Source organism: Podarcis pityusensis (assembly GCF_964106645.2).
Source record: "Podarcis pityusensis genome assembly, chromosome: 4".
NCBI classification, from domain to species: Eukaryota; Metazoa; Chordata; class Lepidosauria; order Squamata; family Lacertidae; genus Podarcis; species Podarcis pityusensis.
This window is the reverse complement of record NC_138027.1, coordinates 26,079,127-26,144,976: the sequence shown is the minus strand read 5'-3', so window position 1 is coordinate 26,144,976 and position 65,850 is coordinate 26,079,127. Positions and strand designations below refer to the sequence as shown.

Here is a 65,850-nt window from a genome sequence, read left to right as displayed (position 1 = left end):
CATCCTGTTCTCACAGTGGCCTGTGGGAAACCAGTGTGCTGGGCCTGGGGGTAACCTGAGTAACGCAGTCCAGGTCCGGTCCCGAATCCAAGGGTTCTGCGAGGAGTCAGTCCGACAGGGCCAAGGCAGGACACGAGGCAGGAAACCAGGCAAGGACAGGTACAGGATCTCAGGCAGGATCTGGCATACAGCAATGTTGCTCCCGCAACCTGGGGTGGGGTCCAGCAGCCTATTATCTCTGTCAGGGTAACGGCTGGTCCTGATACCCTGGTGACTCACCACCCTGTCTCGCCCGAAGGTGAGCACTCCTCCTGCGAGTACTCAGGTCTCTCTTTCTCTCAGACCTCAGTCTCTGCAGCTCGGGAGATGTCGACGGGTTACTAGACCCAGGGGCCTCCTCAGCCTCTCCTGACACAACTGGTATTGGAGCAGCTGTAAGTGATTGCCCAGCTGAAGCAACCAGGTAATCTCTGCATCTGGAGCCAGGGCAGGCACAGGCCCCTGACTCGGCCCAGCTGGTGCTTGTTGCAGGGGAACCTGTGCAGACTGGGACTCTTCAGGATCAAGCCCCAGACTAGGTTCAGACGCCGCCTGAGGCAAAGGATCCAGTGCGGACTGAGACTCCTCTGGTTCCGAGTCCGAGCCTGAGTCCCAGGCCGTCACAACCAGCATGCAAGATCAGAGCACAAGAGCTCTCTTCACTCATGGGGCTTCCAATAACTGATATTCAGAATCATTACTGCAGCCATCATGGCTAGTAACTATTGATAGCCCTCTCACTGAATGTGTCTAATCCTCTTGTAAAGCCATCCGGCTCTGTGGCCATCCCTTTCTCCTGTGGGAGTGAGTTCCATAGTTTAACTCTGCAGTGCATGCAGAAGTACTTGTTCCCCATCGCCAATGGGGAATGGCCAATGATTAGGGGTGGTGGGGATTTTAGCCACTACAGCTTCCCCAGCCCTGCTTTAACCCATCTTCTTCTCCAAGTTCGGGCAGCAGCAGAGGCGCAATCACAACTCACCTCTAAAGAATCAGGGCTGGGCTTATCACCTCTGGTGATAAGGTGCCGTCCAATTAGCAAACCACTGCTACGAGGGTACTTTGCGTTTGGTTTTCCAATTACAAACACTAGGTGGAGCTGTAAGCTCATTTTTTTGTAGATGGGTATTTGCAGAACGCTCGAAAATAAACGTGTCTTGTTTGCTTTCCAATGAGAAGAGAACCAATTTGGGTAGAAATGAGAGATTCTGAAGCAGAATCTCCTAACTAGAATTTGCTTTCAAAAATGCATATTTTGTATTTTCTTGATTCAATTGTTTTTAATCTTTTCAACTCCGGATGCTACCACCAGAGAGATACAGCAGGAAACTTTGCCAAACTGACTTTTGGTGTGTGAAATTTTATTTCAGTCCTCATACCAAGTGGTATGTAAAATGTCAGCCCAGGACATCCCACAGATGTCTGTGCAGGTCCCAATCCTGCACTCTAACTGCCACATCACACTGCCTCTAAGTAGTATGTACCATATATTCACACACACGCACAAACCCCAAACATATTGTTGTACCTTTATAAGCTACTTAGAGGCTATTGTAATAAAGCTAAATATAAATTGTTTAACTAAATAAAATAAAATAAAATAAAAATTCTGGAATTAACAAATGTATTCCGCTCTTAATTTTTTTAAACAAAAACATAAATCATGTGCTATGCTAATTTCTTTTTTTTTTCTTTTTTTTTAAATATCCTAGCTTTGGCTGTGGCAAAGTCATGAATGTTATAATTCCTCCAAGGAACTTAGGAGGCCTCATGTATGCTATCCTCACAACAACAACCTTGTGGGGAAGGGAAGGTTCACCCAGTGAACTTTGTGGCTGAGCTGGGAAACTGCTGGTCTAAAAGATACAAGACCCTAAGACTATAACTTTATTAACCTACTTGTGGCGCCCTGTCTACAAGAGCCAAGGAAATGCAATTTACTTTAAAAATTAGCTATTATGCAGCTGTACCAAAAGAAAAGTGTGTGTGGTGTGTGTGTGTGTGTGTGTGTGTGTGGTGTGTGTGTGTGTGTGTGTGTGTGTGTGTGTGTGATATCTTTGGCTTCACATAACATGCACATATTTTGGGGAGGTTACTCTTACTTGCAGATCCGTCAGATACCTTAAGGGATAAAACACCTTATTTTTATAAAAGTAGGTGGAACATGAAAAGCAGGGTGGGGAGACTGGTTATGCTCTTGCTAAAGACCACAATCAGGATGCCAAGGAACACATGAGTGGATACAAAACTTGTTTTTCTTAAACCTCATCCTTTTAAGTTTTATCTTTAAAAGGTGCTCCTAAACTCCTCTTTAAATTCCTCCAAATTCAAAAAGCTTGCTGGAGATTTGGAAAAAGGGATTTACACAGAGGGTGAAATTGTGCATAGACTCTGCCACCTCTCCCGCTCTGAATAGCTCTAATGAAAAATCCACAAATGTCTGTCGGCCAATTGTCTGTCGGCCAATTGGTGCCAAAGAAGGACAGAACTTTTTTTATGTATGCTACAACAGCAGCAAGAATACTCATTGCAAAGTATTGGAAGACACAAGATCTACCCACTTTGGAAGAATGGCAGATGAAGGTGATGGATTATATGGAATTGGCAGAAATGACTGGCAGAATCTGAGACCAGGGAGAAGAGTCAGTGGAAGAAGATTGGAAGAAATTTAAAGACTATTTACAGAAATATTGTAAAATTAATGAATGATAGAATGATGTTGGATAGTAATTAAGTGGTTTCCAGCTGTAATGTTCTAAGAGAATATGAAAAAAGGGTTATAAATAGGTTAAATTCTAATGGTAAGGATTTGCTGAACCAATAAATTGAAGTGGAACACAAAAAAGGGAGGTACGAGGAGGTCCGGGAAACAAGCTAAAGGAAAATAAGTAATAGAAAATATGTGTGTTTTTAACTGTTTTTATTTTGTATTTTTCTTTTTCTTTTTCATTCTCACTGTAATATTTCAAAAAACTTTAATAAATATATTATAAAAAAAAGGAAAAATCCACAAATGGCTTCGGTTTAGAGACCAGTTTGAAGGTTCTAGAGGAGCACCTTATGATAACTGTCACATTGACATCACACGTCTAAAGCACACTTAAGGCACATTTAAAGCACATGTCTTGTCCGATCTCGCCCAATAAGTTGTGTCTGTGTTTGTTTTTTTAAATGATATTTATTAAAATTTCAGAAAAAAAGTTACATACAAACAAGAAAAGCAAAAACAAAAGACAGAAATAAAAATACAAGAAAAATACAAAATACAAAATACAGAATAAAGAATAAAAAACACTTAAGAAAAAAAAATAGATCAATCTTTCCATGCCTTACATTCATATCCTTGTTTCCCTGACCTCCTCATACCTCCCTTTTTTGTATTCCAATTCAATTAGTTAATTCAGCAATTTCTTTCCCTCTTTATTTTCTCTTAATCCTTTAACTTAATATACTATAACTTTAAATTTTCACCTGTTATCAATCCATTTTTACATACACCTTTATAGCATTACTGCTTAAACCACCTAACTTCATTCTAACATCAATTTAACATTCATTAATTTTGCAATATTTCTGTAGATAGTCTTTAAATTTCTTCCAATCTTCTTCCACCATCTCTTCTCCCTGGTCTCGGATTCTGCCAGTCATTTCCGCCAATTCCATGTAGTCCATCACCTTCATCTGCCATTCTTCCAGAGTGGGTAGATCTTGTGTCTTCCAATACTTTGCAATAAGTATTCTTGCTGCTGTTGTGGCATACATAAAGAAAGTTCTGTCCTTCTTTGGCACCATTTGGCCGACCATGCCCAGGAGAAAGGCCTCTGGTTTCTTCAGAAAGGTATATTTAAATACCCTTTTCATTTCATTATAAATCATCTCCCAGAAAGCCTTAATCCTTGGGCATGTCCACCAAAGGTGAAAGAATGTACCTTCAGTTTCTTTACATTTCCAACATTTATTATCGGGCAAATGATAGATTTTTGCAAGCTTGACTGGTGTCATGTACCACCTGTATATCATTTTCATAATATTCTCTCATAAGGCATTACATGCCGTAAACTTCATACCTGTGGTCCATAAATGTTCCCAGTCAGCCATCATTATGTTATGTCCAACATCTTGTGCCCATTTAATCATAGCTGATTTCACTGTTCCATCCTGTGTATTCCATTTCAACAGCAAGTTATACATCTTTGACAGATTCTTAGTTTTGGGTTCTAGCAGTTCTGTTTCTAATTTTGATTTTTTCACCTGGAAGCCAATTTTCTTGTCCAAATTATATGCCTCCATTATCTGATAATAATGAAGCCAGTCTCGCACTTTGTTTTTTAATTTCTCAAAACTCTGCAGTTTCAGTCTATCTCCATCTTGTTCCAAAATTTCCCAATATTTCGGCCGTTTGACCTCCATATTGAGCTTTTTCAGAGCCTTCGCTTCCATCGGTGACAGCCATCTTGGAGTTTTATTTTCAAGTAGATCCTTATATCTTATCCAAACATTAAACAATGCTTTCCTGACAATATGGTTTTTAAATGCTTTATGTGCTTTGACCTTATCATACCACAAGTATGCATGCTACCCAAATACATTGTTAAAACCTTCTAAGTCCAAAATGTCTGCGTTTTCCAGAAGCAGCCATTCTTTCAACCAGCAAAATGCTGCTGATTCATAATAAAGTTTAAGGTCTGGCAGGGCAAATCCACCCCTTTCCTTTGCATCTGTTAGTATTTTAAATTTTATTCTAGGCTTCTTGCCCTGCCAGACAAATCTAGAAATATCTCTCTGCCACTTCTTGAAACAGTCCATTTTGTCCACAATTTGCAATGTTTGGAACAAAAACAACATTCTAGGCAGTACATTCATTTTTATCGCAGCAATACGACCCAGCAGTGAAAGCTTCAAATTTGACCAAATTTCTAAATCTTTTTTCACTTCGGCCCAGCATTTTTCATAGTTGTCTTTAAATAAATTCCCATTTTTTGCTGTCATGTTAATCCCCAGGTATTTCACTTTCTTAACCACTGTTAATCCTGTCTCATTCTGAAACCTCTCTCTCTCAATCGGTGTTAAATTTTTCTCTAGAACCTTGGTTTTTAACTTATTCAGTTTGAATCCTGCAACCTGACCAAATTCTTGAATCAGTTCTAAAACCCTTTTGGTACTAGATTCTGGCTCCTGTAACGTCAATACTAAGTCATCTGCAAATGATCTCAATTTGTACTGTTTGGCTCCGACTTGTATACCTTTAACCAACTGGTCCCTTCTAATCATATTCAGCAAAACCTCCAGGACCGATATAAAAAGCAATGGGGAGATTGGGCAACCTTGTCGTGTCCCTTTTTCTATCTTAAATTCTTCCGTCACCACATTATTTACAATTAGTTTAGCCTTTTGTTCTGAATAAATTGCACTTATACCGTTTTCAAAGCCTTGGCCTACCCCCATCCCCTGTAGGTTCTTCTTCATAAAGCTCCAGGAAATATTGTCAAAAGCTTTCTCCGCGTCCACAAATATCAAAACTGCTTTAGTATTTATGTTCACTTGTAATTTTTCTAAGATGTTAATTATGTTTCTCACATTATCCGAGAAGTGTCTACCCGGGAGAAAGCCTGCTTGGTCTTTATGAATCTCTTCCACTAACACTTTTTTTAGTCTTTTAGCCAGAATGTCTGCAAAAATTTTATAATCCACATTAAGCAATGAGATGGGACGGTAGTTCTTAAGTTGTGTCTTTTCAGTCTCTGTTTTCGGTACAAGTGTAATATACGCTTCTTTCCACGACTCTGGTGCCCTTTTCCCATCCATTATTTCGTTACAGACTTCCTTCAAAGGCTGTACCAACCATTCTTTTAAGGATCTGTAATATTTAGAGGTCAGTCCATCCGGTCCCGGAGATTTACCTAGTTGCATATTCTGAATGGTACCTTCTATCTCCTGTTCAGTTATTTTATAGTTCAACATTGATTTACTTTCCTGAGAGATTTTTTGTAATCCATTAGTTTTCAAAAATCGATCTAGATCAATTTCTTTCTGTGGTCCTTGTGTATATAGTTGTTTAAAGTACCTCTGGAAACAATTTCTAATCTTGGCTGGGTTCTGTACATTCCTTCCTTCCACTTCTAAATTTGTATTTAATTTTTGTCTTTTTTTCATTTGCCAAGCCAACAATTTCCCACATTTATTAGCCGACTCAAATGTTTTTTGTCTCATTTGTTTAATTTTCCATTCTATCTCCTGATTGATCATTTTCATATATTGTACTTGATATAATTTTATTTCTCTCAAAATCTCTTGCAACTTAGGTTTTGCTCTCAATTTCTTTTCACCTTCTTTTATTTTCTCCAAAATTTTATCCTTCTCATTTTGAATTCTCTTCTTGAATGCGTTCTGTTGTATCAAGAACCCTCTCATAACAGCTTTGCTAGCGTCCCAGATTACTCTTTTTTCCACATTGGTGTTCATATTTATCTCAAAATAGTCTCTCAAGGTTTTTTGGGCCTTTTTATACACTTCTTCATCTCTGAATAAGGTGTCATTCATCCTCCATCTGAAGGAACCAGTTGGTGTTAGCTTCATCTCCATCTTTACAGCATTATGGTCGGAGCAGGTTTTTGGGCAGATTTCCACTTTTCTTATCTTTGGTGCCATTCCTCTAGTTACCCATATTTGGTCAATTCTTGTCCATGTCAGTTTGGCTTCAGAGAAGAAGGTTCCCTCTCTGGTCAAGGGATTCTTTGTTCTCCAAATATCAACTAAGTCCAAGTTGTCTGTCATCTCAAAAAAAGTTTTCGGTAATCTACTGTCCTTAGTGACTACCTGTCTTTGTGTCTAATCCATATGTGTAGATACCACTCCATTCATGTCTCCCATCAAAATCACATTATAGTCCAAATAGTCCATCAAGGTCTCATGCAACTTTTTAAAAAATTCAGATTTCCCCTCATTTGGTGCATAAACTCCTACTATCAAAAATTTCTTTCCTTGTGTTTGAATTTCAATTGCCACGAATCTTCCTTGGTCATCTTTAAAGATAAATTTCAGTAATAGTCTCTCCTTTGCATAAATCACTACCCCTCTTTTTTTAACCTTGTCCGAAGAAATAAACTCCTGACCCAGTCTTTTATTAATCAGTACTTTCCTGTGTAGCCTTGTTACATGTGTTTCCTGTAAACAAATCAAGTCCAATTGTTCCTTTTTTAATAAATGAAACACAGATTTCCTTTTCTGAGGGGAGTTCAAACCATTACAATTCCAGCTTAATAGTTGCAGAGCCATGATGTAGTTACTTTGCTTCTCCTCCAACTGCACCCAGTGCCTGTTCCTGATCTGTCGGTGGTATCACCTTCTCCAGGCGGTCTTTTAGTTCAGGAGGTAATCTTGGTATGTCTAAAGTTTCACTTACTAGTGCTCTTAACTCTTCTGCAGCTTCCTTCTGCAAGTCTTCTCCGTGGTCTCTCCAAAATCTATCTTTGTCGTCCTCTGATCTTATTTTTATCTTCTTCCCTTTGTAACTAAAGGATAGGCCTTGGGGGAATTCCCACCTAAAAGTGATTCCGTTGCTTCTCAACAGGGCGACCAAATCTCTATAGTTGGACCTAAGGTCCAAAAGATATTTCGGAATGTCCTTAAATATCTCTACTTTTGACTGGTGAATTTCCAAAGTCTTCTGGAAATGCAGACTCAAGATTTTGTCTCTCTCCTCTTTTGTTTGGAGGGTGATCAAACAGTCTGTCACCCTGTTCTTCTTCCCTCCTCTTCCAAGCCTAAAAGCACTCACTATCTTGAAGTTGTCCTTCTCCAAATCTGGGTTCCAAAAGTCTGCAAATTCCTGCGTAAGAAAGTCAATCAAGTTGTCTTTCTCAAGTTCAGGTACAGCCCTGATTCTTAAATTGGTTTGCTTCTCCTTCAACTCAATCATAGGCAATATTGACCTGTGATCTTCAAGTTGTTTGTGTATCGGTGGTATCTTCTCTTCTAGAGCAGTTGCTATATCCTTTGCCTCTTCAGCTGTCTTTTGTGTCGAAGTAGATTCCTGTAGTAATTTCTGAATAGTTTCTGTATTGGTATTTACCTTCTGTCCCAAATTATTAATACTTGTGGTATTTTGATCAATTTTGCCTGATGCTTCGGCTACTTGTTTACTTATTTTTTCCAGAGATTCATTAATTTTACCAAGTGCCTGAGCCAAAGCATCTTCAGCTGCCATTCCTTTGGATTTAGGTTGTGCCGATGAGGCTCCTGTTGGTAATCCAGAAGGGCCAGATGTCGATGCTCTTCGCTGCAGTCCTCCGTCTGTACGAAATAGTCTGCCAGACCTCGTTGCTTTTTCCTGTAGCAAATCTATTTTCTCCTTTCCATCTGCCATAACACTCTAGATAAGGTCCAAGGTCAGTCTCACGATCAGAATTTGTTTTGAAGTGGAAAATTCCCCTGGCCCAGCTGCTATTGTAACAATTTCAAACTTCCTCTAGGGGGACACAGTAACAGTCAAAAATGTCTTAAAGTAATTAACTTTTTTTCCTTTAGCCCCCCAATTCACAGAAAGGACGACAGTTTCAATCTCAATTGTTTTCTGTTACTTTAAAACCAGGAGAAGCCAGTCAGAAATATTGTATCTTACTTGTATCTCAGATGCAGAGTTAACTGTCAAAGAGTACTTTCAGCAGCAGCGCATTTCACAATACGGCATTCTTACTGTTCACTGGCAACCTGTTCCCAGGTTTTTGAGCGGTGGATTTTAGCTTCTTTTCCTCTTTTTTTGCAGGGAAATTCAGTTCAGACCTTTCCCCCCTCCTCCCCTGCAATCAAGGGGGGGAAAGTCGCTTATTTGATGTTCGAATTATAATCCTTTTCCAAAGTCTTTCAAGGTTTCCGCTTACAAGTTCATTGCTTTACTCCATTTACAAAGAACGGAAGGCAGACTTCCTGTTTATGCCTCTCCGCTTCGGTGCCAAATTATTTCTTAGTTCCTTTGTTTCTGAAATTAGCCTACTCACGGATCATTGTTTTGCAGCCAAATTGTCCCAGGAAAAAGGCAGCGCTCTCCGGTAACGGCTGTGCGGCTTCGCTCCACGGAAGAAGCAGTTGACTCACAGCACCGCGCCACTTCCCCGCTCCGCTCCGGAACCCGTAATCGGGCTCCTTTGCAAGTTGGGGGGGCACAAAAGGTGCCCGCCGAGTCCCACGGTCACAGGCTTCACCCGCCTGTGATTTTTGAAGGGTCCCCGCTTCGCCGTAGCGGTGCAGACCCGATTTCCGCAGAGCCGGTTCCCTCCGAGTCAGAGGGAATCCGCCATTACCGATGGCGCCACCCCGGAAGTAGTGCATTGTGTCTGTGTTTTTGGCCATAGATTTCAATGCTCAGGTTTAGTTACTCCACCTATATTTACCATTCTGCTTATTGCCCAGTGCTTAGCAGTAAAACACTGGCTTATGTTTTCTGAATGTGAAATGGTGAAATGAACTGGTGAAATTACAAAGCTGTAGTTAATGCCAAGCAGTAAATGGAGGTTATGTGCTGTGCTGGGCAGCATGGCAGATTTTGACCTGGGTTCAAATCCCAGCACAGCATTGGATTCACCTGGGCAAGGTACTGTTTCCTTTAGCACAATTGCATGTGTGTCTTCTAAGAATCACAGAACTGTAGAGTTGGAAGGGACCCTAAGGGCCATGTAGCCACCCCTTGCAATGCAGCAAAGTACATCCTATAGCATACAGTGGGAATCAAGGACCACTGATTATGCTGACTGAGGTTTATAGACACTGGAGATGAGCCGCAGTTCCCCCATCCCTGATGTATACAGTCAGTATCTCTAGAAGAGTGTGGGGAATGTGTCTGCAAGTACCACCCCCATACACATGTGGATGCCTCTGCAACCAGTATGAACATCTCTATGTCTTGGTCAGGGACTGTGACTTTTCCAAGACTTTAGCTGTTCAAATGGACCTATCTGCTGCTAGGTTCAGTAAGTCATAGGAGACTTGGAACAGCACACCATTTTCCAGATTATAGCCATGCGTGAACCACAATTATTAGTCACCCGTACCACCAGAATGCAGAAATCTTATTCCTCAGTGCCTTACAACCCCCTCCTCCTGACATTATTGCCTGGTCCATGCATTGAGACTACCCACCTGCTGACCCTGAGTGCTGAACTGGTAGCATTTCAGGGGGAAAAGCTACCTTAATTGGAGGTCCAGGCTTTCACCATTCTGCCTATCTAGCAACCTAAATTTGGTTTCCAGGTCCTCAAGATTATGTTGATCCATGTCATTGCTGCCAGCATGCACCATGACCACTGACAGCTCCTCAGCACCGTCGACCAGGCTATCTAGATGAGGGGCAACATCTTTAACCTTCGTACCAGGCAGACAATTCACCCTGTGGTCTGTATGCCCGCCACACACCCAACTATCTATGTCCTTATTGATTAACTACCTTCCACCCCTTGAAGCATCCTCAGCACAAAATGATACAGCTCTTTGTCCCCCAAAGGAGTAGGTTCCTTCCAAAGGAACTGTGGTGCCCATCCTCAGAGCAATGCTCTCCTTCCCCAGACCCTCATTCTCCCTGAGAGCAGGGAGGGTATCATTATGGTAGTGAGAAACAGCTATAATGTCCCTGAAGGTCTCATTCACGTCCCTCCAAGACTGTCTCCTTTAAAAAATAAAAAATAAAATGATTTGTTGTTGTTGTTGGTTTGTGGAGTGTTGCCTGTTGAGGGGAGAGTTGTCTAGTGGTGGTGGTTTTTCTGGTCTGTGTTTTATTTATTTTTTTCAGGGGTGGGAGGTGTTTTTTGCCTGTTGCTTGCAGGAGAGTTGGTTCTAAACATCAACAGGTTTTCTTCTGTGAAATGGGTATTTTATTAGATTTCCAGGTGTGCCTCTGGGCCCAATAAAAATTTGGGGACCCCGTAATACCACCTCGCTCTGCTGCATCCTGGAAACCAGGCCTCAGTTGCTGCCTGAGGAGTTTATCAGGCTCGGCTGTCAAGCTGTGAGCTCTCCTTTTGTGTGGAACATCCTTCAAAGGAAGTTCAATTGAAATCCAGGGGGCTTCACTTCCTGGGAAATGAGCTTAGGCCGAGGGTGTCATAAACTGCAGAAAACAACCTGGAACTTCTTTCTGGGAGGGAGAGATCTACCCTGGGGGAAGGGGCTTGCTGGTTCTTTCTCTCTCTCTTTTCCTTTTTGGTTAAAGCTCTTTGGCAGAAGACTGAGGATGGGATGGAGTTGAACTGTTACACTGATGATCACCCAACAAGTTTCTCCTTCAAGTTGGTTAGCTATCCAACTTGTTTATCATCTGCTCCCTTGCTAAATTCAGCTTGGGGAGAGCTGTGTTTTTCTGGGAGAAGGCAATTTGCACTGAGGGCATGGAAACCTCTGTATGGAGAAACCTCTGACTTTTGCAAGGATAAAAGGTAAAGGCAAAGGGATCCCTGACCATTAGGTCCAGTCGTGACCAACTCTGGGGCTGTGGCACTCATCTTGCTTTATTGGCCAAGGGAGCTGGCATTTGTCCACAGACAGCTTCCGGGTCATGTGGCCAGCATGACTAAGCCACTTCTGGCGAACCAGAGCAGCGCACGAAAACACTGTCTACCTCCCTGCCGGAGCGGTACCTATTTATCTACTTGCACTTTGACGTGCTTTCGAACTGCTAGGTTGGCAGGAGCAGGGACCGAGCAACAGGAGCTCACCCCATTGCGGGGATTTGAACCACAGACCTTCTGATCAGCAAGTCCTAGGCTCTGTGGTTTAACCCACAGTGCCACTCGTGTCCCTTTTGCAAGGATAGCCTGTTGTAAAAAAAAGACAAAAAGAAGATAAGAGTCATATACATTGCTCCACCTACTTTTGCCCCTAGCCCCACCCATAATAAGTGTGTTTGTCCTGGAAAGTTGTCCAGAAGGGAATGTGGACCTTGGTTTGAAAAAGGTTCCCCTTCCCCAAGTCATACTGACATAATACTCCCTGAAGAGTGGGTCATTACGAGCTTTATAGTAGATTATTTTTTTGTGGTTAAAGAAACAGATATGTACATCGAAGGTGAGTTTGGCATAGTGGTCAGAGTGTTGGACTAGGACCTGGGAGGCCAGGGTTCAAATCTCCACTCAGCCATGAAGCTCACTGAGTGACCTTCGGCCAGTCCCTGCCTCTCAGCCTAATCTACCTGACAGGGTTGTTGTGCGGATTTAATGAGGAGGGAGATAACCGTGTACGCTGTCTTGAGCTCCTTGGATTAAGAACGTGGGATATAGACAATAAATAAATTCAGCTTCAGAAGCCAAAAACTTGCGGGAAGGTGAGGTACTAAGAGACACCTTCACTGTCTCCTGAATTATATGCCTTCTTCTGGGCCAAATGATTTAAATATGCTCTCTCTCTCTTTTTTTAGTGTAGGTTTGTTGAGCTCGCTAATTTATGCCCAACTGTGTCAGCTCCATAACCAATTTGCTTCTCCTCCCGGATGAGCAGGCCCTGCGATCCCAGAGGCGTGTATTTCAACAAGCCTAATATCGTCCCCCAGGATAAAAGTATTGGCTTATTCTGCAACATAATCTACATCAAAGCCCTGGGGGCAGCCGTCTTGAAAAGGCCCAAGATGCTTTTTAACTTCTTATCTGGCCTGTGCTTAGGGGGAGCCATAAATTCCACAGGCTGCTCTTCCCACAAGCTCCCTCCTTTTCTTCTCCTCTTCCTAGGCCACCAAAGGCATTGAGGGAGTGGTTCAAACATAGAACTTGCAAACAAAACCCCCCAAGGGAAGTGGGGGAGGAAGGGAGAGAGGGAGGGGAAGACAGCCCCAGAGAGCTCCCCTGAGCTTGCTGCCATTGCTGGGCATCAGCAGGTGAAAAAATAAAACGAAATATCCAGGGTAACTTGGAGCCTAAGATGCAAATACCCTCCTTCCCTAAATAAATGTCCCCATCCCTATACCTAAGCAGGGCATCCTTCACAATATTCTGTGCAAACAGGGAGGTCCAATTGACTGGTGTTGACTGGTGGGCAGGATGAGACACGGTTGCTCTCTGTATCTCCTGAAGTAAACTTTTCTTAGGATCTAAGCCAACGTCTAGAATGTGCAGAACAGGGAAGGTAGGAGCAAGGCAGCTTCTCTCCTCTGTGTGCCAAGCCATGTTCTGTTGTCATTCTTCTATCTTGCTACTTATTTACTTATAAAAATATTTATATACCGCTTTGGCACAAAAATATATCAAAGCGGCTTACAAAAGCAAAAAATATATATGTTAAAACCATAGAAAGAAAACGAAGTTAAAAACAAAAAAGTTAAAGACAGAGATCAGTAACCCATTGGGGGTGCGCGCTCTTAATTGCCTGCATTGGCCTGGCAGAATGGAAAAGATTTTAGCAGGCGTTGGCACAGAAGGTGCTCAATAAATTACTTTTTTTAAAAAATGCATGCCAGAAACACAAAAACCTTTCCTTTAAAAAGCAGGAGGGGCAGTCTAACTGCCTTGCATGGATAACCTTAGTTATTCTGAGATATTAAAAAGACCAAAAACGTTCTTAAAATACACCAGGGGTCTGATTTCCTTGTTGCGATTTCATCTTCATATCCAACTGTAGGACTTTAAGTCTTGCCAAGAATCTTGCATTTCGTGCAATAAGGCAAAGGCCAACTGATGCCTGCCTTCACCCCAGCGTGGCTCCCCTTTATCACATACACAGCCCAACAAGACAGCAACAAGAATACACCGATAGCATACGAATCAATCTGGTTTACCTGACCTAACAAGTCCCTCTCACGAAATGCAACCAAACCCCATGGCAGACAACCACAGACAACCAACCACACCCTGCCCCCAATACCTCTCACTACCAAGGAAATGTAATAAACGAATAGAAAGAGAACCTACCCAGTTGACGAGAGCACAAAACCCCACACGTACACTATATAAAAGAATACAAGCCTCACCACCCCACTTTTCGTCTCCCCCATCTTCTTCCTCAACCTTATACTGCATTCATCGCTAATGTCTCACAACAAACTGATTTTTAAGAAAGACTGTACAACCTGGAAAAAAGAGACAAGGCATATACTTTTGTAAACCAAGAAAACCTTTCATAAAAAAATATTTTTTTAAAAAAAAAGAAGGCAAAGGCTAAATTCATATGTTTTTATTCAACAACTTGAGGGCTACAAACTTACATTCTTGACACAAGGTTGTGAAGTTTTTACAACATAACTTGGTTTGCAAGTCCATTAAATTTGAAAACACATTTTGCTATAATTGTGAGTGCTGGAAATTGAAAAGGGATTCTAATTTGATCAAGAAGGCGTAACTCATAAATTATATGCATGTCAGGAGGCCAAGGTGCAGAGGGGAAACTATTTCAGATGCAAACTCCCCACCTACCCACCAGTTGAGGAGTTTAGAAACTCAATTTGTTTGGATTGTGAGTGTATCATGTGTGAAGGTGTCTGTAGGTTTGGGTTTGAGAAGGAAACTCTGAGGGCACCAATAGTAGCATCTATTTTTAATTCAAAGCATTTTTATTTTATTTTGCTCATGAGGTTGAAAACTATATGGGGTGAAATCTAACATTAGTCATGCTCAGAGTAGACCCACTGAAATCAATGGACTTACATTGTAAGTATGCCATCTGAAATATTGCTACTCAAAAATTAGTTCCATTGAATTCAATGGGACTTACTCCAAGATAACAAGGATCAGGACTATAGCCTTTGATGGCTATTACTCACCAGGCTTTTAAAAACAGCAATCAAACTTCCTCTTGGTTTAATTAGAACTTGTATGATTGAGAATTTCTATTGTCAACAGGAAGGATCTGGCCGCATCTGTAATAAGACATATATAGGTCACTCTTATTATCTCTTCTCCTAGTTAGGCTACATAGATTTCACAATTGCTTGTGTGTGCGTGTTCATCCGTGCGCTTCTGAGTGAGACTTCCTGAAGGCAAAAATATTTGCTACGATAAAGGAGAAGCCATCTTCAGTTTGCCTGGAGAGGTGTTTTTTGTGCAATTCTTAACCTAGAAAGTGCATCCTCTCTCACAAAGCTGTATATAAATAGTAGCTAAATAACAGGGACAAGTCTAATTGCAGATATTGAGCCTTGGGTTTATCTCCAGTGCAAAATTTAAAGTGGGTTGTTGTGGTCCCACCCCCCCCCCCCAATCTTCTGCAGGACTCCATATTTCCTCCCTCAATGGGTGGGAAAGCCGGCTTGTGAGGAAGGAGTCGATTTTGACAGCAAAGAATCCTGGTAGGGAAAGACTTAAACCCACCCTCACCCCTCCCTCACAGTGCTGCTGGGGTGAAATGTCCTTCCTTATACTCCAGACACTCTTGGATGAAGCGTTTCTGCTTGGGGGCTTCCCAGAGGCCTTTAGTTGGCCACTGTGTAAGAACAGAAGGTTGGGCTGAATAGGCCTTTGAACTGATCTCTCAGGGCTCTTCTTGCATCCCTGGGGTTTTCTAGGTCTGTTCCAGACAGGCTTCAGGCTTTGTTTCCAGGCAGAAACTGCTTTGGCTGGCCTTTGGGGGTGGGCTTTGCTGAGAGGAACCAGGGAAGTTACAGCCTTGTTGATTCTCTTAGACCTCCAAGTGGACCTTGGCATCTTTCTGGATAGAATGCTGGGGCTGGCTTTTGGAGGTACTACATCTCAGCAGTGCTGCAGTTGCTTGGGTGGCTAGTCCTTTGACCCAGGATACCTGAAGGAGCATCTCCACCCCCATCGTTCAGCCCAGACACTGAGGTCCAGCGCCGAGGGCCTTCTGGCGGTTCCCTCACTGTGAGAAGTGAAGTTACAGGGAACCAGACAGAGGGCCTTCTCGGTGGTGGCACCCGCCCTGTGGAACACCTTCCTGTCAGATGTCAAGGAAAGAAACAACTATCTGACTTTTAGAAGACATCTGAAGGCAGCCCTGTTTAGGAAAGTTTTTAATGTTTGATGTTTTTTCGTGTTTCTGATATTCTGTTGGGAGCCACCCAGAGTGGCTGGGGAAACCCAGCCAGATGGTCGGGGTATACATAAATTATTATTATTATTATTATTATTATTATTATTATTATTATTAGTTCTAGAAGGTGATGTTGGAGGATTCCAGCTCTTTCCCTTGGCTTTTATGCAATGGGGCACCAGAGGGCTCTGTGTTATCCACATGTTCTTTACCTTCCGCAGGAGAGGTCGTCTGGCATGTGCAGAGTGAGGTGTCACCAATATGCAAAGCTCTATCTCTCCTTTCCCTCTAATTCAGGTGAGGCAATGGCTGTTCCAAATAAGTATATGAACTAGACCATGGGTAGGCAAACTAAGGCCTGGGGGCCGGATGCGGCCCAATTGCCTTCTCAATCTGGCCCTCAGACGGTCTGGGAATCAGCATGTTTTTACATGAGTAGAATGTGTCCTTTTATTTAAAATGCATCTCTGGGTTGTTTGTGGGACATAGGAATTCATTCATTTTCATTTTTATTTTCAAATTACAGTCCGGCCCCCTACAAGGTCTGAGGGACAGTGGACCGGCCCCCTGCTGAAAAAGTTTGCTGACCCCTGAACTAGACTCCTGACCAGGCAAAGGAATTACGAGTGGGCAGTCTGTCTGCTCTGCTCAGTGATATTCAACCTGTTTTGGAGGAGGGGTGCCCTTTCCCTAAAGGAGTGGGACTCAAATGTACCCTTCCTGGGCCCTTGGGACATTCTGCAGACTAGTATGTCCTCATCAGCCGTTAGCAGCCTCCTTGGGATTTTGTAGGTTGGCTGGTTAGTTTGTGCATCCCTGGCAAACATCCCTGATCTCTCATTATGCTTCTTCTTTGACAAGATGGAGCTGAGAGAGGAGCACGGATAGAAACTAACTTTCTGTACAAAAGTTAAAAATGGCATTTGCTGTTCCACACACTTTGCCTCAGGCCCCACCCACTACTGACGGTTGTCCCCCACGCCCTGAAGGGGACCCAGAAGGGAAGGTGGCTGAAGAAGTTTTCCCTTCCCTGAAGGATCACATTTATAATGGGGGGGGGGAGAGAGATCTTGGATCCAGTAGTGTGCTGCAGGCACACAGGTGGCTTTGGTAGCTCAGAGCGCCTTCTATCAGCTTAGGCTGATATGCCAATCACAACCCTATCTCAACACAGATAGCCTTGCAACAGTTACCCACGCTCTGTGGGATTCCTGAAAAATGCCATACATTTGAAGATGATCTGGAAACTGCAGCTAGCCCAAAATAGGGCAGCCAAGCAGGGACTGGCTGATGCAACGGTAGAACACCAGGCACGCTTTGTCATTTGCACATGCTTCCAGCCTGTTTTGGCAAGTGGCTACTAGAGTAGGGTTACCAGGGACAGCCCCTGGATTTGCAAATCTGTCCCCGGAAAAATTCCATCCCCGGAACGTCCCCGGATTTCATTAAATGTCCCTGGGAAATGTGACATCTCCTCTCCTGGAGAGATATGCAGCTAGAGGGGTGGGAACATAGTTTTTGCACAGGCAGAGGTGGGTGGGGGTCAAAGAGTGTGAAAGAAGGGCTTTGCACCTTGCCCGGCAGTGAAACCGCACGCCTTACACTTCTTTCGGGAAACGGCTGCCCACCCTTGACTCCCGAGCCTCCCCCGATCTGTGAAAAGGAAGGGGGCAGGAGATTGGGGGAGGCTCAGGAGTCACAGGCGGGCGGCACGCGGTTGTCCAGGAGGGGTGTAAGGTGCGCAGTTTCTCTGCTGGGCAAGGCGCGGAGGGGTGAGATGACTTCAATCCCCTCAACCAACTGGAAAGGCTGCAGAGCTGGCGCGGAGCCGGGCAGCTGAGAGTGAGAGAAAGTGTGAACGAGAGCGTGTCCCCTACGGCCGGGAACTGCAGAAGTCAAATTGGAGCAGGGCAGCCTTATGTTCTTTTAAGCTGAGGCTGCTTGAGTTGAGATACCTCCATTGCAGGGGGTTGGCCTAGATGCCCCATAGAGGTCCTTTCCAAATCTGTGATTCTGTGATCACCCCACAGTCGTATTCTCAAACTCTGCTTCCAACTCCACCCCCCCCCCCAGGTTTATCTCCTCCTCCGGGCTTCTCAAGACAGCAAAACAGCTGTTGTATACAGATAGATGTGATTAAAAAAAATTTTTTTTAAGTGTCCTCAGATTCATTGAAAGAAATCTGGTAACCATATACTAGAGCGAAGGTGTATTCATCGCTGGCCCTCTGATTATGCAACCCCCACCCTGGCTTTCCTGGCACCTGCAAAATGGTGATTTCAGTGCTGGGAATGCTTTACTTAAAGTTCCTCCAGGCTTCTCAGTCTTGGTTTTTGGTTTTTTTAAGTACTCTTTAGATCTGCTACACAGATACTGTTATCTGTTGCTGGCTTTATTCTGCTTTTAGATTTTATTTTTTCTGCTGTCTTTCTTTTCCTATCAAGATTTTATTTACTGAATTTTTAAAGGGTGAACATGTTTTATAAATAATTTATATCACTATGGATGGATAAATACATAATCTATGAATATTGGGAGAGAAAAAATAAGATCGTGTCTTCTCTCTGCACTCCTCCCAGTGGTCATTCCTCCTCTGGTCGCTGCTGTGGATGCACAACCTGTCTGCCTGTCTCCAGGCACTGCGGTCATCTGTAAGAGATTTCCACATAGCAGGGCTGAAGTTTCCAGCTGTTTGCAGACATCTTTATAGCGCAGAGCTGGTCTGCCCATGGACCTGGTGCCAGAAGCCAGCTCCCCATAGAGCACATCCTTGGGGATCCTGCCATCTCTTCCATTCTGTGGACATGACCAAGCCAGCATAGACGTCGCTGAGACAGGAGTATGAACATGCTTGGAATTCTTAGCTTTGCAGTGCGCAAAGAAACACTTCCTTTTCTGTGTTCCAAATCTGCCTAACATTCAGTTTCGCTGGATGACCCCGATTGCATTTTATGCTCAGGCCAGGACTCTGGTGAACCTCCCCTGGGACATTGCTCACCAGAGCCCAGGCAAGAGAGTAAATGATTCCCCCACCCAGGAATGTGTGGCTGTGCTGGTGATTTAACCAGCATGGAGCAATTCCTCCCTTTCTCTCCCATTTAGCTTTTGCGAAGAGAAAGGTGGTTATAGAAAGTGCATCAAGGTGTAATTAATATTGCAGCTCCCATCATCTCCAGCTCTCCTGAGTTTCCTCTCTGCATTGGCCTAGGTTCATCTGCAAAGCTGGAGCTGGCCCCATGTTAGATTAACTGGCAAGGCCCATGTTGTCCCGACAACCATAAGCCAGGAGGCTCCGGAAGCTGAAAGGCCATAAACATTCCTGCTGTTGTTCGCAAGTGCCTGGTCCTCAATGGAGATACACAATTAGAGCGGAGAGGGTGGGAGATCCACAGCTCTGCTCAGTTCATGCATTCCCCCCCCCAAGAACTTCCGCTCCCTGCTAAGCACTCCCTTACTTTGAATTCCAGAGATACAGCCGTGTTGATGTGGGGGGGGCGAATAAAATTTAGCAAGAGCCCAAGGTTAGACTAAAGACTTTGACATTCACTAGGTCGGAGGAGTGAAGTGGCACCTTCAGCTTGTTTTTGTTTATGGTCTTTATAGCCCACCTTTCCTCCAAGGGGCTCCAGGTGGCCCACGTGGTTCCTCTCCCTCTCCATTACAGTCTCACAACAACCCTGTGAGGTAGGCAAGGCTGACAGTGAGTGACTGGCCCAAGGTCACCCAGTGAGCTTCATGGCAGAGTGGGGATTTGAACCCTGGTCTCCTGAAGTTGCCTAGGGTTGGGTGAGAGGACAACAGGTCTATAAGCAGAAGGTGGAGTGGCAGGGTGGCATAAGAGTGTGTGTGAAGAGGCTCCTATTTGGAAGAGGGGGAATTTAGTGGGTCACAAAGTCCATTTCAAGGGCTCAGAGCATGCCTAATAATAATAATAATAATAATAATAATAATAATAATAAATTTTATTTATACCCAGCCCTCCCCGGCCAGAGCCCCGGGCTCAGGGTGGCTAACACCAGTAAAATCACAGTTAAAACATAATGGGGGGAAAGAGAGGGAGAAAAACCAATTTAAAATACAGGTTAAAATGCAATTTAAAATGCAGCCTCATTTTAAAGTAGCTGATAAATCAAGACCACAAGGGGAGGGAAACATAAGGGTCAGACGGAGTCCAAACCAAGAGGCATGCCTCGCCTCTTGCAACAGCCCTGCAAGTTCGACCAGCATTATTCCTCCTGTCCCACAAATTCGTAGCAGGCTGGAGCTGCGTGTCAGAGTGCCTTGCATCTACTAAATCCCCCGAGGGAGGTGAGAGTTGAAACGGGAGCTTCCTTCTTGCAGCTCACGCCCTTAGCCACCAGCTGAAGCCCTAGTCGCAGTGATTTATACAGCAGGAACCAGCTAGATCAAGCCAACGGCCCATCTAGTCCAATATCCCGTTCTCACAGTGGTCCAGCCGATGCCCGTGGGAAACCCGCGAGCAGGACCCCGGAACAGGAGCCCTCTCCCCTCCTGCGGTTTCCAGAAACTGGTTTTCAGAAGCATTGCAGACTCCGACCTGCCATTGTGGCTCGTAGCCAGACTTGTGTGCAAGCCTCGTTATAATCTGTGGAAGCAGGAGTGCCTGCTTGCCCCCGCGACTGACCGTGGTTGCTCGGGGCCATGGGTGTCATGCAGCGTGCATGGCCCCTGGCGCCGAAATTTGTGGATGCCTGGCCCCTTCGTGGGGAATGTGTTTGTGGGTGCCCAGGAAGTTGGCACCTATGTGTGGAAGACCGCAGACGCGGGTAGGATCTGGCTCCGCAGCCGCCATGCCGAGCACACATACTTTAGAGTAAACCCTCGCTGAAGTCAATCGGGTCCACAAGTTCCATAGTATCCGGCTGCACGTGGGATTTAGTTACTGGTTTCGTACAGTTCCCAAAACATATTTCATCAGATGTAAACCTCTCTGAGCTCATTGGCATTTGCAAGTTTTGGGGTTTGTTTGTTTTTTTAAAATAGTTATTTATTTGACAAGATTAAATACTGCTCAGTGGGGGGAAACTAGGAAGTTTCTATGAGACAATATAAAATATTTAGCAAACGTACGTATAAATGTTAAAAACAAATGGACTTAAAATGCATTAAAATATAAACAACAGATAAACGTAATAAAATTGCTTGTAATACGCTTGCCTAACCAAAAATGTTTTTAGCTGTTGCCAAAAACAATGAGGCAAAGGCACCTGCCTAATATTAATAGCCATGAAGTTCCAGTAAATAGCTCTAGAAATTCAGATTTCCCAGTTTAATTGACCTTCTATTTGCAGGACGCTTAAAACAGCTCTCAGGTAGCACTTTCTCATGTGCTGCTGGGAGTAGCAAGCCTTGGAGTTACACAGAGCTGTTCTTCCGGCAAAGCCTGAAGAAGAGTCCTGTGACACCCTTGCTTTGTCCAGACCTTTGGTATCCAGGTAGCTGCCTGCTTTGGAATGAAGAAGGCGCCTCTCTACTCCACACCTCCCGCCCCACTGACTGCGCCTTCTCCAGCTTGGTGTCCCCAAATGTCCTCATTAAAGGGACTGCAACCAGCCTGTATGGCACAGTGGTTAGAGTGGAGGACTAGGACCTGGGAGGTGAGGGTTCAAATCCCCACTGGGTCATGAAGCTCACGGGGTGACTTTGAACCAGTGAGTCACTGCCTCTCAGCCTAACCTACCTCATAGGGCTGTTTGTGGGGATTAAATGAGATGGGGGAACCATGTGAGCCACCTTGAATTCATTGGCGAAAGAGACAGGAATATAAATGCAAGCGAGCACACAGCCTCTACCGTGTTAGCAATGCTCTTTTTTTAATAAGATTTTTTATTAGAAATGACAACATAACATTTTATCAATAAAACATATCATCCTCATTTTCCCCCCCTCCAATTTTCCCTCCCCCCTCCCCAAAATAGAAAACCCCCCTCCCACCCACCCCCAAACTTCCCTCAGCTCCTCTCTCTGGTTTTTCCATGCTTATAATTCTCTGCATACCATGTTAGCAATGCTGACCGAGGATGATTTAAGTTTGAGGAAGGCTATACCGTAGTGGGATTTCGAAATTCAAGGGAATTTCGAGAGCAGAATTTCAGCCAGCAAAAGCTCCCGGTAAAGCCAAGCTGATTTATTGAATACAATTTGTCTTTAGTAGCGCTTACTCCCGAGGAAACATGCTTGGACCGGTCTGCGTAAAAAGCTGTACGAAGGCTGGATCTTGCGCACGTGCCCTTTGAAAGCTCAACCTTTCGGGACGGAGGAAAGACCTCCAGCAGTCGCAGAATAATCCTAGGGGGGCGTGCTCTGTCCCTCACTCCCCACAAATCCCACCAGAAACCAAGTGAAACAGGCGCATATCCCAACCTTATCGAATATAACCCCGGTGAAGAACACAGACGCTTCGCAGTAGAATGGCTAATTAATTCCTTTGTGGAATTAATCATACTTGTTCAATCCACCACACCAAGCCCAGCGCTTCTCTGGCAAGAAAAACCCAAACAGCTTCACCTTTCCTTGCAAGATGCGATACACCAGTTTATTTGGAGGGTGGGGGCGGAGAGAAACGTACGAAAGTGAAATGGGGGGAAATTCCTGTTAAATGCTTTGTTTTATTTTACTTTTTTTTTTTTAAGTGCAGGTTTGATTCCGAGAGAGATTTATCCTTGTACTCAGCTGTTGCGCTGTGCTGCTGTTTGATAAATAAACAATATTTCCTCTCCCAAGGCTAACTGGTATTGAAAAGCGGGGTGTACATTTCAACAATAAAAATACCTCTGTGCTCAGCAGAAAGGGAGGGGCGATCCTGTGCCATGAACGCAACATAATGTGTAGAAACGTCGGTAGCCAATGTGGGGTGCGCTCCAGACGTTTTTGGGTTACAATTGTCATCACCTTTACCATTGGCGTCACTGGCTGGGATATTGCAGTGCACAACATCTGGAAGGAGCCAGCTATTAGCTACCCTCCTGTATAGGTTTCTTGCCTGCATGCTAGCTTCGCCGTGACCAGCTGGAGCAGATAAAAGCGCAAAATCCAGGCAAAGAAACAGACGACTCCGATCCACGTTGTACCTCTACACAGGCCCAACTATGTTGGCGAGGGGGGAGTGTTTAAAGGAGGATTTTTATTTTATTTTTTTGGCCTGTTTTAACTTTGCATATCGAATTTTGTTTACATTTTCCTTTGCACAGGGTCACAATATTTCCGAACGGTGGCAGGTTTATAAAAGCTTTAAATAAGTAAGGAAATGTGAGCGCGTAAAGCCTGATCGGTTTCCGTGGCACAGAACCATCCAATTGTAGAGTTGGAAGAGTCATCTAGAGTAACCCCCTGCGATGCAAGAATCTCAGCTAAAGGACCCACGGCAGATGGCAAGTTAAGCCTTCGGCCGGTTCGAGAATCCTGCGGAGATCAACAGGATTCGAGGAGGCGATTTTGGCCGGTTGGCAGCCAGCGCTGGATGAGGGAGAGGCAGCTTAAAATTCAAAAACATTGGACTTGAGGCTTGTGGATCGCGTCTGCCTGAAAGGTCTTCGCAGTGAATAGATTTCCCTCATTCAACAGCTTCACAGCAGACAGGAAAGTCAGCCATCCGAGTAACTGCGAGAGCTACTGGCCTCCGGGGTCAAGGCATTTGCGAACTTTACGGTAGTCTCCGGGACGGATCTGAAGAGTGTTTTGACCTCTACCGTGTTAATCTTATTCCCAGCGCAGAAAATCTCACTTTCCGCAATCGGTTTAAAGAGACGCTTGAAGACTTCTTCGGGCGATTTTGGTACCTTTGGAGACAAATGTGTAATCTTTAGTCTTAAACCCTAGCACTGTACTACAATTTCGCCGGAAAGCGAAGCTAGCCCCAGATAAAACGAGGATAATTGAATCGTAGTGCCACAATTGTTTGGAGACTGAAACAGTTCAGTTAAATGCGACTTGACGAGGTATTCCTCTAATATTCTGAATATTCCACAGAATATTCAGTGGAGGTTGTTCTACGTTGTATTTCATTTGGCTACTACGAACCGAGAACAGAAGAAGAAAGTCAAAGGACTTGTACTTTATGCAAAAGTTCTTAGCCACGGTCTAGCCAATAGAACCGCCCTGAGACCTCCGGGTATAAGGCTGTATAGAAACTGAATAACTAATAATAACGCGCCTTTGATTTTGACGGGAGAGACAACACTGTGATCTCAACTCCACTTACCCAGGAGTAAACCCCATTGAATTCTATAGGATTTACTTCTGAGTAGACATTGACAGGCCCGCGGTGTCTGCAAGGAAGCCTATAGCATTTGCTTCTCAGAATACATGGTCAAGACTGAGCTATTAGCCTGCAATCCGCTGTCTGCTTACTTGGGAATAAGCCCCATTGAAAGCAGTGTGGCTTACTTCTGAGTAGGCAAGCCCCTACCTAGCTTTTCCCGTGTGATCGAAGAGATTCAAAAGTGCTTCCCTTTGTACCATTGGATAGGCACCAGATCATGACTCCTCTTCTTCCAGCTCACTTGCAGAAATATATCAAAGGCGGAGGGATATATTACGGGCATAGGAGCCAACCCCTAGAAGACGAGGGGTCTTTGCCCACCCCACCCCCCTCATAAAATATTTGAGGAGGCAGCTCTGTGGGTAAACTCCAGTTCCCATGATACTTTGAGGGAAGCCATCTGCTTTAAATATATGGTGTGACTGTGTGTGTGTGTGTGTGTGTGTGTGTGTGTGTGGAAACCATGCCTGGTGTCCTGACGTCCCTGGAAAACAAGGCTGGATAAAAGCATTTCATAAATATGTAGTAAACAAACAATCCCTTCCTCTTTTCCTGTGGTACCCTTTTCCTGTGGTATAGCAACTATAATTTCCTTTTGTGTGTGTGTAGGGGGGAACAATTGCACCTGGCTTGGGAGTCCTAATATATAGCGCGCGCACAGACACAGGCACACCACCCCCCTTGTGGATCATCGTTATTTTGGATCAATATGCTCTCTGCGGCACTGGATCTCTGACTCTCTACCTGGAGGAATATATCCCTTTAATTCCAAGTAGCTCCCGGGCAACGGCAGGCGTTGAACAGCTCCAAAGGTCCTCTCGCCATCTGCAAAAGCAGGGAGGGCCTAGATATACGTGTAGCTCTGTGAACAAAGCGCTCCCTGGATTAAAAACGAAACGAAACCCAACAACCAACAACAACCCTGGGAACAACGAAAAGTATACAACAGAGCAGCGGGGCCAACTTGAATAAGATATTGGGAGGGGGGGGCAAGTTGGTAGAGCATGAGACACTTAATCTCAGGGTTGTGGGTTTGAGTCCCGTGTTGGGTAAAAAAAATAAATTCCTGCATTGCAAGGGGTTGGACTAGATGGCCCTCGAGGCCCCTTCCAACTTTACAATCTAATGATCGATCACATGACACGGTGCGTGGACACTATTTGAATGGCAATGCCCATCAACTGGGGGGCGGTAGCAGACCCCTCAAATATTTTATTGGGGGACTGAAGACCCCTGGCCCCTAGGAGTTGGAACTTATGTACCAAACCCCTGAGACTTGTTTATAGCTGCTGGGGTACTAGACACAATATCAAAATGGTGCAATCTCACACCCCAATATACTGGGCGTGCGTTGGCACACCTAATAACACACACCTAAACACACACATGCTTTTGAATTGTGGTGCTGGAGGAGGCTCTTGAGAGTCCCATGGGCTGCAAGAAGATCAAACCTATCCATTCTGAAGGAAATCAGCCCTGAGTGCTCACTGGAAGGACAGATCCTGAAGCTGAGGCTCCAATACTTTGGCCACCTCATGAGAAGAGAAGACTCCCTGGAAAAGACCCTGATGTCAGAGGACAAGATGGTTGGACAGTGTTCTCGAAGCTACCAGCATGAGTCTGACCAAACTGCGGGAGACAGTGGAAGACAGAAGTGCCTGGCGTGCTCTGGTCCATGGGGTCACGAAGAGTCGGACACGACTAAACGACTAAACAACAAACACACACCTAATCCTGACTCTAAAGGTACTTGCGTGTGTGTCCACTCGCTCCCCCAGTATAATCCACTCAGCCCCAGTATACAAATGTTGACATGTTTATTGAAATGCTGACTTTTATTTGCGCCTTGATCTGCGTTGTGCCTTTCATCGGTGCTGTTGTCCTTCGATTTTTACGCACCGGGCGCAATTTTTGTGGAGAAGCAGGGTTAACAAAATGTCGTGGCGAGGACAGCAGCGATCTACACAAATAACGTTTGCCGGGCAGTCCATGAATGTCAACAGAAGCGCAGAACCGAAATCCTCATAGGTTTGGCGCCCAATCCTAAACAAGCGCGCAGCTCGATCCTCTGCTTGTTTATTCGGGAGCTGGACAGCTCCTCTGAGAAATTTACGGAGCAATCCTATGCCCATTTTACTCAGTCTCACCAAGTTCAGTGGAATTTATTCTCAGCAGATAAATGTGTATACTTGTGACATCGTATATCCGAAGTCTGCAGGCGCGCACCTAGCATTACTTAACCCTCAAATGGGCTTTGCTCCGGAGTAAGCACGCACAGAACCAGACTGTTTTCTACCAAAGCTCTTCCTCTCTTTCTTGATTCAGACGAAGGCAGTAAAGAAGCCAGATATAAATTTATAAAGCACACCAGCCTTCGCCCCTCCGGATGTGTTTTGATAACATTCCCTGCATGTAACAAAAAAACGTCTAGAGAGCACCAGGTTGGCGAAGAATGAACTACAGTACATCCATTTCTTTGCCATTTGCCTGTCTGGGCTTTTAACGCTACCGCGACCAAACAAGTATCCAGTGGAAGGGAGTTCCAGAGTCGTTCGCAGGAAGTGAGCGCCTGTTGATGATGGAATTAATACAGTGGTACCTCGGGTTACAGACGCTTCAGGTTACAGACTCTGCTAACCCAGAAATATTACCTCGGGTTAAGAACTTTGCTTCAGGATGAGAACAGAAATCGTGCTCCGGCGGCGCGGCAGCAGCGGGAGGCCCCATTAGCTAAAGTGGTACCTCAGGTTAAGAACAGTTTCAGGTTAAGAACGGACCTCCAGAACGAATTAAGTACTTAACCCGAGGTACCACTGTAGACGCTGCTAAACATGTATTGGGGCGAGGGAACTACTTTGATTTGAGTGAGATTTGCTTGGTAGGACATATGCTTAGCCTTGTAGTCTTAGAGTGCGTTCCTTTACACGCATCCTTAGAAATAAAGCCCCGCTGAGGTAAGTCTGCAGCCCTAAGGTGAAGTCACCAACTCCTGCAGAGAAAACACCAACCAATGAGAAAACACTCCAAAGGTTCAGCGAAGCAAACCCTCCTCCTTTCACCCATTTCCCGAAGTTACATACTGTACCTGAAGGTAAAGGTGCTTTTCACTTCGCTTTCTGATCATCCTACTAATTCCGGGTAAACGACTCGGATGCGGACGACCGTCGGGTCACATTCAGGCTGAGATGATAAACCAGAGCTCAGCGAAATCTGTATGCAAACCCAGAATTCCAGAAAGAACAATAAAGTATCACTGAGCATGAACAGAGTGCGTTTCCTTGTTTCCGCTTTTATACTAGGGCAGTGGTTTTGACTGTGTGTGTTTCAGTGTTTGAGCCCCGTGCAGACCAGGCCCGTGCAAACATAGTCGGAAAACAACCCCCCTGTTTTAGACGCGCGCAGGAGACTGAACACCAGATTGTCCAAAGCGAATCTTCTCTCCCCTCCATCAGTCGCAGGATTCTCTCTCTTTCTCTCCCACAAGTTATCTTTGATTCACAAGGAGGATGGTGACGTCCGCAGCAGCAGCATTATTAAATACAAGTGAATGGAGACCCCCCCCCCCCGTGCAGCTGCTCTAAAGCGTGCATGCAGTTGTCCCCTTTCAATACGCTGCGTCCCGATCTCTGTCAGTTTAATGGCCTTGTTTTCCAGTTTATTGCTGCTTCATCCAATGCACACATACCAATAGATCTGCTTTGTTCGCGCTTATCGGCAGAGCCGATTACATGACACGGCTTTCGTGGGTCTGCTGTAAGCCTTTAGTCCTGGCAGAGGTGGAGGGGGGGGTAAGTGTTGATTGGGGGGGACTTTAAAAAGAAAGCTCTAAAGCCCCCCTCCCACTTTCAGCAAGGAAAAACAACTCGGCGCTTTTGTTGAGAAACGGGGGCCTTCCTGTAATTTTTTTTTCGGTCTAGGCTGGCTAATTCCAGAGGATCAAGTCCTGTTATCGCAGTTTAAAAAAAAGTGAGATGATTTCTTCCACGGACTTTAGCTACAGCCAGATCCTAGGCATGCTAGCTTCTTCCTTCTCCCAAGGGCCAAGGATTTACGCTATAAACTCCCTGAGCTGAAAGCAACGGGAATTCCTCGCGAGTAAAGTTGGGGGTTGACTGATTTATGGTGGCGCCATGTCTTTTCCAGGCACGACTTGGGCTAGGGCAGATAAGAACTCCGTGGATCTAATATTAAGAACCAGCGATGCCGTTAATCTTACATTACACTTATTGCTTATTGCATTTATATTTAGATCTTCATTTAATCGGCCCAACAACCCTGCGACGAGATTAGGCTGAGGGGAAGTGACTGGCCCAAGGTTGCCCAGTGAGCTTCATGGCCGAGTGGAGAGTTGAACCCTGGTCTCCCAGCTCCTAGTCGAACAACTGGACCGCACTTGCTCTCAATCCTGCTGCATTTGGGGGCCCTTATTAATATTCTTGTGGGGGGCTGGGCTTCCTCTTACAGGTGATAATGCAAATGTCTTCAACTGGTAGCCAGACAATCCTTATTTTCTTTCTTTCTTTAATTTATATACAGTGGTACATTGGTTTGCAACTGCTTTGGATTACAACCGTTTTGGAATACAACCGTTTCAAACCCGGAAGTGTGTGTCCCTTTTTTTGGATTACAACCAATTTGGAGGGGGGGGGGGAGGAGGCCCCATTGGCGAAAGCACACCTTGGATTACAACTGGACCTCCGGAACAGATTATGGTTGTCAACCAAGGTACCACTGTACCACCTTTATCTTCCAAAGATCTCTTACGTATCTGAAGAAGTGTGCTTGCACACGAAAGCTCATACCAAGAACTAACTTAGTTGGTCTTAAAGGTGCTACTGGAAGGATTTTTTTATTGTGTCTTACATAGTTTTCCTCTTCCCCATTTCCCCCTCACAACAACCCTGTGAGGTAGGTTAGGCTAAGAGATAGTGACTGGCTCAAGGTCACCCAGTGAGCTTAAGGGTGTGTGGGGATTCGAACCCTGCTCTCCTAGGTCCTAGTCCAACATGCTAACCATTGCACCACACTGGCTCTCAATCCTACTGTGTTTGGGGACCCCTCTTAATATTCTTCTTGTGGAGGCTGCTCATCCTCTTGAGTAGGGCCCTTTACTCCTGCCCCCAAGTCCTGCCCTGAGGGCACCAGTCCTAAGCACAAGAAGTATGACTGCTTTGCTGGTTTGAGATCTAAGATTGGGTAGCGCAACATTCTGTTTGCCACAGTGGCCAGTCGGGGAGCTGGCAACCTTTTCTTCATCCCCTCCTGGGTAACCTTCCAGGAGCCACATGCCAGGGGTGGGTGGAGCCGAAGGAGAAAGTGGGCAGAGCGATGGTTGTAAATTTTTTCACCTTTGTACAGCAGGCTAGTTTCCACACACACCTCTCTGTCCTCCCATCCAGGCAAACAAGAAGCATAGCCAGAGTTCAAGGATACCTTCCAGTCCTGCAAAAACAGTGAAGGAGGGTGCATTTCAGGATCGAACCTTGTCACATCGAAGGTTTGCATGGAAACCATAATTCATCGGATCCCACAATCCGGGAGATGAAGACACTGAAACACTAGCAGTTTAAACAATACCACATAATAAAAAGCAGTTTGTAAATGAAGCCAATGTTTCCAGAAGGGAATCCCACCAGCGCGGGGCCACTATAGAAAAGGCCCTGACTCTCTGATTCCTGCCAATCTAATATATTTATTTTCTTGTTTATTTATTACTTGTATAGCTCATCTTTCCTTCTATGTGGCCTTCATACTTCTCCCCCACTCCATGTTGTCCTTACAACAACCCTGCGAGGTTGAATAGACTGAGTGAGAGCGACTGGCCCAAGATCACCCAGTGAACTTCATGGCTGAGTGCGGATTTGAACTCTGGTCTCCCAGGCCCTAGATCAGCACTCTAACCACTGCACTACACCGGTTCTCAATAATAGATCAGGATGGCAGCCCACATGCAAGGCCCCTGAGATGTATCTCAAGGCTGAGGCAGGTTCCTGCTGAGGCAGGCGGTCTTTCAAATAATCTGGTCCCATAGACCAAGTCCTATGATGAAAGGTTGAAGAAGCTGGGTTATGTTTGGCTTGGAGAAGAAGAGAGGATTAAAAGACGATACGATAGCCAACTTCAAATATTTGAAGGGCTGCGCAGAGATGAAGGAGCACATTTGTTTTTCTGTTGCGCCAGAGGGTAGGACCCAAACCAATGGGTTCAAATTACAAAGGAAGGAATTTAGACTAAACTTCAGGAAGGACTTCCAGACTGTTGAAGCTGTTCCACAGTAGAAAAAGTTAGCTCAGATAATGGTGGACTCTCCTCCTGAAGGCTCTTAAGTAGAGGCTGGATGCTTTTGGTAATGAATTTCCTACGTTGGTGGGAGGGGTTGAGCTGGATGACCTTTGGAGGTCCCTTGCAACTCTTTGATTCTAAAGCTACCTCCTGCTTATTGCTACAGATCAAACTAATACTGTATTAAAAAGATTTAGAAGCTGGCAGTTCCATCTCTTCTCCCCTACCCCACTTTCCACATGCATTAATTTTGCATCTCCACCCTGGCTAGAATCAGGGTCTTTTCTACCTAACTTGTGTTTCCTGTAATGAACTTTGCCTTTTTGTTTTCCATACTCAGAGTCTCAGTGTGTCACCATCAAGGTCACAGTGTGCTCCTCCAAGCAGTGGTTTCAGTGCACCATGCAAGTTCCTGTGGTTAAGAACATGTAGCTGAGGACTCCGAGAACTCATCTTTCCATTGCTGGTTTATATGCATTTTATATATGTATGCTGGGATAGCTCAGTCGGAGGAACGTAAGTCTCTTAATCTCTGGGTCATGGGTTTGAGCCCCACATTGGGCAAAGGATCCCTGCATTGCAGGGGGGGTTGGACTAGATTGTCTTTGTGGCCCCTTCCAATTGTGATTCTTTAATTCTGTACCACAGGGCTAGAGAACCCGTGGGCCTCCAGAGGTTGTTGGACTCCAACTCCCATCAGCCTTAGTCAGTGTGGCTAATAGTCAGGGTTCATAGGGAATGCAGTCCAACAACCTTGGGAGAGTCACAAACTCCCCCCCCCCAAAAAAAAAACCCGACTAAAGAACAATGGCAAGAGAAACTGATGGACTATGCAGAACTGGCAAAATTGACACATAAATTGCGGGACAAGGATAACTGTGACTTTAAAGATGAATGGGAAGCTTTTACAAAGTATTTAAAGAAGCAACAAAGTGAACTGGACTCCCTGGCAGGCTTTGAATAAACACTCACAAACTCTTTATTGATAATAACTAGTCAGATAAATTAAGGATTTATACAATTTTGTGACATGCAGAGAATAGCATCTACAAAGAAACCAGAGAGTGGAACTGAGGGAAGTCGGGGGTGGGTTGTTTTAGGGGGGGAGGGGGGAAATGGGGGGGAATTAAGGATGATATGTTGTAACCTAATATGTTTTGTTTAAATGCCTAATAAAAAATATTTAAAAAAACAAAAACAAATTCCCCATCCCTGTTGTTAGACCTGTTTTAGCTGTTGCAGTCTTTCCTCTCCTCCATGAACCCTGGGAACTGCAGTTTTCTGAGCTGTGCTGAACATGCTCTGTCAACATACCCCTGGCCACACAGGACAAGAATTCCCCCAGAAAGAGGCAAGTGCTTATTGAACCCGTTTTCAGAGGCAGCGTTTGATATGCCTTCAGTGTCTTTGCAAATAGTAAAATTTTCTTATAGAGAAGCCATGCAAGATAAACCAGCTTCACTTGGTGGACATGCATCGTGTAGATGCGCCTGTCAAGGTGCGCTCATCCCCATGAATTCCATTATTAAGCAGAATCCCTGTCTCTCATCTCTGCTTAACACTCGACTCCTCTTATTGATGGGAATAAGAGGAGATTGCAGAAAGCCAGTGCAGAGCAGTGGTCAGAATTCAAGTCCTCACTGGGCCAGGACGCCCAGCGAGTGACCTTGGCTCAGTCACCATCTCTCAGCCCAACCTACCTCACAGGGTCGTTGTGAGAATAAAATGGGAAAACGCTGTACACCGCCTTGAGCTCCCTGGAGAGAAAGGTGGGATATGGACATCAGGAAGAACTTTCTGACAGTAAGAGCTGCTCGACAGTGGAGCGGTCTCCCTCGCGAGGTTGTGGTCTCTCCTTCCTTGGAGGTTGGATGGCCATCTGTCATGGACGCTTTAGCTGAGATTTCTGCATTGCAGGGCGTTGGACTGGATGACCCTCGGGGTCCCTTCCAACTCTACAATTCTATGATTCTATGAAATGCAAGAAATAAATGTGGATTGGACTTTCCTTCCTTGAAATCTTGTTAGCTCATCCCAGCTGCTGCAGTCACTTCGATGAACAAGAGAATTTGCCTTATAAAGTCAGACCATGGGTCCATTTAGCCCAGAATTGCCCACATCAGCTGGCAGCAGCTCTCCAAGGTTTCAGCATGAAATCCTTTGCAGCCGTACCTGGAGACGTCGGAGAATGAACCTGGGACCTTCTGCCAAGCAAGATGGACTTTTCTCTGTACCTCAGGCAGATAAACACGAACCGAGACTTAAGTGAGGAGCATCAAGTAACAAATCGCTTTACAAATGGAAATTCAAATCCAGAGTTCCTCGGAGGTTCTAGCTGCCATCACGAGAATATCGGGCCATTTATTCACACCTCTTGATCCCTCCAATGAATTAAATGTCTTGTTTGCGCTCTTCATTCAGGAAATCTATTTGCAACTCTCCATTCATTTATTCGGCAGCAGCTCTGCAAAAAAATCAATGGAGGTGGTCTAGAATAAGGAGAGGAGACTGTGGCCTTCTATTATCTTCATTCAATATTCGTTTGTTTGTTTGTTTTGAAATTGAACTGAGCATTTGTTTCAGCTGGTTAGCTGCATTTGATGAATCGGAGGAAAGAGAGACAGTTGAGAGGTTAGTAAAGTTGATCGCGTGATAGCGCAGCGCGTGTAGATAGGCAGCTATAATGATCGGTAGCTGTATACAGTATGAGCATACACAGTTTTTTTAAATATAGCTTTTAAAATCTTAATGGTTTGGCTGGGGGTCTTAAGCGTACAAACACGGCCCTGCACGTTGCTGGCTTTCAAGGAAGCCCCGTTCAAATCAACGGGGCTCTTTTATTTCATTTCTGAAACTTACAATTCTGTCCTTAGTCACAAAGCCCCAAGGCGGGTTACAACACTTGGTGCGCGCGTATATCATGCACCTACTTGGAGTGCAGAGAGAAGCGAAAGGCGTGTGTGTGGCCCTGCATCTCCAAATTATTCATCCAATATTATTTATTTATGATTTAAAGGTTTCAGCAGCTGCCTTTCTGCCGGAGCACGGAGCTCAGAGCAGTTCACTACGCCATGAAAAACACACACAATAAAACTGCTATTATAAGAACTACAAGCGATCAATAAGAAATGTTGCGATTCTGCAGCACGTGGCTCCCCACTCAGAAATATTCTACTTATTTCCCAGGTGGCATATCTGGGCTCATCTCTGCCCATTGAGGTGCGACTTAAACGTGAATGAAGCTGGGTCGATGGTGCTGCGTTACTGCTGCTAATAAATAATGTCGATTGGAAACATGCACCGAGGCTCAAGACTTTAATTTGGATTAACTTTGTCTGGATGTGCCACCAGTGTTAGTCCCGTTTCCCCACTAAACTTAATGGTGTGGGGGGTGGGGGGTGTTCTTGGTTTGTTTTGTTCTTGTTTTTATTATGTATTTTGTGCTTTTATCTTGTAAACTGCCCTGAGATCTACAGATGAAAGGCGGTACGCAAATTTAATAAATAGTAATAGTAATTGTGTGTGTTTGGGTGTGTAATATGTGAGTGCATCTGTATCTATACAAAGCGTTACCAGACTGACCGCGCGATCCTATGTCTACTTATTACTGCGGATACTTGATTATTTGCCGCAATCCTTTACCTCGCTACCTGGGAATTAGCTTGGTGCGCAAACTTATTTCCGAGCAAACACGCGTGAGGTTGCGCTGCAAGGCTGCTATCCTATGCACCCGGGCGTCAATCATCACCGTGGGAATTCCCAATAAACACACGCATCATATAGGATCGAGTTGCATTAGCTTTATTTTGTGACATACGCTTTGGAGGCCGAGAGCCTACGAAAGCTGGCGGCGCAGGAACAGCGCGATCCTGTAGTTACAGCGAGGCTCACTTCTAAGCAAGCATGCATACCACACCTCCTTTTTTCCCCTTCTTCTTTGGTTTGGCCGGATTCTGCCCTTTGCACAGCTTTCGCCGCCTCCCTGCCCCTAAGGCGACTTCACCCCCGCGATCTCAGCTGCGGCTGGTTCCCCGCAGACGATTGTTCTAGCCGGGGTCGAGGAGGAGACGAAGGGGCTGGCGCTCCTGACCGCCGGCCCGCGATGGGAACGGAGGAAAGTTTCCACCACCGCCGGCAGTTTGAGCAAAAGATTTGGCTGCTGTGTGAATTAAAGGGATGCAAATATACCCTGCGCCTCCCCGCATTGTCCCCGGCTCAAGGTGAAAAGTTAAAACATAAAAACAATGAGTGAATCTGCTGGGATTTAGAGGGGGAGCCGGGGGAAGCGGGGGCCGCCTGCCGCATCTTCAAAGGGCGACTTGTGTCTGCGCCGCGACGCGCGGCAGAATGCTCATATCAAAGTGGCCTGGCCCTATCTACACCGCAGAGGCTCTGCGATCTGGATCGGGCTTAGAAGGTGCCCGAAACCGGATCAGTTCATGGGGTTAACAAAATAAATCAGGCCAGAGCCGCAACGACCCACATTTTTCTCTCTCTTATTGGGAAGATTGAAAGTACCACCCTCCGTTCTTCATTCCCTCCCCCTCCATGTGTGCAAATTGATGGACTTAAAGTTCGTCTTTTTCCTTCTCCGGTGTCTTGAGAAGGTCAGTTTCCGCTCGGGTTTCATTGTATATTGACAGACTGACCTTTGTTAGAATTATATTCTTTGGGACTTCTTCTGTAAAACAACAGCAGCAGCAGCAGCAACAACAGATCCATCTCTCCATAGAATAGTACTGAAATATATACAGTCAGATCAGCCTAGTTTAAAAGTAAAAAGCTTTGGGTTTTAAATGGTATGAAATTGACTAGCCATTGACTCTCCTACCTTTTCGCCCCAAGAACATCGATTCTCTTCCTCTTTCTTTTCTTTTCGTCCATTTGATCTAGCTGGCTCGAGACTCAATTGATCTTCTTTAAAAATTTGCCTTGGATTCGGATGCTTTAAAATATATATAAATAAAAGCCAGTCTTTTCACATCCTCAGTAATGGGCAGGTTCAGAGAGGCGGGAAGCCTATGGAAGGGACTGGTCAAATATAATCTCAATAGCATTGTACCAGGAAAAATATATAGGACCAGCCCTCGGTAACTTTTAAGCAACAAATAAAATGAAATGAATAAAAATGTATAGTCTGTAAGGAGCCTCAATGTGTGTGTTTTTCTTCCGTGAGTGTAACCCGGGACTTTCCTAAATGTGTTCAGGTCCGCACCTTGATAAGGGAATCGGGGGCTTTCTTGCCACACGACAAAACCCTAAAGAAATTAAGATAATCCCCTTGACATTCTGAATTCTCTTTTGGGGTCGTGCGACGCGTTGGCGTTTTGTGCCTGCCGCCTCCTTATCCGGGATTAGCCTGGCAATTGGTTATTAATGAGTAAACGGGCTTTAAAATGTTAAGGGAGCACTTAAAAGGGGGGAAAAGTAGTTTCGAACCTATGAAGAGAGTCTGGCCAATCCGTCTTCTAGCCTAACGTCCCCACTTCCTAGGCTTAAACTTTCTCCCTTTAGACGAGGCTGAAATCTGCGTAACTGGGCCTGGAAACCTCTCTCTGTTTTGGCCAACACAGATCCTCTGTTTTCTTCCTTTGGAAGGCACTTCTCAGCGTTGCCAACTTCTTAGGCCTTTTCCAAGACCTCACATCAAAGAGAGGCGCATCATTTATTTATATTCTTGGGAGGCGCTCTTTTTCCAGACCTTCGGTGCGCTTCCACCTTCGCCCACCCGCCCCTTCGCTCCGCTCTCCCTTTTGCAAGTTCTTCGGATTCCCATTCTTTGAACCTGTGATTGGAGGTTAAAGTGCACCAGGTTGCAATGGGAGAAGGAAGCTCTTAAACAATAAAGGCCCGAATATGTCTCTGTGATCAGGTCGCTGCCCTTGCCTTATCTTTTTAAATGCAAATCTTCTTTGGGGGCTTGGAGCAGCTATATTACCCGGGTGCCTCCCTCCCTCCCTCCTTCCCTCCCTCTCTCCCCTCCCTCCCGCTCCCTCTCCACGTCACCTGCCTTGGGTGCTGGGCCTGGCCTGGCCATTGCTCAGAGCGCCTTGTCAACATACAGCGCGGAGCCTCGTCCCGAGCGCGGCGAGCCTGGCCGGCCGATGGAGCCGGTGGCTCCCTGACCACCGCGCGTCGGCTGCACTCTCGCTTCCTCTGCGCCCACACGGAGGACGCCTCGACCACGGGGTGGGCGCCGATCCTCGCAACGCACCGGGTCTCCCCCCAGGGAAGGGAGGCCAGGAGCCCATCGCCGGCGCCCTCGCAGCAGTATGTGGAGGAGAGCCCCTCGCCTCCGGCCACCATGTACGTGAGTTACCTGTTGGAGAAAGACGGCGCCTCCATGTACCCGGGCTCGGTGCGCCACGCCGGGGGGCTCAACTTGGCGGCGGCGCAGAACTTCGTGGGCGCCCCGCAGTACTCGGACTACGGCGCCTACCATGTGCCCGCCGGGATCGGGCTGGACAACGCGCAGTCCCCGGGATCGCCCTGGCCCGGCGCCTACGGGGCGCCTTTGCGCGATGACTGGAACGGCTACGGGCAGGGGGGCGTCCCTGGGGCGGCCGCCAACGCCGTGCACGGACCCTCCGGCGCGGCAGGGTTGGCCTACAGCCCCGTCGGGGACTACCACCCACACCCGCACCACCACCACCCTGCGCAGGGGCCGCCGGCGCCCCCCTGCGGAGTCCCCGCTTCCGGGGGGCTGATGCAGCCGCTCAACTCGCCGCCCGGCGCCGAGCACCTTTCTCCGGGCGGCCAGAGGCGGAACCCCTGCGACTGGATCAGGAAACCCACGGCAGGGGGACCCGGTAAGGAAGGAGAAGGGGCAGGGAGGGGCGGCTCGTTGGGTGTCCGGAGGAAGGGGCTGTGGGGCGCAGGCCTGGAGGAAGCCCGGTCACCTCATCACCTACAGGCGCAGCGGGCGGAAGTTGTTCAGTGGGGCTCAGGCGACGCAGCGGCACTCTGCACCAGCGCCGGGGAACGGTTGCCGTGGGAGGGGAAAGATGGAAGAGTTAAGAAAGCAAGGACTCTGGAAAGGATCGCAGCTGGTCTTGCTCGTTTCAAGGGTTAAGGTGACGCGCACACCTCGAGCAAATTGAGCCCGGTGCAGGGGTATTTGGTCGGGGACCGACGGCCTGGTGTGAGGATCTCTCTCGGACTGAAGCGAGACAGCCATCCTACGGAGCCTCCTTTTGGAAATATACATATATTCGGACTGGATCCAGGGTTGGCGTGCCTTGCAGGGATGGTGGAGCCGATCGCCAGCGCTGTGAGGCCGGAGGGTTGGGCCGTCCTGCGCGCGCCTGCTTGCTTTTAGTATCCAGTTCCCTCGTAAAGCCGAACCATTAAAACGAATGTCATAATCAATAGGCTTCCTGTGCTAGCCTAAGGCCGTGACAGTTTAAAAACGAATATTATTTCCTGCTAAGTTTGAAAGCCACGCGCTACTCCAGATTCCATATAAACTTTCTCGGAAGTAAGTCCGCTGGCGTCAGTGGCGCTTTACGTGCTGGGAATACCTCGCCCTGTCAATTTACTATACCTCTGCCTCCCCTTAAAAGGCACTTGCACGGAGGTAAAAGCTGTACGCCTTGCTTACACTGAGTAAATCCCAGTGAAAGCAGCGGGACTTCACTCCTGAGTTGACAAGGCCAGGATTGAGCCAGATTCGTGCATTAAATATTGAGGGAGGTAGTTCATTAATGGTGGGCAAAGGAACAAAGAGCGAGCCAGCACATTCTCTGGTTCGGATCTGAGTGTAAAAGGCGGCGGCAAATAAACGTAACAGGCTGCAAATCCACAAACTGCAATCCACAAAACTGAACTGCTTCTCTGAGACATCGTGACTCTCTGCAGTTCTTAAAACTAACGAGTGTTTTGCCCTTCAGGGAAGCATGAATCTCAGATCCACCCCGTCTGAATTGATATGCCCTATATTTGTGCCAGGATCCCAGCTCAGGATTTACATGGAAGTAAATCCTGTGGGAAGCAAGGGCACTTCCTTCCAAATGAAATTGCGCGTTCATGATCTCCTCTGCAACTGCGCTTCTCCAATGCCGTTTAAACTATTTAGCTTGGATGAACCGGGCTGTCACCAGAAAGGTTCTCAGACTCTCTCCAGCCTGGTCCACTTCCTCCGGGACTCATTCCTGTTGGGCTGGTGAGTTTCCAGACTGTACAAAACTACAGATCTGATTGGAGACAGGCATCTTTATCGCCCGAGCCAGTTAAACTGAAGCATGTGGGCACTAAAACTGCCATTCTAAACACACGAGACACACGCACACATTTCCTGGGAAATCCGTCCCGTTGCAAATTAATGGGACTTTCCCTTTCATGGAGCTTCTCAACCTGGCGAGGTCAAGCCCCATATATAAATCCAAGCCCTACCGCCGAGCTGAAATTTGTGGCTGGCAGGAACTGTCCCCCTAAGGCCTTTCCAATCTGCAGGGGGGTTTCCCACCGACGTTTTCTTTCGGGAAAAGGGCCGTAGCTCCGTGGGAGATCACCTGCTTTGCATGCAGAATGTCCCGGGTTCGATCCCCGGCATGTCCCGTGTCTGAAACCCTGAAGAGCCTCTGCCAGTCAGTGTAGACAGCACTGAGCTAGATGCGACCAATGGTCTGACTCTGAATAAGGCAGATCCTATGCTCCTTTGTCGCTAATATAAATAATTTGGCTTCTGTAAGGGTTCTTTCGAGCGCTCCACGCGCTCCGCCTATTGTACTAATGACATTCCTTACCGTAACTTTGATCGTAGGGTAGGCGAGGCCAGGATTACTTGATGCGGGAAGATCTGTGATTTTAGCTGTCGGTGGTCCCCGGACCGGTGTCTCCATCCAGCTTCGCAGAATAGGTAGCTATCTCCCCTCTCTCGTCGCTGGGTTTTTGTAAGGAAGGGATACTATGGCGAGGCGCAGCGCCCCGGAGACTTGAATGTGTTCCAGTTCTGTAGGCGGGCATGGATGAACGCGGAAGGCATGACCCAGGCAGAAATTAAAAGCTCGGGAACCCCCTGAAAAGCTGCAGTCCTAATAAACACACTTAATAGCGCAAATCACAGGCATGTTCACTCGGAAGTAAGTCCCCGCTGTGGGCAACGTCTATGAAGGATAGCAGCCTGGATAGGAAGCAAGTCCCATTGAATTCAGTGGGAGTTAAACCAGAGTGAATATGCTTCGGATTATACCATAATGGTGGCGTGGGGATTTCCGTGGGGGATTGTTGCTGGAGAATCTAGCTCATGTGTGTGTGTAACAACAATAGCCGGCCACTGATGGCTGAGGTCGATGTGTGGACCTCTGTTCTTTACGCGTCAAGTTGCTGGCGTTAATTAGACAACCGAGAACACCCTTCCGGGAGCAAGGATCAAAGCCCAGGAGCAGGAGAGGCCTCGGCTGACGTTGCTTCTCTAGTGATATTTGAAGCCGGATGACCTGCTGACTGTGTGTGGTTCAGGGATCTGAGCGACGCATCGGCTGCTGCCCTGCGCAGGGGACGCGCGACCGTAGAAAGCAGGGAGTTTTCTGGGACTTCCCGCTTGGCGGCTCCGCAGAGAGTGGGGGAGCCTTGCTTTGGAAACTTTGGTGTATTTGCGAATTGGGGGGGGGGTAGTGATGGTGGTGGTATTGAAGTGCAAATATGCAACTCATTTTTTAAAAAAACAACATTTGTTCCTTATTGTCAATATTTAAAAGAAAACCACTAAATTCGCATATACATTGTTACCGACAAGGGAAAGCGGTAACCCGCAGTGAAAGCACTCAAGAGGAGCGGTTGAAAATCATGTAATGTAACTTACTTGCAGTTGAATTTAAGTTTAGAATTGAAGCGTAAGGCGCATTATTTAAGGCCGTCTTGACGCACACGTTTTGGAATTCAGCCGGACTGGAATCGGTTTTAAAACCCTAATCCTTCTACTAATCCGAAACAGAAGGCAGTTTCATGAAAATCCCCGGGGTTTATTCTTGAGTAATGCCTGTAGGATCCGGTTTCTATCCTAGGGCTGAGCTAGTAAATTATACAATTTCCATGAGCAGTGTTTTGAAGTCCATGATACAGTCATCCATTCATGATCCCGTGGATAAAATATTGAGAGTTTAGAAAGGGGTAGAATTATTCACACGTAAAGATAAAATGTATGTAGGGTCGGATTGTCAGAACGATACTGAACCTCTTATTTTAACCTAATGCTTTCTTGTTTTGCCTTGACCCTGAAAGATTTGCTTTAATGGAAACTGGTTGTATAATCCCAGAGGCCCTGGAAGTCTCCACGTTCTTGCAGTGCGAATGTAGGTCCTTTTGCTTCTAATGTTCTTCTGATGAGCTCACTAATTCTAGCGAAGGTTCAGTCTCAGGACAAAACATACTGGGAAGTGCAGACACGCGCAAGAAACCAGCCTCAACGACTGGAAAGTTCTCTTGAGCAAGACGCGTTAAAATGAATCCGAGTTTGGCAAGGCTTTGCGCTGCTGCTCCCATTGCGTTTTCAACTACGCTTGCGCAGGAGAACTTCCGGTGGTTGCTTTTTTAAAAAAAATAAAAATAAAAAAATCAGGGTATTTGCAGCTTCAAAGACGCAGGCTCACACTGAATGACCCGGATCCACATTGGACTAAGAATTCAGAAGCAGTCTATAGTTGTCACTGAGATGCAAGGGCTGTGTGGTACCCACTTCAGATTTTGGATGAGGGAATAATCGCCCATATGAAAAACAGATTCCTTGAGTAGCATGCTGGGAAGTTTTTGCCCAGCCTTCTTCCTGAACTGCTAGTTTTCTCCCGGCAGAGATTTGTTTTCTACGGATGAACATGCCACGATGGGGGACCCGCCCCCCTAGTCTGAAGCGGTACAGCCCAGACCCAAGTTTCGTGAGAACTGTTTTAGGACACAGCGTGGAGATGGCGAACTTTTGACTATTGCACTACAAGTCTAATAATCTCTGACCATTGGGCATGCTGGCTGGGGCTGATGGGAGCTGGAGTCCAACAGCATCGGGAGGGCCCCGTGGTATAAAATGTACATGAGCTTGTAGTGAAGAGATCGATTCCCCTGCTCCCTGCCAGAGGAAAGTGCGATCCAGTTTGTGCGAGGCTGCTTGGCTTCCTAACCTCTTAACTGAAGGGCAAAGGCATCGTTCTTGTACGCAAGAGGCTGATCTGAAGATCCCGTGGGATCAGCTTGATCTAGCACTTTTTCTGGATTGAGAAGAATAAGAGGCAACGGGTGTCCCCTGCGCTCCTCCGCGGCGACGCGCGCGTTGGCCTTGCTGCAGATTCCTTTCCCGTCGTCCAGCTGATACCGAGCTTCATCCTTAAATCACTGGCCGGTGCGCGCGGTTGGTTGTGCATTGATTTCTGACTCACTGGGCAGTGCATACCTTTATATGCCCATCGCCGCTGGGCTGCTAATAATCCGTGCAGAGAGGAGTTGATCCGCGGCTGGGCAGCTCTTCCGTGCAGCCCTGTAGGGCAGCGACCAGGGCTTGGCCATCCACCCAGGGATATGCAATCCCTCTCCTTCCTTTCCTCAAGAATGATCTCCTCCTCCTTTCCAAAGCCTGTTCTGCATCGCTGGGGGGGTGTCTTGGTGGCCTTCCCATTGCCTCTGACTGTACATACTCCAGAGTAAGCACATTTGAACACAATGGGAAGTAGCATCTCCTTGGTATGCAACCCCCCCTCCAGGTTCAGTGTCCCAAGGTTCAGAGAAAAAATCCTCTCTGAAACCCTGGAAAGTTGTATTGCTTGGTATTTACTCCAGAGTAAACATATCTAGGATCTGACTGTTTGCACCTCCTAATTTAGAGATGTGGAACCTGTGGCCCACTAGATGTTGGCTATGTTGGCTGGAGCTGATGGGAGTTGTGGTCCAACAACATCTGAAAGGTCCCCACCTTCTCCTCTGAGACCTAGGGAAGTGCTTGCCCGTACCATTAATTTTAATTCCCATAGGTTACCTCTATTAGTTTGTTGCAAACTTCTGGTTGCAGCCTTACACACCTTACATGTGAGCAAGTCCCACTGAAACCAAACAGGATCCTATGTGTGCTTGACTCTCCCAATGAGAGCCAAGAAATTGCTCCTCTTTGACTGGACCATGCCTTGAAATGCACGGAGACTGCAACCCTACATCAAACTCAATGGGGCTTTCTTCTGAGTAGATATGCACAGGATCCTGCCATAAACAGATATCTCACCCCCAAGTGTGTTTGAGTGCAACTAGTTAGACCAGAATTCCAATACATTAGTGAGACCTGGTCAACATACACCTCAGCTCTGCCATGAACCCACTTTTTGCAATGTGGGAATGACTAATAACACTCACATATAAGTACTGGCTGACTTTATATGCCTGCATTATTATCCCCATGAGAGAGAGAGAGAGAGAAGTGATGGGGGTGAATGGGAAACAGATTCGAGGTACTAGTGTTAATTCACAAGGCCCTAAACAACTCAGACCTTAGGGACCATCTGATTCCTTATGCTCCACCTCAGTCATCTGAGATGCTCAGATGGGACACTTCTGGTGGCTCTCTGTACCTCTGAGGTTGGGTTGGCCTTCACTACAGATTGAGCCAGGGCCTGTGGAACTCCCCACCAGTAGAGGTTTGCCAGAAACCATTCCACCCTTCTTTCAGAGCTGCTCTGAAAACTACATTGTTTTAGAAGGGCCTTTGCAGTATGAATGTTCTCTTAACCAGTTGGTATTTATTAAAGTTTCGTGGGTGCTTTTTGCTGGTTTCATTACTATATGTTCCATACCACCGTGATATTCTTTTAATGAAAGTGTAGATTGGAAATAATAAATAGGAATCATGGCTGTAGCACGAGGTCCTGCATCTACAGTAGCCTTTGCAAGAGCAGACTGGTAATATGGTGCCTTGAGTGAGGATAAAATTCGTCACACCTACCCTAAATATTTCTTATTTTCACAATAATTCCTTTTGGTACAGCTGCTTTTTACATGGATCTTCTCCGTAGGTACCATAGCTGTCAACTTTTCCCTTTTCTGGTGAGGAATCCTATTCGGAATAAGAGAATTTCCCTTAAAAAAAGGGAAATGTTGACAGCTATGGTAGGTACCTATCTAAATATAGGTTATTCTTATTACGTATTTTGTGCTCTCTTGGCTAAAGGAACCACCCTAAATCTAGTGCTGGCCTTTGCCATTCTGAGGCCCTACAAGCAGATGCTGGGCTGGGGGTTGAGTGGAGTTAGAATCATAGAAAAGTAGAGCTGGAAGGGACCCCAAGGATCATCTAGTCCAACCCCCTGCAATCTCAGCTAAAGCATCCATCTCAGCTAAAGTTAGATAGGCCGAAACAGCTGGAGGGCACCAGCTTGGGGAAGGCTGATCCTACAGCACACCCTTCACCATCCTTATTAAGAAGAAAGTCCCACTGAGATCAGCGCGACCTACTCTTGAGTGAGTGTCCTTAGGAGAGCAACCTTAGAAGCAACCTCGGATGCTAATGCCCTAGGAAAAGGTCACAGAGGGCCAGAGGGTCCTGCAGGCTCCCGCTTCGTCTTACTTGTGATGCTAATATTGTTCCTCCCTTCTCTTTGGCAGACCCTCATCTGTCATGAGGAGGGGGCTTTAAACCTATCTTGCTTTGATATACACCTTCCTTGCTATTGTTCCCCCCCTTTCCCCTTCCCTGCCCGCCCCTCACCGGAAAAGAAGAGAAAGGAGAGGGAGGTGGAACAGAAACTTTCACAGTCAATATTGAAATCTGCCATTCCTCTCTCATTCTCTCTCTCTTTCCTGGGTGGGGGAAGGGGGGGAACGTTGGTGGCTGTGGCAGCTGAGAGTGGGAACAGGCCCTTGGGTGGACTGCAAAATTCTCCGCAGTAGATCAACAGGGAAAATCTTTCTCCCGCCCATCCCATATCTTCACCCCAAGCAAACCGGTGGTTGATTTTCTGCAGTCCTCTCTAGGAGGCGTTATTATTTATGTGGCTCCCACGTGGTGATCACAGAATCTCTATCATTTCTTTATTTCCTAAAACGTATATGCATTTTGATTGTAAAAACCAGAACACAAAACAACCCCACTACAAAGTGGTTTACAAAAATAAAAATGGTAAGTCGAGGAAACAGTTGAAATCAGCTATTTAAAACATTCAAAAAAATACAATGTTTTAGCAATAAACTAAAAACCAGATTAAAAGACATGTCAAAATTCAACAAACCTGGATGCCTAAACAAAAATGTTTTGAGCAGGCGCTGAAAAAAGGTACAGTCAAGCCGCCTGTCTGATGTCAATAGGCAGGAAGTCCCCAAAGGCGAGAGTGCTGTCACACTAATAACATTAATGTTAGTACAATACTGAACACTTTAAATGCACCTTTACATAATGCAATGCAAAATCGTCAGGCTGCAGCCTTTATCAGGTTTACCTGGGAGTAAGCCCCACCAAATGCAATAGGACTTAATTTGAGTAGACATGGATTGTACTGTTAGGGTGAAATTGGTGGACTACATTTACTTAAGTCTTTTGGTTTCAATAGGTCTACTCTGAGTATAACTAACATTGGCAATCACCCTTAAAAATCCCAGAGAGAGAGAGAGAGAGAGAGATCACTTAAATACATAGACAGCAGTCCAGTTAGAAAGAAGCTTCTATTATTTTTCTCCTGTCTAGAGAGTCTGACAAAATATTTGCAAATGGTTAACTGACATGTCTTCATTCCGACACAATCCAGGGAAACTTTCCAGTGGATCAGGGCCATTATTTTCTCTACTCTAAGCTCTACCTAGTTCTTAAAGGCTGTTGTCCTTCCCTGCTCTTGCCCTGCTCCCAAGCAGACGAAGTTTTCCCCCAGTTGCGGGAAACGGCTGGTCTCTTAAATGTTTGGGGTGTCACTCACCAGGTGTTAAAAAAGCATAAGGACTTGGGGTTAAAAACAACAGCAACCCAAACAAATAAACAAAAAGTGGCAATTCTACCAGTTCATTCTGTCTTAAATCATTTGTCTTCCGAATCTCTCTCTCAGTTAGCGAGATCCTGGGATTCGCTGGGGAAAGTCACTGCAAGCAGTGACGTTTGTGTGAATATACTGTGTATCAGACTTCATAAATCTGTTGCTGCACAGATCTTCTGGACTCCCAGGTTGATGGAAGTTGTAATCCAGAAAATCTGGAGGGCACCAAGTTGGTGAAGGCTGATATATGATAATATGATATGATATATGATATGATATATGATGATATATGATATGAGTGACTTCATCCGTGGAATAGTGTGGCTGGGTTTGCGCTCCAGTTTTGAACTGAGGTGCCGGGGTTCAGTCCCTTAAAAGCCTTAATTGGTCCTTGATTGATTTTACTCAACGTAGTTACATAGTTGCATTATTTTAACCTGGACAACAATTCTGTAAAGTTGTGGTTTGGATCTGGGTCTTCCATCTTATTAAAAAAAACCCATCAAACTTGAGATACCACAATAGCTCAGGCTGCTGTTATCAATAATGTGGAAGATGTGCATTGCACGTGCTCAGACCCTTTAAAAATGATTATTGCTTATAAATACAAAACAAAACCCCAAACTATATTTATAGGGTGCCTTTCAGGGTTGCCTTGAAATGCTTCTGCCATTTTAGGAGAACAGATTTCCTGACGCGAAGTCCAGCTCTGAATGGGCTTGTGGTTTTAAAAAGTTTTAAAGAAGAATGTCATTTTATCAAGAGTGGATTGTATTTGGTTTGAAAAATAGTCTGGAGGCAGAATTAAAGGGAATCAGACCTTTAAGTGCAGCAGGTGAGAGGCCACATAAATTTTATAATTGGCTGTGTAATTGATTGGTATTTGGAATGCTATTTGGTATTGATATAATATGGCATATATTGGACTTTTGTAATTGAAAATTAATTTTAAAAATTTGACAAAAGAAGAAGATCATTTTTTTGGCTTGGGAAAAGTGGTTGCCATATGTTTCTCTCCCTTTCCAACTTTGTTCAGATTCGGGGAAAGTGTAGGTGGCCCAACCTGCATGGCTGCTGTGAAAACAGGCTGATGGATCCATTGGCCTGATCCACCCGGCTCGGCATCTCCCTGCATTGGAGAAGAGTCATATTATAAACTCCCAGAGGCAGAGCTTGGACCTGCAGAACGCTCTAGCTTCTCTCCCCAGCATCTGGGAAAGAGCCTGAAACTGCTGCCAGCCAGTGTCCTCAGCACTGAGCTAGATGCAACAATGGTTTTTTTGGCCCAGTGGAAGATAGCCTCCTTTGTTCTGTTCTGCACGCCCCTTCCCTCCTCATCTACTGTGTTTTTTGTTTTATTTTCAAAGGGAGGGGGCAATTTGGCTGAAACTGGGAAGACTAGGTCTTCTGCGTTTTATTAGGAGCCTCCTCCCTGCTTCCCACCCCCAGATGCATTTGAATTCAAGGGGCCCAACCTCTTCCGAACCCCTTTCTTCCTTTCCCGCAGTGGGGAGGGGAAGGGACCTGCCTGTCTCCATTCAAATGCGCCGCGCAGAGCGCGAGGGGAGAATGAAAGCGCCTGCCGCCCATTTGTTCCAGGCAACCCGCCTGTGCCTGCGATTCGGGGGCGTTCCGGAGGCTCCTCGCTTTGATAAGATCGCCTTGTAGCGCATTGTCGGCGCTCGTGTTCTCCATTGAGCGGCTCCAGGGAGCTCCCTCTGATCACCCTTGTCTTCATGGCGGGGAAGCTTTTGTCTGGGGGCTGCAGGGGCCGCGCCTTTCTGCCCCTTTTGTTTTTGTTTAGCCTCACCAAAGCCAGCCTGCCGGCCATTAAACACCTACAGGCAGGCAGAAGAAGCTCAGATCTCTCTATTTATTTGTGGTGCGGGTGGGGGTCTGTTTAAGAAGAGAACCAGTTAAACGAGAAGCGGGAGAAAAGACCAAAGGCCAGGCGCAAACAGACGCGCTGGAGGGCTGCCTGGGAATCGCAGTGAATTTGGGAAGCGCAGTGAATTTGAAATTGTCATGGCGCAATTTATTCTCCTGGTTTGGCCAGCTGTCCTGGGAATAAATTCCCCAGGGAATGGGGCAGTCAGGGTTTTTTTAGGACGAGAAAAAATGTAGAAAAGTACTGGAATTGGCAAGTTCTTGCATTTACGTTTTATAACGAGATAAATAAACCTTCAAACGAGGGGAAATGGAAAATTAGGTAGAAGTCACTCCTTCTTACTCTGGCCCAAATGTGTTTGTGTATAGCTCTGCTTGAAAAAGCCCTGGCTTAAATCACTGTAGAGCTCCTACATTCGTCATAAAATTGACTTTGTGGATTGCCCCGTTCCTATTGCCATCTCAGCACATGACTTGCAATAAGAAATACTGTACTGGTGTAAATTAAGCTTCCTTCCCAAGCAGGCTTTTGAATGCCTTCTGAGTAAAACCCACCTTATCGAATCATAGAATATTGTTTCTTGTGGTTTATCTCATTTACAACTGGCAGTGTTTAAATCAAAGCTTTCCAATCCCTTGAAACTGCAGGAGAAAAGAGCTGATCTCCCAGCCAGATAGTGCCTGCCTGGATATTTAAATCAATTCAATTCAATCCTTTTGCTGTGAATGGCACTGATGCCTCCATGTTTTTTGGAAAGAAGTCAGTTGTTTTACATGAACTTTTATTGATAAGCAAGAGTGCTTGTTGTGGAGCCACATAAATCACTTCATAATTACTAATAAACTCAGATCTCACCTTTCAATTATTTTTTTAAAAGGCACAGTTTAAACAACATGAAATTAAAATAGCATAATACAAATAATTACAGCTATAAAATAATAATAAAAATAGAACAGGAAAGAGTGTGATTTATAATCAATGCAAACTCAGGGCTTTTTTTTTTAACACACACACACACACACACACACACACACAGAACCAAATATAGGTGCCTTGGAAGGAAATTGTTGTGACTTAATTCCAAATTTTAAAAAGGCTCTCCTTGGAGAGAGATTTCAAAGGTGGAGTACCACCACCAAGAAGATTGTATTTCCTGGTTCCATTCACTTCATCTCTGATGAAGGCACCTGCAGAACACCCTTCCGTGATCATGACCTTCGCATATTGGCAGGTTGGTGTGGTGGCAGGAGGTCCTTCAAGGTCCTGGTGCCAAGTCACGAGTAGCTTGAAGCATCAATGCCAGCATTGTGAATTCTGCCCTGCAAATGAACTAGGGTCCAGTGCAGCTGTTCAAGAACTGGTGTGGTATATTCCTAATCGTCACTTAACAATCTTATACCACCCTTCATGTTACTAAGAAACTGATGGGTAGTGTACAATCAATGAAATATAAAATACAACATACATAAGATTCAAATGTCTGGGTAAGCATTTATGTCTTAGGCTGCAATCCTAGCCCCGCTTACCCGGGAGTAAGCCTCACTGAATTCAATGGGACTTAACCTCTGTGTAGATATGATTTGGATTGCTCTGTTAGCCTAACACCAAAAAGGTTACAAAGTGGGTGCCTGGCAAGCCTTCATGGGGAAAGCATTCCATAAAGATTCCAGGTAGTTATCGTTTCTGGACAACCTTCAAAGGCAGCCTCACCTACATTGAACTGCCACAGTCTAATCTAAAGGTTACCAGGGCACAGATAACCATGGCAAGGCAGCCTCTGCCAAAAAAGAGTCATATTTAATGGGGATTTGTATTTGACTGCTCATAGATAACAAAGTACGTGTATCTGAAGTTTTAATTTGTGGATTCTGTTTCAGAGGTCTTGCCTTCAAGGACCAGCCAGCTACTTTCTTTTCCAGGAAGCAGCTGCCTTGCAGTTTAAATACAAACAAACAAACAAACAAACAAACAAACAAACAAACAAACAGCCTTTGCTTACCCAAAGGCTAGCCGAGAGCAGGGCAACAGCGTTTCCAGAAGGGTGGTCATGCTAGTCATTTCCAGGAAAAACAACAACAGTCTTGTGGCTCCTTAAAATGTGAATAGATTTATTGTACTGTAGTGTGTTTGTGGAAATGACCATTTTGTGAACGTACTTATCTTTATAGGCACTTGATCTTTGCACTGAAATGTTGCAGACTATTATGCCTCTTGCATGTCATGACCTTTGGCCCCATTGTTTACATCTTTCGCCTCTGTACCCATGTATACACCTGCAAACTAAGGACAACACATCATATATCAGATGTGTGAGAAATCCAAATGTTTCCTCCTTGGAGTGTCTGCAGATTTTATGTGTGTAAAATTTCCATTACTAGAGGTGTACACTCCTCCTCCACTACCCCATATCCAATTCAACTGTGACTCCCCCCACAATACCACAAAACTTTATCCTCCTATCTTAGTAGATAGCCCATGTCTAAAGAAGGAATAGTTTATGGGGAAATGTGATAGGTGAGATATGCAGTTTAATGAAAAAATAAACAGTATAGCACATTACTTCTTGACCAAGTAATGAATTATATATATTTTATAAATTGCACGCAATTTGTTGGTGGTGGTTTGTGTAAAAAGGCAATGAAGTAGCTCAGTTGGTGAGAGTGTGGTGCTGATAACACCAAGATCGCAGGTTCAATCCCCATACGGGGCAGCTGTATATTCCTGCATTGCAGATGATCCTCAAGGTCGCTTCCAACTCTACAATTCTATGAAATATAATTCACTGGAAATAGGGCAAAACATGTATTTAACTCTCCCACCCATGTCTCTGAAATAAATGGGAATTAAAATGGCCAGACTTTAGTTTGGTTGTGACTTAAGACAGCACTGCTTAACAGAGAGTTGAGCATCAGACCTGGGAAAGGGGAGGCCGGAGTTTATACATATTTGTATAAGTGATGAAATGGTTGGGACTTGATTCCCAGGTTCTAAAAATGTTTATTATTGTGATATAAGTTAAGCACAATTTGAATGACTGATACTTTGATCTCCAATATTAAGTGATCTGTTTTGGGACAAAGGTAAACTGTTAAGAAGCCTTTACCAAAAAAACACACGGTACCTAGGCTTGTTTTGATACTTCGTAAATGATCTAGTGAGACTGCACACATGAAATGAACGATGTTTGCCTGCAGCTTCAGTTCATTTCAAGGGGGTTTATGAGTGCAGGAGAATCTCCCACTGGATTGAACCACAGAGACAAGACCTAGCCAAACTCAAGCATGTTGAAAGTAAAATGAAAAATGAAGTATGTGCATTAAATACCTCCCACTAAAGTTTAAAGTGCCTGTTTATCTGGGTTGTGCATATCAGAGAGCTATTCTCCCAAACACATTTACTTGGAGAAGTGGCACTCCACTAGGTTTTACTCAAAAGTAGTAGAATGAACATGACTAAGTTTGTTCTATTAATTTTAATGGGTCTACCCTGAGTAACACTGAGTGCAATACCACCCATTAATTCTATTGAAGTTTTGGGACTCCATTCCAAGTAAGTAGAAGTTTGTAGAAGTCATAACAGGCCAAATTACAGAGTGCCAAATAATAATACAGATGCACAAATCAAGGTGCACCCCCCCCCCAATGCATTGCTTTACGGTTGTGTTTTTGTGTGTGTTTGGCTTGGGGGCCATAAACCCAGCAGCTGCCTCCTTTTTACAAGCGTGCATTGTTTGAAAATCACTTCCTCTTGAAGCCAGACGTTTGAGGGCTTATAATTTAAACTAGCAGGAAGAAGAGGGATCCCTTCTAACCTGCTGTGTTTGGGGGATGGGGTGGAAATAAGCAACAGCTAAGTTTTGGAAAACGTAAAGGCCCAGGGTTAGTGGAAGCCCTCCTGCATAAACATGCCAAGCAGGGATGTTTTGAAATGTTTTGTTTTGCTTTGCTTTGGTCAACTGTCTACAGAAGCCTCAGTTGCTAGAGACTAATGGGGATTTTTCACAGGGGCTAGCTTCTTGCTAAAGCCAAACATACCGTCCAAAGAATGCGCCAAAGAAATGGTGCTGTAATCGCACTTCCTTTAACGGACATGCATCTCTCTCCTCAGTGAAAACCAGGACGAAAGACAAGTACCGCGTGGTCTACACAGATCACCAGCGGCTGGAGCTGGAGAAGGAGTTTCACTACAGCCGCTACATCACGATTCGGAGGAAAGCTGAACTGGCAGCCAATCTGGGATTGTCAGAGAGACAGGTGCGACTTTGGCTATTTCTTTGCTCTGTAAGATGTCCAAGGCCCCTGCAGCCTCCCAGAAAATCCTCTTTGGCATGGTGCTTTAGCTTCAGTCCATAAAAAAACCTATCAGTACAATCCATTAAGCAGTCAGGCCAAGGTCCTCCCATGAATCATAGAACTGTAAAGTTGGAAGGGACCCCAGGGGTCATCTAGTCCAACCCTCTGCAATGCAGGAATCCATCCCTGGGTGGGCTTGAACCACCAACCTTCTGTTTAACAGCCAGATGCACTGACTCATTGTGCCACCTGCTCTCTTAAAAGCCTCATGTTTTTTTTAAAGTATGTCAGCTAATGTCCTTCCAGGAACAAAGCATGGGACTTCCTGCACATGGTGTCTTTGGAAAACTGCCGTCTGTTGAATCAGACACTGGTCATTAAGGGTGATACGGACTGGCAACAGCTCTCCAGGATTTTGAACAGGGGTGTTTTCCAGTCAGGGATTGAACCTGTGACCTCCTGCATGCAAAGGATGTGCTCTCCCATTAAGCTCTGGCCTTTCTGTCTAGAGAGGCATTATTCTATAGGTATATTTGCCAGCAAGCCAGGAGCTGGCTATGGCTGCTTATTGTGTATACGCTAAGTGGCAAAGCTGGATTCTGTAATGAACGAGAGAAATTGCTTGGCTCCAGGGAATTGTAAACCACAGCTTTCGCTTTCATATGGGAGATATAAATCTAACTTTAAAATGTATCTTAAAAAAATATTTTGTGCTATACTTCTTTTTTGCTAAAATACTACTACTACTACTACTATCTTTATCCAAAGATCTCAGGGCAGTTTACAAAATAAAAATACAAGATAAAAGCACAACTAAATAGTTAGAACAAAAACAAAACAAAACAAAAAACCCCGCTCCCACAAACACATTCAAAAGCCCATAGAACATTAATCAGCTAAAGGCCTGATTGAAGAGGAACAAAACTTCCAACAAACTGCAGCTGTTTATACCCCTTCCTCCTGTAATGCTAACCCTAACACTATTCAGTGCAGGAGCAGGGAACTTTTAGTCCTCCAGAATTTTTTGTAATACAACTCCCATCAAGGCTAGCTCAGGGTTTTTTCTTGCTCCAGAAAAGATGAAGCCATACAATACCCCAGGCCAGCTAAGTTATTTTAGCATCTGAAGCAAAGAAATCCCTTAAGTGCCTCTTGGAGAGCAAAATCGTAGTAAATAAACTTAAGAATTTGCTTCCTTTTCCTGACACTTAAAATCTGCTGCCTGAGGCAGCTACCTCACTCTGTCTAATGGCAGGGGTGGTCCTAGTTCTCATCATCCCTTACCACTAACCATGCTGACTGGGGCTGATGGGGCTGCAGTCCCTCAGCAGCTGGAGGACCACAGGTTCCCCACCTCTGATTTAAAGCATGCATTTGATTTCAAAATGGCTTTCTCATCTGCATGAACTTAGAAATGCATGCATTTAGAAATGCGGGTTAAAAGGCATGTTTATGTGTCCCCTTTGAAAACATCCTTTCAAGTCCTTGTGCTGAAAGTGTTAGGTAGGTATGAGGCTAAGTTCTATGGCAGTGGAAGTGAGGGACATTCATTTACATGGCTATATCATCTCACTTCCAAGGAGCTCACAGCATTTGTACTAAGCTCTCCCACCTCCCATTTTTATCCTCATAATGACCCAATGAGGTTGTAACTGGTGGAGACTAGTGGGTTTTATGGCTGAATGGGGGTTTGAACAACTCACTACACTTCCAGTGCTGTAGTTTGTACATAGATTCAATCCAGAGTCAACCAGCTCAAGTCAAAGGAAATGAATTTGAGCAAATCAACACTTCTGCTCCTTCGATCAGTTGTAATTTCCCTGAATGTATCTATTTCCAAGAGAATGCCACAATCTAGGGCAAGCGTCCTGGTGTCACATTTTGGTCGGCAGACCACCCTGCAGAGACCACATCACAATGTTTCGTGAACAGTGTCAACTCCCCATGAATTTGATGGCAAGCCATTCAATCCACTCCAATTAATTGTCATCTACACCCCCACCCCTTTTTAAAGCATCACTACCCTTTTAGTTCTGGCAGGTTATTTGTTCTTTAAACATTCAGCATGATAACAAAAAAAAGTTGTTATGTACGCATGGACTTGCTTTGCTGTGCAACGTAGCACTGTCACCCCAAAAGTCAACCACCAAAACAGGTACGGTATGTGGCTGAGCACTCATTCCATGCGAGCACTCATTGTGTGGCTTCACAATTTTATGCGGAGTGTGTTGGGAGTGTTGTGGGCTGCACTGAAGACTTTTGTATGAAAAGGTTCCAAGGTCTAATATCTGATAGACCTGATCAGGCCAAGGTGATTAAACACACACACACACACACAGAGAGAGAGAGAGAGAGAGAGAGAGAGAGAGAGAGAGAATTGGATGCCTTTAATCAAAACTGCAAGCAAGGTTCCTGACTGGCCCATAACCTATTTATAATGCCAGATGTTGGCCATGGAATTTAAGAAGTCATTCAAGATAAAAGTTCCTTTCAGCATATTATATGCAGTGTTACTCTCACTCACTACACAAAACCCAGAGGTATCATCACTTTCTCCTTAGATGATATGATTTCTGGGCAAAACATAAAAATGAGGTAGGGGTGTGTGTGTGTAGAGATTATAGTTTGTAATTTTAAGCAGTATTAACCATTTTTCTTTTGCTTTTGAGTATTCTATTTTCACTGGTTGGGCTTTCTCCAGAGTGTATTGATACTTTATTGCAATGAGGCTTTATAAATATAGTAGGTAAATGCACAATGAGGGCAAGTCCCTTTGTCGTCGTTCCCCACCCCCCCTTCTGGAGTCCATGGCTTGAGAATTGCACTTGCTTTTCATTCAAATAGTGATACACAGATTATTCACAATTTACATGCATTTAACTTGTGCACATTCAGCTTTATGCACTTGGCAAAAAACTCCAAAAAAACATTAAAATTGGGGTGGGTGTCTGGGGAAAAAACTGTTTGCTAATCCCACCTGCATTTGAATCTAATGTGTTTTGACTACACACAATTTTGGCTTTAGGCGCTATCTCTTGAACATAATCCTTGGTGTTGTCTGTTGGCCAGGCATCAATCTCTGGAGGGACACAGGTTCCCCTTCCCTAGTTTTAAGAGATCTTCAGCACTACTTTGAAACAAGTGGCTACTGGCTCACCAAAGGAAGCCACTGGGCTTGGCTCCAGAAACATATGAAATATTGGATTAAAGTTTCAACACAATATGGCCAATCTAAAAGCGATGAGGGCCATTTCACTGCCTTTACTATTTCATTTCCCATTTCATGCAAGATGGGAGATGGGGAAAGCACCTCTGATGTGGAATGTTTTTCCTGTGATCCTACAGAAGTGTGGAGAATCTATTGTGGTTACTCAGTGCTGAGAAGGTATGCTCTGTCTACTCTCACGAGGCATTCTGACCCTTAAGTCCAGAGTTTGAAATGACCTAGCTGCAGCACTGAGAACTTGCTTAAATCCCTTTGGTGTCCATGGAATCTTGGCACACCTGGACAGTGTTTTAGGTTTAAGGCGGAAATGACAACTCCATGTGTGCTCATATATCCAGTTCACATATTGGGTTATGAGGCTGCTTTGTATATATCAACATGTTCAGGAGGGAGAGTTTGTTTATTCCATTCCGATCACCTTAAGAGACTTTCCAGGCAGCCTCCCTAACTGCAGTCTTTGCGGATATTACAAAAGTCACACACCTTCGTTCTCAAAGTCCAAGAGAGTTGTGTTTCTAACTTTTCTGAGTGCCACCCCTGTTCCAAGTGTCCTTGCGTTTCCTGGAAATGCATTAGTTCTGAGTCAGGTTCCCATGTGCATAATGGCTTTTCTTTTCTTCTGTCACTTATATAAGGGCTGGTGTTTTGATGATGGCTGCATTGATTTCTAGAGTCCCTGTTTGGCCATGAAAGCCGTAAGAAATCAGCTAAGCTCTAATGTACCATATCCGTTTGCTACTGTGGATGTATTTTGGATATAAACCTGGGATTTATTTCCCATTCCCACTCTTCCTGTTTTGAGCTTGCCATTAGTTTCCCACTCCAAATATATATTCCCTTAAAATGGGGTGAGGGAAACCCAGCTTAACCACTTTGAAAAAATAGTCCCCATGAGCAAACCATTCTAAATTGAAACTAATGTTCAGCATGCCCAAACAATTTCCAATCCTAAATATAGATATGCCTCATCCTGTCCCCTTAGTAAGCTTCCTAAGGTAATGAGTAATGAGAAATGTAAATGGAAGGCTTATTATAATCCCCCATAATTGAATAAAGGATGTTTCTTATGCAGGTAGTGTTGACATGTCTCCTAATTTAGAGAGGACAGTCCCTTGTCTGAAAGGCTGCCTTGTTCTAGTCTGATTTGAAAATAGAGAACTACAAGAATGAAATTACCCATAAACATTATTATTTCTTAAATTTCTATATTGCCCTTCATCTGAAGATCACAGGGCTATTTACAACATCAAAACACAAGAATACATAGCATTTTTCTTTCAACAGGCTATTATATCCCAAATGCTTTGGTTGACAAGAAGATCAATACAGTCATTGGTAGCCCTAAGAAAGTGTCAGCAAATCCTTACAGGACAGAAACCTCTGTAAAAATTAAATAAAAAATATTATATGTGTAATGCCAGCAGAAAATATATATATGTAAAATGTAACCATATAGCACAATACAGATCTTATACTTGGAACTGCGGTCACTAATGTGGGAATGTTCAGGGAGGCAGGAGAGGATATGTTGTTTATTAATATCCTTCCTAACTTGCACTAGCAAGTTCTATAATTTAGCAGAGTTTTACATTCCCCTTTTAAAAGCACAGCAGATAGTTGGTTGCAGGCTTATTTAAGCCTCTCAGTATTAGATTCCTGGTAAGTTCCCTTATAATCCCTCTTAAAAGAATAAACATACCACAATCTTGAGCAAAGTGTGTTAAAGTAGTTTACTCACTCATTCAGTTCACAGTTGGATCTCTGAAGGCAGACTTAGTTACAAAGTTACATGTGGAGCTATCCCATATGAAGATAGTTCCAGTGTCTCAAGCTAAAAAGCTGCTGCTCCAACAAATGGAGGAAGTCAAAGAGAGAGAGAGGCAGCATGCCTTGTCCTTTTGGTTACCTGGACAGGTAAGGTCATGCCTACCTCTAGTCACATGCAAAAGGAAGTATGTCCCAACCAGGAGGAAACAGGAAGTTTTCGACTGGCTGGACCAAACATACCCTCGCATGTCCACTCTAGGAAAACAAGGAATGTTGTACTTGACTGCTACTTATGTATCACATCCCACAACTAACATACTTTGGGGCACCTTAGGTCTTCCTCACTATGGGGAAAGGTGAACATATAGACAATACTGAACCAGCCAGACCAAAATTCTGACTCAGAATAAGGCAACTCCCTGTGTTCACATGACAAGGCTCTTTTCTACAGGGCTGACTCTTGAAGTGGGAAGGAGGTGTGTCACGGGCCTCCCTTACATTGAATGAAGTCATCTAGAGACATAGGCAATTTCCTGTGCTGAACATACACTCTCTGCTTTTGATACCCGCCAAATATAGGCATTGACTTGCAACAGATTTTGGAATTCTGATATTATATTTTAACACCTGGTAACAATGTCATCATATTTTATTAGCTTTTCAACAGCTGTTGTTGAAGAACATGTCAAAGAAATAATATTGCCCTGGTTTGCTTGAAATTTTAACTCTGGAGGCTCACACATTAGTTTATAAACATGGCGCACAATTCAGTCCAAGTGAATTAGACTTGACTTTGTTTGATTTCCATGGAAAATTAAGAACATGCTTAAGTTTATGTACATATGTATCTAAAAACAAGGGTGTGTACACTTTTCAGTCCAGTGAATGGAGCCTCCCAATCATCCCCCCCCCACAATTAATGTTTACTCACTGACTACTTTAAAAAAAATTTAAATTATTGGGGGTATTGGTGGACCACTTAATGTTTTTTCTAACTGTGGTAGCAATTGTAATGCCCTGTGCTAGATGCTGTATGATTTTTAATTGTATTTTTTATTGCTTCTTTTATTTCTTATCTATGCCTTTAGTATTAGTGTTGTTACTGTTATCTCCATTTTGATTAATTTACCACTGGCCTTCTAAACCATTATCTCAAGGTGATTTACATATAATTAATAACAATTAAAGGCACAACAATAACAAATAGATTTAAAACAAGACTTAAAACCCTAATAAGTGGACACTCATGGTAAAGACTCATTTATCCAGCTGAGAAGTACCTCAGAACAAAAATGTCTTTAATTACCGTATTTCCAGAATGTGCACCTAGTGAGCATCTGTCGTATTTCAACAGGAATGCTATTCCACAGAATTGAAAAAGTGATACAACATAAGAAATAAAAGAAGCAGTTAAAATTCAGTTTAAAAGCAGTTTAAGCATTTAATGCAAATAGTGTGCTATCTCTTATCTTCAACCACAAATCCACAGACATGCTGCAGACCACCTGAATGAAGTTTGCAGATTACTGATGGTCCCCTGATCAGACTGGGAGCACTTGGCCTAAAACCTCTAACAGTGGGTTAGTCGTCATGTCTACCCCTCTGTTGTGCTTCAGACTGATCATGTGCTGTCATTTCATATTTTTAAAAGTGCCCCTCATTTATGTGAATAGAAGTTCACTGGGTGCTTTTTTGGAAAACATATTTATTGACTGTAAACCTCAATTATTATTTTTTTTTAAGTTGCAAAACTGCTCTGGGAGAAGGTGGGAGTAGGACCACACCCATCAGCCAGTGTGCTCTGTGAGTAACTGGCTCCTTCTTCCACACTACAGAACCAGTTTCTCCTGAGCCCAGTCTTCCTTTAGCCTGCTTGGACTTAATGCCTGAGAAATGTGGGTGTGGCTAGCTCAAAAATGACCTGGCCTGGGGAACCTAATTAGGCCTGTGGTAGGCGTCAAACTAGGATGAGTGTGATTCCAGAGTGCAGACACTAAAGTGTTTTAGGTATGTCCGAATGCACTCTTTAACACCCTTCCACTGAATTAAAGGGGCTCAGAAGTGTATCACCCGACTATAATTTTACATTTTGGTGTGAAGAAAAAGAAATACTCCTAATTTAATAATTCAGGATCCTATCAGTTCTGCTAAGAAGATGCAAACTTAACAATATGGAAATTATGTTCCATCCCCATGACAATACAAGTTTGTTTGCTCCCTCCTTCCCCCTGAAAAACATGTTATCTTTCTGCTTTGAAAAGGAGAGCTTAGATTCTCAGGAATTTATGAGGAGCCCACCCTCTTTCTACACATTCTCCACTCCCTGTCCTTTTCTGCAGGATAGGAAGATTTTTTGCTCAATCAGCCCAATCCTCTGAATCTTTTCTTGAAGTAAGTCCCACTGTATTTGTGGACCTCCTTCACAGGTAAGCATGTACAGGAATGCAGTCTTAGCTGTAGTCCATCCATAAAGTACCTTCTTAGTACACATTGAGGAAACACGTAATGCAGAAGGACCATAGCTCTGGGGTAGAGGATCTTCCTTGCGTGCGGAAGTTCCCAGGTTCAGTTCTCCAGCATCTTCAAGTGGTATAATGGGAGAGCCATTCTCATGGGTCTATAGCACTAAGTTGCTGGAACTTATTTTGTCTTCCTCTTCCCCCAGGTGAAAATCTGGTTTCAGAACAGGCGGGCAAAGGAGAGGAAGATCAACAAGAAGAAGTTGCAACAGTCTCAGCCAGGGGGTGTGCACAGTGGATCAGAACCCATGAGCCCAGTGTCCTCCATGCAGCCAGGGACGACCGGCTCCGGCCCCAATGGAGGAGTGTTGAGTGCTCCTGGTTTAGTACCAGCCACTGCACAGTGACAGCCGCTGGGGAGAAAAGACTGAGCAGCTGGATACGTCCTGCTCCCCTTTGTTGAAGGGGAGGCACACATGCACACCAGCCCCTGGTGGGGAAAGGCCACTGGTCCATTGGTGAAATCGATACGGGGACACTGTGGCTCTGCGTCCCACCTGGACATCTATACACAGCACCACACCCCAGCTTCTGGTTTCCTGCGCATTTGTACAAAATGTACTGTGATCAACCCACATTGTGCGGCAACAGGGGAGGGGAGGAGATATGATTCCCCCCACCCCCATAATTTACTTCACTTTGTTTCCACGCTTGTGGTAGGTGCCACGCAACTGACACTCCTCTTTGCAAATGAAAAACACTGCTATCTCAGGGAACTGGGCCTGGAATGCCTTTTGTTGTTTTTTGTTTGTTTGTTTGTTCTTGTCATTCCTGTTTTTTTTATTACCAATGTTGTTGAGCAAATGATAAATATAAGCGGGCGAAAGAAAATGGGGGGGGAGGGGGTTAAAGCATTTTTCACTTTGTTTTCCTGGTACTCTAGATATATCAAAAGGAGCACTGTTTTACATGACAGCTAGCGGAGGAAGATTGAGATAAGCAGCAGCTGAAATGCTCCAAAGAAATGCCTTGATACAAATTGCTTGCACAAGAGATCGCAAAGTTGGCGCTGAAGGCCATCTCTTCAGATTTATGCATCTCTGTGGCATTGCAAACTGGAAACAAGCAAATCCATTTTTATCAGGAGGTGGTACTCAAGCAGCAAATGCTTTGAAAAGAAAGGGTTTACATTTGCAGAAAACTTGTATGAGGCACTCAGGACCACAGTTAGCGGTACAGCATCTGCACTGCATGGAGAACATCCCAAGTTCACTTCCCGGCTCCTACAACTATATTGTACCCTGCAATGGATTTCAATTGTAAATTATTTGGGGGCCAACCTGGAGTAAGAGGCATGCTTAAATTATACAGTGGTACCTCCTGCCAACCTAGCAGTTCGAAAGCACGTCAAAGTGCAAGTAGATCAATAGGTACCACTCCGGCGGGAAGGTAAACGGCGTTTCTGTGTGCTGCTCTGGTTTGCCAGAAGTGGCTTAGTCATGCTGGCCACATGACCCGGAAGCTGTACGCCGGCTCCCTCGGCCGATAAAGCGAGATGAGCGCCGCAATCCCAGAGTCGTTCGCGACTGGACTTAACTGTCAGGGGTCCCTTTACCTTTACCTTGGGTTAAGAACTTAATTCGTTCCGGAGGTCCGTTCTTAACCTGAAACTGTTCTTAACCTGAAGCACCACTTTAGCTAATGGGGCCTCCCGCTGCCGCTGCGCAGCCGCTGCACAATTTCTGTTCTCAACCTGAAGCAAAGTTCTTAACCTGAGGTACTATTTCTGGGTTAGCGGCGTCTGTAACCTGAACCATCTGTAACCTGAAGCGTCTGTAACCCGAGGTACCACTGTACTGGGACTGCAATATGTCTTGAATTTCCTGGACATAGCCAGGATTCGGCAGTCAAAAATGTCCAGGAAAACCTTGACGCATGGCAGTCCATGTCGGAAGTGACAAATTTCCTTAAAAATAGCTCCGAAACTTCTTGAGATTTTGCAAAAGAAGCTCAACAACTTTTGTGTCCGGATTTTCACTTTTTGAAATATGGCAACCCTAAATTATACAACACTGGGTGACAGGAAAATAATTATCTGGGATATTGTATCTATGATTGATTCATTTACATGTGCAAGTCATAACTCGATGCTACAGTTATCATGTGAGAAGCATCCATGGGGAATCCAAGCCTAAGTTTGTACTGATTTCACTGGATCTATTTGGAACAAGTTTTTTTTTTAAAAAATGGAGATTATGAGATTACCAAATTGGTCCCCAAGATTCCAGGTAATATCCAAGGGGTTTTTTTGTTTTTGTTTTTAAAATAAAAATAAAAGAATACTGTGTATAGTTCTGGTCACTCACCACACATCAAAAAGGTTATTGTAGAGCTAGGAAAAGTGCAGAAAAGAGAAAGCAGAATTACTGGGGGCTGGAAAAACTCGTGAAGGGGCAAAGTTATCGGGGCTTTTTAGTTTCGAAAAAATGTGAGGTGGGGGATGGTCATGACAGGTTTATAAACCATGCATGCTGTGGAGAACATGGAGAGAGATATTTCTCTCCCTCTCCCATAACACTAGAATTTGGGGAAATTCAATGAAGCTGAACATTGGAAGATTCAGGAGAAAAGAAAGTACTTCTCAACACTGTGCATAGTTAACAGGATGTTGCGATAGCCACCAGCTTGAATGACTTTAAACAGGGATTAGACAAATTAATGGAGGATAAAGCTATCAGTGGTCACTAGTCGTGATGTTTATGTATATTACCTCCAGTCTAAGAGGCAGGATGACTCTTAACACCAGTTGCTGGCGAACATGAGCTTAGTTCTGCTTGCCAGCTTCCTATAGTCATCTAGTTGGCCATTGTAAGGGGGGAAATGTTGGCCTACATGGACTACTGATTTAGTAGGGTGCTTATGTTCAAGTTCAGTTTGTATTTTTCCACATTTGTATCCCCTACATGCTCAAAGGAGCACTTGATTTCACCACTTGCAGTTATGTGCCATTCCACTGTCAGAACGATCCTGTGAAGCCGTCTTAGACTGATCACGACTGGTCAGAGCCCAGCAAGGTTTTGAACCCAGGCTCTTCATCACATGGTTAGTACTTCCAAATTAAGAAACTGGCATGCTCCTTAATTAACTTTGTTAACCAAGTGGTATATGAATAGCATAAATAAAATAAATACCTCTGGTTAAATTGATCTGATTAAAAAAAAACACTTTATATGTTTTCATAGTATCACAGAGGATGTGCTATGTGACTTAAACCCAGTTATCTGTAGTTGCCCAGTAAGCAGGATCTGCCTAGTAAGTAATCTATACCAGTTCAGCACTGGAGTAAAAAGGAGCAAGAAAATACTGCCTCTAGGCAGGTGCAGAGTGCCACGTTTTCCCTACTGAGTTTCATCCGAGTCCTGGAAGCAAACGACTGTAATAAGATTAACATCTTCCCCACACCCACCGTCTGACATGCTGAAATCCAACAGGTGCAACTTCCCCCATTACTACCAAAGGCCAAACCTTCACCTGTTGAATTTCTGTCCCTTTTGAAGGAGACCTGTGGCAGAGAAGCGGGGGAGGAAGGGCCATAATATAGGATGGAAAAACAAACCCCATTTGTTTCTCCCAGGCAAGCTGGAGCCCCGGCACCTCTTTAAAAAGGGATTAATAACCGCCTAATAGCGGTGCAGGGCGCCAAGGGCAGGCGCAGCTGAAGCTGGCCTGCTCGGCAGCTCTGGAAGCCGCCGCAGCCACACCCGGAGCCTGGCCAGGCAGGCAGGCGACGGAGGAAGTCTCGTGTGCCCCCGTTGCTATGGAACGCAGGTCAATAAAGCGTGTTTGGATTGTGGAGCGAAGCGCAAGGTCTGTTTGCTTAGTGGTTAGAGGTGCAAAAGTCGGCATTGTCCCACTGGCAGCGGGGCTCGCGGGGGGAGGGCAAGGCAGGAGGCTCCGAAGCCGGAGCACGAGGGCGCCCCGGCCGCCGCCACCAGCGCTTCCCGCCCCGCAGCCGGAGAGCAAGCGCAGGCGCAAGAACTTCTGGAAGACCGCAGCCAGCGCGCTCTGGAGCTCGGAGGAAGCAGGCCGCGAAGAGCGCAAAATCGGCCCAGGGCGCGAAAAGGCTTCTGGGACATAACTTGACCTGGAATTTTCCTGTTTAATTTCATACCAATCCGCAGCAGCGTTGCTTGCTGAGCACCTTATTGTTATGGTTATTATCAGTGCTCCCCCCCCAAAAAAATGTTTGGGGGTACTCTCATTTAGACTCAAGAAAATAACCGTTTTATAGTTCAAATCGGGAAAAATAAATACAGTACAGTACTTTTGTCAATACAGTAAATTGACAAAAGTACAAAGATTCACAAAATGTTTAGGGTATGCGTACCCCTGCATACCCCCGGAAAAAAGCACGTTTCCAAGGTGGGAGAGAGCTCACACCAAGGCCCTTTAGCTCCCCAGATGCCTCCTGCCTTTCAGGATGAGGGCCTAAGAATCTCAGAACTATAGAGTTGGAAGCGACCCTGAGGTTCATCAGTAATGTGATTTAAGGCAAACTGGGTTACGAAGCAAAGCTGCAATCCAAGGTACACTTAAAGCCAGGGAACAAGATCTGCCGGACTCCTTTGGACTTCCTTCCTAAGTAAACAGGCATAGGATTGGTCTGGAAACGATCGATTGAAAGCAAGCGGTTTCATTAAAGCTCCAGGTGCGGCATGATCTAAGCTTGTTTACTCAGAAATATATGCCCGGCTGTGAGTCCCATGGGCCTTACTCCAGAGTAAGGACAGGTGCATAGGATTATGGCTTTATCGTCCTGCTTAGGCGTGTTTGAACATGTGGGACTTCAGTTTTGAACCGACAGCCATTAGGGTGGCTACTTAAGCATGGCCAGAAAAGGAGGCGATGCATCATAAAAAGATGCCTGTTTGCATATAATTTGCACATGCTAATTTGTAGAGGGAGGTACAGATTCAGGAATAAGGACTAAAATGTAAGTAGACATGAACAGGTGCTAACTCCAAGGCTTCTGATGTCCAGTTTTATGGATTTTTATATTTTAACTGGACATGGGCAGGAAAGCCCTTCAAACGAGAGGACTGTCCTCTGCAAAGGAGGACACATGGCCAGCCTAATAGGCATCCATTGAGAACCATACGAGAAGGGCAGATTGTGCATCTGTCCAGAAGTTGCTTATTGCACAAGGAATGTGCAGGTGTTGTGACAAATCAGAGCTTCTTTGTGCAAGCTCCCTTTTGAGTTGTTGCTAGGGTTCATATGATACTTCTCCATCCCCTCTAGATAGTGTCACTTTAGTGCTATTTTGAGTACTAACAGATTTGGGGTATACGTATGTGCTTTCTCTGTTTCCAAGATCCCTGTTTCCATTCCTGGCCTTTTTGTGTCACCTGGGAACCAATGTGCTTTATGGTCCACTGTTTCATAGTTATAACCCCAGAGTTGTACACATTCATTCCAGACTAGGCAAATGGGGATGTAGTTTCTCCTACAAGATGAACAGGAAGAAATGCCTCACTCCTGAACTTTCATGGAATCGCCAACTTTTATTTTTTACCCAGTCCTTGCTCTTGTATCTTTTGCAGCGGCTGATCTGTAGACATTAGATGAAAATATTTGTCTCCATGCTGCAAAATTATCTAACTGCTGATTTATTTTTTTAAATGTACATACCGGTTTTTATCAGTACATGTTTTGATAACCAGTATTTTAACAAAACAATCAGCATGTAAGCAATACGCCAGCAGATTGAAATCCCTCTCCCACCAGCCCATTTCATCTCCATCAATAAATACCTTTCCACCCTCCGACTTAACCCATTTCTATGGCTCTCCCCATGCCAGGATATATAATTATATATTTAATTTATTTAAAGGTGTTTTAAAACAGCTTACATAATTAAATGTCTCTAAGCAGTATACAAAAGCTCAATATAAAGAAATAAAGGAGCAGTATCAAAAAAGTAGACACAATCGGTGAAACAGTATACAGTGGTACCTCAGGTTACATACGCTTCAGGTTACGGACTCCGCTAACCCAGAAATAGTACCTCGGGTTAAGAACTTTGCTTCAGGATGAGAACAGAAATCGTGCTCCAGGGGTGTGACGGCAGCAGGGGGCCCCATTAGCTAAAGTGGTGCTTCAGGTTAAGAACAGTTTCAAGTTAAGAACAGACCTCCGGAACGAATTAAGTACTTAACCTGAGGTACCATTGTAATAATGGAAAAGAAACCAAATTATAGAAGAGCGAGAGTTTCTGGCTGACATGAAAAGAGCAGCCTGATGTGCAAATATTAGCAAATATATTTGTCTTGAAGCTGTGAAAAGCTCAGTCTCCTGGCTTCTGCGCAGTAAATTGCTGTTAAAGGCACAGCAGGCCTGGTTCCTTTCTGGTCATTTAGTTCTTCCTGTAGAACACCCAGAAACCCAAATATAAAGTCTTGCAAACAGAACCAAAGACGTGGAACGAGCAGCTCCCGAGAAAACAAGTGGGTGGTTTTTCCTGTTCAAAGACAACATGCGGGACTGATAACATTCCTTTGTGAATGCCAACAGTCCCCACATTGTAGATGTTCGGTGTAAGAGACAGGTGACAACACCAATGTTTATATGAAAATATGCAAGGATGGTGTGGAGAAAGCAGAGAAAAGTTTTTCTTCCTCTCTCATAACGCTACGGTTCATGGATGTCCAATGAAGCTGAATGATTCAGGACGAA

At 44.9% G+C, this 65,850-nt stretch overlaps 1 protein-coding gene across 1 annotated transcript; it reads left to right on the top strand.

Annotated features, from left to right (window-relative positions):
• The first annotated feature begins 36,615 nt into the window (after window positions 1-36,615).
• On the top strand, window positions 36,616-59,526 carry CDX2 (caudal type homeobox 2). The gene is made up of 3 exons (XM_081004206.1): window positions 36,616-37,365; window positions 51,479-51,624; window positions 59,322-59,526. The coding sequence occupies exons 1-3, from the start codon at window positions 36,861-36,863 to the stop codon at window positions 59,520-59,522; spliced, it is 852 nt and encodes a 283-aa protein (XP_080860332.1). The 5' UTR covers window positions 36,616-36,860; the 3' UTR covers window positions 59,523-59,526.
• The last annotated feature ends 6,324 nt before the right edge of the window (window positions 59,527-65,850 follow it).

What these genes read in the sequence shown, in the direction of transcription:
- CDX2 (XM_081004206.1), top strand. Translation starts at nt 36,861, where the DNA reads ATGTACGTGAGTTACCTGTTGGAGAAAGACGGCGCCTCCATGTACCCG. An exon ending in ACCCACGGCAGGGGGACCCG is followed by an intron (nt 37,366 to 51,478) that starts GTAAGGAAGGAG and finishes CTCTCTCCTCAG; the next exon opens with TGAAAACCAGGACGAAAGAC. An exon ending in TGGGATTGTCAGAGAGACAG is followed by an intron (nt 51,625 to 59,321) that starts GTGCGACTTTGG and finishes CTCTTCCCCCAG; the next exon opens with GTGAAAATCTGGTTTCAGAA.